The 72,089-nt window shown below is 41.5% G+C and overlaps 1 long non-coding RNA gene across 1 annotated transcript; it reads left to right on the forward strand.

Moving 5' to 3' along the window:
• The first annotated feature begins 20,666 nt into the window (after positions 1-20,666).
• LOC129710346 (uncharacterized) lies at positions 20,667-45,596 on the forward strand. The gene is made up of 2 exons (XR_008725664.1): positions 20,667-21,865; positions 44,391-45,596. It is a non-coding gene; the product is annotated as an uncharacterized LOC129710346 (long non-coding RNA).
• Positions 45,597-72,089: the final 26,493 nt, after the last annotated feature.

Genomic DNA, 72,089 nt, shown 5'->3' on the forward strand with positions numbered 1-72,089 from the left:
TCTCATGTTGACCACTTCCTGTCTGCGCTGTATATTAATTTTAGAAAAAATATGCTACCCTGTATTGCTGTAATCTTTGGCCATCTTACTCACAGTCCTTCGCCGCTGAGCCAGCCCCGAGGATTTTTCCCACAGATGAAAAATAAAACAGTTATGAGTGTCTAAAAAACCTTGAGATCAGCTGATTAGTTCTCTCGCCTGTCAATCACCGCGATGAAGGTAATGCCCCTTCCGGTGAGGGGGAGGGAGGGGGGGGGAGGACTATAAAACCCCAGATGCCTGGATGTGAGTGGACGAGGGAGAGGCCACGACTGTCATTCTAAGCTGTGAATCAACTGAACTGTGAGTCTGCAATGTACTTGCAATAAATGATCTATTAGCCCTAATGACAATGCCATGAGTTGTTTGGCCTGCTGCCCTGCCTATGCTTGAAATAGCAATGCTTAATTGGAAATGAAATGACAATGTCATGAGTTGTTTGGCCTGCTGCCCTGCCTGTGCTTGAAACTGCAATGCTTTATTAGGTCCGACTGTGATTGGAAGGAATAAACGCTTTATTAGGTCCGACTGTGTTTGGAAGGAAAAAATTATTTATTAGATCCGACTGCGTTTGGAAGGAATAAATGCTTTATTGGGTCCGACTATGTTCGGAAGGAATAAATGCCTTATTACGTCTGATTGTGTTTGGAAGGAATAAATGCTTTATTAGGTCCGACTGTGTTTAGTCCAAAAGTCCCGCTCATTTCGTGATTTCCGCTTAGGGGACAGGTCACGCTGATTATGTCATTTCCTGTAAGTGCAGAGGTTGCGCTGATTGCGGAAGTGCCGCTGACTGCGGAAGCCCCACAGTGGAGAGGCCGCGCTCAGCCGTGTGAGTAGATTCAAGAAAGTTTACTGTCATATATATGGTGTGTGAGTCAGTGTGTGTGTGAGTGTGAGTGCGTGTGTGTGTGTGGGGTGCATGTGTATGCGAGTGTGTGAGTGTGTATGTATGTATGTGTGTGAGTGTATGTGTGTGTGAGTGTGTGTGTGGGTGTGAGAGTGTGTGAGTGTGTGTTTGTGTGTTTGTGTGTGCGCGTGTGTGAGTGTGGGTGTGTGTGAGTGTGAGTGTGAGTGTGAGTGTGAGTCTGTGTGTGTGGATATTGGAATTGGCGGAGAGGTGGAATATTGCATTGGGGAACCAGCCCTCCCATGTGAAGCTGGGACCAAATGGCTCCCACTTAGTCTAGTGTAGCCATTAAAGTAGATATGTAGTCATTAAAGTTGCCTGTCATTTTCATGATACAATGACTGGACAGTGTGCACATCATGTCCAGCATTGTGGCTGACTGCTCTTTTTCCTTACCTTGTTTATTTCTAGTCAGTGGTTAATCTATTTTCCTTCATACTATAAATATCATTTAGTCACACAATTGGCTTTCATAAATGAATTCCGACCAGAAAATAGATATTTTTATCTATGGCTTTACAAACATTCTGAAGTTCTAGCCTGGCTGACTCCAAAATGAAACTGCCTAGAGCGAGCAAAAGCAAAGAAAGACCATATTTAAAGGGTTACTCTCTTGCAAAAGCAGCATTCTTTCCAACCTGTAATTATTATCTTCTTATGTGTGGCATTGTGCCAGATGGCAAATGCACAAGTGAAGATTGGAGTTCGTAGTCTTTCAGTGTCCATAACACTTTAATGCAATGAAGATGAACAACTTACTGAACCAAAAATATTGCAGGAGTGTGCAATTGAGGTGTGCTTACTGAAAATTGCTCGATTCCTCTTGTTATTCAGTCATTCAATCTATCAGAAGATGATCTTACCTAATTCTAAAAGGACACTGGAAGAGACAGAACCCATAGCATTGAATTACTTATGCGGCTGTGTATATTTTAAATCTAGCATAGATATAGAAGAATAAATACACTGTAAGCTTATTTATTACAACAAAGAGTGTTGGTAAAAATTGTTACAGAGAAGAAAACTTTTATAGATGCTATTAGGAGGTTTTTTATTAACTTTAGAATGTTCTGTTTGCTGGTTCATTGGAGTCAACACCAGTAAATTATACATCTATTAAGTGCATAATAATTAGGTAGAAAACTTGTTAAGAAAATAATTTGCTCCTTTCAGTAATGGCGAACAGTAAAATGGACTTTGAAACCAATTTTACCTCTGTCGGCGTGAGGGGATTTTGTGAGAAGTTGGATGGAGTGAAGCAAATTTGTCCTTAAAAAACATAATCATTTCACCTGGACAGAAATATTATTTGAGAGCAGAATTTCTAATCTGGTAAAACTCCCAGCTCTAATTATTTCAACATTTATTTGTCCCCCTTCACTGTTAACCAATAGAACAATGAGATGTAATGTTTTTAAAAGTTAATTTCAAATGTGGCTTTTGTTACTGGCAATTATTTATAATGAATTCTTAACTAATTCAGAATCTGGTGAATGTCAGATCCAAGCATATATGTGAGTAATGGGAAACTAATACAGCAGTGGAATCTGAACGGTTATTTCATGTGAAGCATCCCTGCTGGATGTTAGTGAGGCAGAAATGAAATTGTTTGTCCAGGCACACAAAGTGGTGGGGGATGGGATTGGAATATTTTATTGTCACATGTGATAAGGCACAGTGACATTCTTTGCTTGCATACACATGGTATGCAAATAGCCACCACCTACGACACTGACAAAGTTACAAAGTACCCTGCCGGCTCCTGCTTTGTTCTCCCCCGCTCCTCCATGTCGGCCCCCCCATGTCAGGTCCTCCATTGTTCTTCCTCCCCCCCTAACGGCGGTTCTACCATGCCCTCATCGACTGCCGACCGCGGATCGACCAGCAAGGCTTCACCGCCACCAAGGCCCACCACGACTGCCGAGGCCTCCTACTGCTGCCGAGGCCCCACCACTGCTACCGAGGCCCCATCGCTGCTACCGAGGCCCCACTACTGCTACCGAGGCCCCACCGCTGCTACCGAGGAGGCCCCACCGCTGCTACCGAGGCCCCACTACTACTGCTACTGCTACGAGGCCCCACCGCTGCTACCGAGGCCCCCACCGCTGCTACCGAGGCCCCACTACTGCTACCAAGGCCCCCACCACTGCTACCGAGGCCCCACCGCTACTACCGAGGCCCCACCGCCGCCGAGGCCTCACTCGATTGCCACTCAAGACTGAATTGGGGCCTGGAGCCCTGATGATAAAGGGGAATTGTCTTGATTCTCAGGAGCATGCCGCAGTGGGATTTAGGAGAATGTTTTTATGAATAATCCCAGGGATGATTGGGTTAACATATTAGGAGTGTTTAATGGCTCTATGCCTATACTCACTGGGGAAAGATATTGGGGGGGGGGGGGGGGGGATCTCATTGAAACCTCGCGAATAATAAAAGGTCTAGATAGAGTGTATGTTGGAAGGATGAGTCTGAAGAAGGGTCTCGGCCCAAAACGTTACCCATTCATTCTCTCCAGAGATGCTGCCTGTCCCACTGAGTTACTCCAACTTTTTGGGTTTATCTTCGGATATTTCTAGTATTGGGAGTGTCCAGAACCAGAGGGCACAGCCTCAGAATAAAAGGACATAGCTTTAGATGGAAATGTGGAACAATTTAATTTAGCTTAGTTTAGAGATACAGCGTAGAAACATGCCTTTCGGTCCACTGAGTCCACGCTAACCAGCATCCTCGCACATTAACACTTTCCTACGCACACAAGGAACAATTTAGAATTATACCAAACCAATTAATCTACAAATCTACATGTCTTTAAAGAGTGGGAGGATACCTGAGATCCCGGAGAAAACCCACGCATGTCATAGGTGTGATGTTTGGTGGACTGGGAGGACACATTGTTCCTCCCGTGCAGCAGGTGGCGCTGCACAGGACAAACCGAGATGTCTTGTATATAGTTTATCCTGTCGGCTGACAGTATGCGAGCAGCCATTGTGACTAGTCTTGTTGCCAGTTTTGAGTAAAGCTTTAAAGACTTCTGTTGTGCCTTGATGACTCTCAAGTTTCACGCAGACCTAGGAAACAAACACGAAAATAGGGAGAATGTACAAACTCTGTACAGACAAGCACTCATGGTCAGGATCAAACCCGGGTCTTTAACTAGAGGGTGGTGAATCTGTGGAATTAATTGCCACAGATGGCTGTGGAAGCCAAAATATTGGGTATTTTAAAGTAGAGATTGATAGGTTGTTGTTTATTAAGAGTGTCAAAGATTACGGGCAGAAGACAGGAGAGTGGGCAAGGGAAGATTAGATCAACCATGATCTATGCATCCTTCCATGATGAATGAATGAATAAGTTTATTGGCCAAGTATGTACACATACAAGGAATTTGCCTTGGTGTTCCACTCTCAAGTAACAGCACGACATACAGTAAAGCATTAATAATAAAATATAAAACATTAAAACATTACTCAGTGGAGTAGACTTGATGGGCTGAATGGCCTAATTCTGCTTTCATATCTTAAGGACATGGGCTGTCCTGGCCTAGGTAATGGGTGGAAGCAGGTGTGTTGGATGGTAATAGTCTGGAGTTATCAGGACTTTGACGGTGCCAATGATCAGATAAAAAAGTCTGCGGTGCTGTTTGGACAATGGGACCTCTGGAGGCTAAGGGGAACTGGAAAGACATCAGGACATTGATGAGATCAGAGAAGCTTACTGAGTTGGGGCGTGAGCAGATTAAATAGAAGATTGAGGGTTCTGCCTCACAGATGTGGGAGTGAGATCATGGTTCAGGATTGGGACAACTGCACTTTATAGATTTAAGGCCCCAAAGGATGAAAAGAAGAGATTTATAGCTGTACCAGTCTAGTGTTGTATTCTCAAAATATGGGAGTGAGCAGCAATGGTTCTTACAGATATATGAGTCAAACTTCAATGCAATGTAAAAGAAGTGTTATATGTAGGATGATGTCATCCTGTGCGTGACTGAGGTAACTGTTGTGGCACAGGCGTGACTCCTGCCTTGCAGCACTGGATTGAATGTCACTTTTAATGGGGAATGATCCCTGAAATGGTCGTCATGTTTCACTGTAGGAAGAATCTAAAGCAGCATTACGCAATGAAATTTCTGGGAACGTGATGGGTGAATTCCAGTTAACATAATTTATTTACCAAATTACAGGAAAATTTATTATATCATGTATCTGTACACTGTGAATAGCTTGATTGTAATCTTTCCACTGGCTGGTTAACACACAGCAAAAGCTTTTCCCTGTACCTCGGTACACGTGACAATAAACTAAATTGAACTGAACCTAGTTAAATGTAATCATCACTAAAGTAGAAACATAAAAACATAGAAAATAGGTGCAGGAGTAGGTCACTCGGCCCTTCGTGGCAGCACCGCCATTCAATACGATCAAGGCTGATCATCCAAAATCAGTAGCAATGTTACAAAATTTTGAGATTTTAAAAAGCAAGTCTGCAATTTATCCCATCAGATAAAGCATAAAAATAAGTTTAATTTGACACCTAATTCACTTTCATATCTCAAGTATTTAAAAAGTTATGGCCATTTTCATACTCGGAAATTAGCATCTTGTTCCCTATTGATTTTCTATGGACATAACAAAAAAGCTATGATCGTGGACAGTCAAAAGCCCATACAAATATAAAACAATCTTACTTGGATGACCTGAAATTAAAGCATATAATTAGTTAGTTACCCAATTGTAGCTAATTTCAAACTTCAATTACTAGATCTAAACATTTATCCATTTCTTAATAAATGATTAACATTTTTAAATAGCCTAAATAATTCACAATAAAACATGATTTTTAAATCTCATTTACATTAATTTATAGGCCAAATGGAAGGAATTTAGTGTTCAATTGCTGTAAATTAAAGTCAATTAAAATCAGCTTTCTAGTGAGATCCTGTGAACGCGCTGGTTTAGAACATTCACATTGCAGTGGATTTGTGCCCCAAATGCCCAGAAAAATACTGCGGGATATAATGGGCCCAAAATTAGCTACTGGCAACATTAAACTTTGTATAAAGGGATCTATAAAGAAACCCTTTTTAATGTAAAAATAAACAGCCTACCTTCTGTTGTCCCCTGTATGAGATCCGGCCAGTTGCCGGCGGTCGGGGGTTTAGAGGTTAATATTTAAACTACTATGACAACTAGATAAAGCCCTTAAAAGTAATAATAGCTAAAGCGACGGGATCTTCCAGCGATTTTTCGTTAATAATTAACTAGGCTGAACATCCTCGATTTGAACAGCCTAGGGGAAATCGCATTTTAAAACCGCCCCCCTCTAAACGGCGCCAAAATCGCGCACACGGGCTGGGACAGATTTTCAGTGATGCTTCAGGTAGGCTTTGCAACATACCTAAAATCAGTACCCCGTTCTGGCTTTTTCTCCATATCCCTTGATTCCCTTAACCCAAAGAGCAAAATCTAACTCTACCTTAAAAACATCCAGTGAATTGGACTGTGGCAGAGAATTGTACAGATTCACAACCCTCTGAGTGAAAATGGCGTACCTGTTATTCTTAAACTGTGGCCCCTGGTTTTGGACTCCCCCAACATCGGGAATATTTTTCCTGCATCTACCCTGTCTAATCCTCTGAGAAAGTCTTCCTCAATTACATTTCTCAACAGAGTATCATATGCAGGTTGGATGCTGCTTCAGCTGAATCTAATTTGTAAAGGTTTGTACACACACGACTAAGACTGTAAAACACACTTTACTCAGGTGACGAAGCATAAATTTCTATTGCATTACAATTTTCAGAGTATGTGTCAACAGTTGCAGTGAACCACTCCTGATTCACCTGTCTTAAAAATGCAGACTAATGCAGATCAAATCAAATTTACAATGATAAACGTTGATGTGCTCATGGGCATCACATAGTGCTACAGGTTAATAAATTTAGATTTTGAATTGTGATCACTATTATTCTATGTGCAGCCACATGGTCAACGTAGACACTGATGTGCCCCAGTGATGGATGAGAAATGGATATTGTGAACACACCTCGATCTCTACTTTTACATAGAACATGGAACAGTGCACAACAGTGACGCAGTGGAAGAGCTGCTGCCTCATAGCGCCAGAGACCCGGGTTCAATCCTGACTTTCGTGTTTTCTCTGGTCCACAGATGTTGTTTGTAATGAAAAACGTACTGTTGACATCAAAAGACTGCATTTGCATTACATTAGAATAGGTTCCAACACAGAAATGGATAGCAGAATTATATTATTCAAAAGTTCCTTCTACAGTTTCCAGCTGTCACACAGCCAGTAGTGTTATTCTCTTGCAGTCAATATGCATATGCTCTTCATATAATTGCCTTCATTATTTAGTTAGCCATGGTGGGAAACAATTTGTTATACATATCAATTTTCATGTACAAATAACATTTCCACGAGGCATGCCATTGGTAATGGTTTATTTGGCCATGTGTTTTGCAGTTATTGGTGAACTGATTCTGCTGGGTATTAGTCAAATGTCCTTCACCTCTTGTGCATGGATTGTCCATTCATTTGATGGTGCAAGCACCTAGGTCAATATACTGCCAAGACCATTGTGTTACACGATTCGTGTTGGCATTGGAGCTAAAGGTCTGCTTTAGGTTAGGCATTGAGGAATGGACCAGAATCATTTTACTCAACAGATTACCTTCAGTTCAGTTCAGTTCAGTTTATTGTCACATGTACCGAGGTACAGTGAAATGCTTTTGTTGCGTGCTAACCAGTCACCGGAAAGACAATGCATGATTACAATTGAGCCATTTACAGTGTATACATACAGTACATGATAATGGAATAATGTTTAGCGCAAATGAGGTAGATAGTAGTTCAGGACTGCTCCCTAGTTGTGGTAGGACAATTCAGTTGACTGATAACAGCTGGGAAGTTGTGAAGCGTACTCATACTGTAAGGCATTCTAATCTCCAAGTGTTCAATGGTTGAAATGTTGCTTCAAGATCCAATAGTTTTCTCATTGACGATTTATCCATCTAATACAAATTGTTCTTTATGTGCCTGTGAGTTACCCAATAGGGACATGAACCGCAACTTTAGGCTATAGTCTGAACTCATTTAATAATCCGTCTCATAACCTATCATTATGGAAAAATGCTGCAACAAGGGTATACTAACAGATCAACAGAGACATGAATTGATCCTAGGAGGTATGTATTGGCATGTTGGATCTTTGTTTCATGGAATGAAAATTGTTGTGGTTGCTATAAGCTGTGGCATTGACTGTAGAAATCCTAGTCACAATATTATGCAATGAATAACATTGAATGCCTTGAGAAAGGCACAATAGTCTTCAACTGTTTCTATTTCCACTGCAGTTGCCATGCAACTCAGAAGGTTTAAGCATATTTATCTACTGCTATGGGGTCATGACTTTCACATAAAATCGCAAAGCTGTGTTATCATATTTCCTTATGGCACAGAAGGAAATCATTTGGCCCATTGACTCCTAGCTGAGTCTTGAAGCATTTGATTCACCTTGCAACCTATAGTATTCCCTCTCACATACCCATCACCTCTCCCCTGATTTACCTGTAACCCGGTTAAACTCGGATGCTTTATTAATAATCACAGTATCATTGTAGGGATGATCCACTAGTAAACAGATCTGTAGCAGGTATGATCTGAGGAATCAGTGTGAATGATTGGGTATGGAGTTCTATGGGTCACCTCTATTGACATCACATGTTTCATGCCATCAACAATAAATGAAGCTCAAGGAAGTAACTTTGTTGTGTGTTTTAAAGAAACTTTGTTTCTCCTGCCATGTGAATTAGATTTAATGTAGTGGAATCATAGTCGAACATAGTACAGGTGCACAACCTTTTATCCGAAAGCCTTGGGACCAGACACTTGTCGGATTTCGGACATTTTTGGATTTCCGAATGGAAGATTTTTAGCGTAGATTAGGAAGGTAGCGCGGGCGGCTTGAAAAGCCTCGAGCGGCTGCCTCCTCCCCGGAGACCGGGGATTCATTGTAAATCATTGCATAAATGTTAGTCAGTTAGTTTGGAGGGATTTTATGTGGTTGGGGGGGTGGGGGGGTAAAGGGGGAAAATTTGATTCTTAGTCCCCTACCTGGTCGACGACTCCCAACATCGCGGAGCTGGGGGCTCTGTCCGGCCGCGGGCGGCGCCGGTTGGAGCTCCGACCCCGGCAACTCTACCCCTGGCTGTGAGGCGCTCCAAATCCAGCGCCGTCCGCGGTTGGACGCCCGCAGCCCCAGCTCCGCGAATGTTGTGTGTCGGCGGCCACAGCGCTCCGGAGCTTACCGCACGGCGACCCGGTAAGGCATTGCCCGCTCCCCGCTGGTATCCTAGCGCTGCGACGCCGCCGACTCCCAACATTCGCGGAGCTGGGGCTGTGGGCGTCCGGCCGCGGGCGGCGGTGGATTTGGAGCGCCTCGCAGCCAGTGGTAGAGTTGCCGGGTTCGGAGCTACAACCGGCGCCGCCAGCGGCCGGACGCCCGCAGCCCCAGCGCTGCGGAGCTTACTGCACGGCTACCCGGTAAGGCATTGACCGCTCCCCGCCTCTCCGACCAGGTAGGGGACTAAGAATTAAAGTTTACCCCTTCACCCCCCCTTCACATAAAAGCCCTCCAAACTAACTGACTAACATTTAAGCAATGATTTACAGATGTTTAAGTGTCTCCCCGGTCTCCGGGGAGGAGGCAGCCATTACAGTGGTACAGACCTGGGTTGACCGTGGGTCGTTTCGGGTCAAGTTTGGCGCCAAACGCGAGCTTTGGTGTGCAGACGACATCCTGGAAAAAATGGCCGGTTTTCGGAGTTTTTCGGTTTCCGGAACTCCGGATAAAAGGTTGTGCACCTGTATAGCACCCTGGTCATTCCCTCTTCTCCCCCATAACATCAGGCAAAAGGTATAAAAGTGTGAAAACGCACACCTCCAGTTTCAGGGACAGACTCTTCCCATCTGTTATCAGGCAATTGAATTATCCTACCACAACCGGAGAGCAGCGCTGAACTACTATCTACCTTTTTGGTGACCCTCGGACTATCGTTGATCAGACGTTGCTGGCTTTACCTTGCACTAACCATAATTCCCTCTTCATGTAAATGGCTCGATTGAAATCATGTATTGTTTTTCTGCTGACTGGATAGCACGCAACAACAGCTCTTCACTGTACCTTAGTACACGTGACAATAAACTACACTCAACTGAACTGACCCATGGATGTAGAGTATTTCATCAAGGCTCGTTAAATTAGATTACTTCCACCTCAAGTTTGGCTGCTCTATCTATAATATCTCCAGAATCCCTATTCTGATGTCAGATGTAAGAGATGGAAAGTAATCATCTCAGCTTACAAAAGGTAATGTTTAAAGATTCCGTTATGTGATTATGTCTGATCGCTAAACTGATCATTGTTGTGCTTTTGGAAAAATAAATTCTCATGTAACTTTACCCAACCTTCATTCAATACTCACATAAAGGCAGATATACTATAAATCAACCTGATGAAGATAATAATTATCTCCAGGGCAAAACTGGAAAGCATGTTTACTTTATCAATATCAATATCTGTTTAATCATGTCTGTCGTAATTGCTCACAAATTTGTGCAAAAGAAAAATTTGAAAACATAAAAAATATAAAATGAAAACAAAGCACAGCAGAAGTAGTTTTCCTATTTTAATGTTGTTGATAAAATTTGTAATTAAGCTAATTTGACAATGTCCCGATAGTTTCGACCAGTGAATCAACTTAGACATTATAACAACCCTCCTCCATTCTGTCCTGTCCCTGACTACCTTTGTGTATCCTGCCATTTGGAGGCCCAGTCAACCCTTGATATTGGTTACCCAGTTCTTCATGGGTCTAATTCCATTCTAATTTTCCTTCACAGCACTTCATATAATATGTTGGCAAGGTGGCCTGACTTTCTATGGCACTTGCATGTCACTGTAGCTCACTTCACCACACATAGTTTTTAAGTCCCAATTTCCAGAATGATTTGGGACATGACAAACCCATTGTCGCGTTATTCTGCAATCTTCCAAACTATTTCAAATACTTCCATTTCCAGTTTATTTAGCACCCGTGCCGACCAACAATAAAGCATTGTTGAGTTTACCACAATTTTCAGTCGATGTAACTTTATCATCTGCGAAATACGAAATACTTGTGTTTCTCCAGATTTTCAGGAGCTTCATGGCAGTGGTTAGCCTGTTCTTGATTTGTTCAGGCTTCAGTAATAGTGGTTCCCAAATGCATAGAACACGTTTTTCATTGGTAACCCTCAAACTGACATGACTGTTTGTGATCCTGGAAGTACCATCACTTCCTTTTTCTCAATACTTATTTCTAATCACTTTTTTTTTAAATCCACAATATTTTTTATTTTATTGTCTTACTGAATTAGATGTGTAATTTATGTTTAATTTATGTTTTTGCATGCTGTCTCAGTCTGTGTGCATGTGATGTTGCTGCAAGCAAGGTTTTCATTGTGCCTGTACCACACCATACGTGCATATGACTACAGAGTTGACTTGACTTGACTGGAAGTTCTTGAAGCTCTTTATGAGTTCCTATTATCAGATTGGCACATGTTCATATAATTCATCATATCTCATCACCATCCAAAGGACGTTTAAAATGTGAGCTCTGCCAACAACACTTCGAGGTTCAGTTCTTCTGAAGTAAAATGAAGTGAATTTCAGAGGAGAATAAAATGTCCAAGTGCTGTTTTATAGTGAATTGGCTGGCAGGACATTTCTAGGCACTGTTACCTGTTAGCACCAATTGAATTTTCTATTGGTTATACCTTAATCTTATACCACTCCCATCCATGTCCTGCAATTTTTTTTTTCATTTATGTATTATTCTAATTATATTTTGAATCCTTTTATACCATCTTTCAGGACAAGGCAGAATCCAATCTCACTTTGTTTAAGAAAAGCTTCCTCATGCAGTCTCAGATATTTTGGCATTTATATCTGTGCATTTTGTTTCCTGAATCCGTATTTCTCAGTATCTCTCTGAATGACTAAAAAAAGAGTCCCAGCCTGAAACATTGTCTGTTCATTCTGTCCATAGATACTGCCAGCCCTGCTGAGCTTTTCCGACAATTTGTTTTTGCTACAGATTCCAAGTGCTTGCTTGTGACTCCATTTCCCTTCTACTTTATCAAAATAATTAAAACTCCTCTTAACTTTACTTGTTCAAAGGCCAACAACTCCAACTTATCTGGTCTTTCCACGTAACATTCAATTTCAGTAAATCTGTGCCCTTTTGATGCCTTGACATTTTTCTGAAACTGTTGTTGCCAAAATTAACAAAATACCGCAGCTACGGTTTACCGAGTGGTTTGTAAAGGTTTAACATAAATTCCATATTATTGTGTTAATTTCTTTGTCAATAAAACCACAGATTCCGGTATTCTGTCAACAATATTTGATATCATGGAAATTTGGATGTTCGTTTTGTTAGTTCAGTTTAGTTTATTGTCACGTGTACTGATGAAATACAGTGAAAAGCTTTTGTTGCGTGCTAACCAGTCGGTGGGAAGACAATACACGATTACAATCAAGCCATCCACAATGTAAAGATACAAGGTTAAGGGAATAACGTTTAATGCAAGATAAAGTCCAGAAAAGTCCAATTAAAGATAGTTCGAGGGTCTCCAATGAGCTACTATGAGGTAGACAGTAGCTCAGGACTACTGTCTCTTTATTGATAGAATGGTTCAGTTGCCTGATAACAGCTGGGAAGAAACTTTCCCAGAATGTCCCTGAAAGTCCAAAGTCTATGTTTCAGCAGTTAAGCATATTAAACTAATATTATTAAAGCCCTGTCCCACTTTCCCGAGTTGCTCACGAATTCACCCGAGTTTTCCCCTTGATTCAAACTCAGAGAATGTCCGTAGTGAGACCGTAGGAGGCCGTAGGGGTCCGTAGATATTTTGTAGTGGCTCGTAATGCCAGCTGTATGGACTTGGGGAATCAGGTAAGTCGGGACGTTTTTTTAGCATGTTGAAAAATGTCCACGAGTAAAAAAAATAGCCCCAAGGACCTACGGCTGGCTATTACCGTAATTCTCCGAGTTTGAATCAAGGGGAAAACGCGGGAGAATTTGTGAGTGACTCGGAGTGGGATAGGCCTTTTAGTGTATTGGTATGTGCTTCAATTATGGTAACGTCTTCCTTGGTGTTTACAATTGGGCAAGCATACTGACACTGGTCCAAGAAATGAGAAATGTTGCAACATGTCTCGAAGCAGTGACATGCAGCCGTACATTTTCCATACATCTTTCAGTCTTAGACTGACTAGGCTGACTGAAAAAAATCAACCAATGGTGTAAGGAAATATTATCCCAAAGATGTACTGGTTGTAATGATTGGAGAAAGGCAAAGCTGAAGTAACTTATACATGAATGAAACCTTTCTCACAGTTATTCCACATTCCCACACAATTCACAATGGCAACTGTTTCCATTACCAGACAGCGTAACCTCACCCAGATCAATAATATCTTGTAAATACTGCAAATTATTTTATTGGGGAAAGAAGACAGAGTGCTGGAGTAGCTCAACGGGACAGGCAGCATCTCAGGAGACCATGGATTGGCGACATTTCAGGTTTTGATCTTTCTTCAGACTGGTTTTGTTCAGCAGCTTGAGCAACTATCTGAAGATTGGTTGATAACTCATGGTGTCACCATCCATTATACCGCTCAATATTGCAAGGAGAATAATAATTATAATGAGAGCTATGCCTCGGCAAGGCCAGTAGCATAATCATGAACGAGTCGCACCGTGGCCATCTTCTCCCGCCATCCATCGGGCAAAAGGTATAGAAGTGTGAAAATGCACATCACCACCAGATTTTCTTCCCAGCTGTTATCAGGCAACTGAACGATTCCACCAAGAACTAGAGAGCGGTCCTGAACTACTATCTACCTCATTGGAGAACCTCGTACTATCTTTGATCGGACTTTACTGGCTTTATCTAGCACGAAACATTATTCACATTATTCCCTTTATCATTGTCTCTGTACACTGTGAATTACACAATTGTAATAATGTATAGTCATTCCGCTCATTGCTTAGTATGCAACAAAAGCTTTTCACTGCACCTCGGTACACATGACAATAAATTAAGCTTAAAGCTAAAAATCTTTGAATTAAGAAGTATGTTAAGGCTGGAATTCCTAATAAATCTAATGTATAGCAACACATACTCCAGACTTTGACCTCTACCATGACTCCACACTATGTAAGTGTCAGCAGGAGAAAAAAAACTGAAAAGAATATGTACCTATTGCTGGGGAAAAAACAAATGTGTTTATTCTGCTGTAAATATTATTTTGTGTTCAAAGCAGTTTTACTTCATTGCAGTTTGGACTGACCTTGTCAGTTTTCATGTGCAGCACACAGAATAAATAACAGTGCACATAATCTGTTTATAAATTAAAGGCACTTAGGTGTTAAGCAGTGACCTATAATTGCTAGTCACCTTAAGGTGCAAGCAGTTGTGACTGTTTCAGGTTGACTTAGGTTGGAGCATCAGGGGCTGATAGAAGACCTGAGAGATATAGACAATAGACAATAGACAAAAGACAATAGGTGCAGAAGTAGGCCACTCGGCCCTTCGAGCCAGCACCACCATTCAATGTGATCATGGCTGATCATCCCCAATCAGTACCCCGTTCCTGCCTTCTCCCCATATCCCCTGACTCCGCTATCTTTTAGAGCCCTATCGAGCTCTAAAAGATATACAATGGTGAGAGGCATAAATGGGATAGATAATCAGAGTCTTTCTCCCAGTGTGAAAATGTCAAAAGCTAGAGTTCTGAGCTCTCAGGTGAGAGGGGGAAAGTTTAAGGGAGAATAATGAGGCAAGTTTTTTACACAGAGCATGGTGGGTGCTTGGGACGTACTGCCAGGGGAAGATATCAAAGTGACTTTTAAGAGGCTTGAGCAGGCAGGCAAGCAGATGGGATTAGTTTAGTTTGGTATCATGGTTGGCACAGATATCACGAGGCAAAGGACTTGATTCTGTGCAGTGTTGTTCTATGTTACAAGATCATACATTCAAAGGAGCAGCAGCGCCTGTTGAGTCACCACCCACATGATTGAATAATCAGACACGTCTTCCACTCTCCTCTGCAGAGACTGTTCACTCTTTCATTTCCATCCCCACACACACACATTCTTCTCATGCATTAAGGTTTGGTAACTTCCCAAACATGCTCGGGAGATGACACACCAACCTTAAGGGCCTGTCCCACTTTCATGACCTTATTCACAACCTTTTTTACTCATGGACATTTTTCATCAGGCTATAAAAACGCCCCGACCTACTTGATGCCACAAGTACCTACGACTAGCATCACGACCTACCTATGATCTACCTACGACCTCCTACGACCTTGTGACGACCATGCTGCGAGTATGAGTCAAGGGCAAACTCGGCAGAGGTCGTGAATTAGGTCATGAAAGTGCGACAGGCCCTTTACTACCTCCTCCTTTCCCACCTTCAAGGCTCAAAACATTCTTTCCATGTGAGGCAGTAATTTACTTGAAACCCTTTCAGTGTTGTGTAATGCAATCATTCCTCAAGCTGTTATTTCTCCTGTGCTGTGAAATATTTACAGAACAGCATACTGGAATCTGCAAATGTGACTGTGCTTCCAAACACCTGTTGATTTAATTTACCATCTCATTACCTCCCCGTATCCTTGCCTTCCAACCAAGCCCGAGATAAACTTCAGGAATAGTACCTTATTTTATATCTAGACACATTAGTCTACCCACTTCAACAAATTCAGATACTTAGCATTCCCAGCAATTTAATTTCATATTGCCAGCATTCACTCTACATTCTTATAACAATTTCAAATGTTTATTCTGCATTTACTGTCCCTTCGCTTCCCTTTATTTTATTTCTTATATTTTTCATTATTGCCACTTTTACCAACTAATGATTCCTGCCTTTTACCTTTTTACAGACATTTCACTTTTACTTAAACAAGAAACTGCAGATGCTGAATCACAAAAAAAAGGCACAAAGTGTTGGAGTAACTCAGCGGGTCAGGTAGCATCTCTAGAGAACATGGGTAGGTGATGTTTCAGGTCCTGACCCTGCCCACATTCTTCAGAGATGCTGCTGAGTTACTCCAGCACTTTGTGCCTTTTTCTTTCACTTTTGTTTTCTCATCTCCGTCCTGCCCACACCATTAAATCCCTTTGTGTTGTAAATCTTCTTTTATCTCAAGCTATTCCTGCTATTGAGGGAGTGCAGCGTAGGTTTACAAGGTTAATTCCTGGGATGGCGGGACTGTCATATGCTGAGAGAATGGAGCGGCTGGGCTTGTATACTCTGGAGTTTAGAAGAATGAGAGGATATCTTATTGAAACATATAAGATTATTAAGGTTTGGACACGCTAGAGGCAGGAAACATGTTTCCGATGGTTACACAAAAAAGCTGGAGAAACTCAGCGGGTGCAGCAGCATCTATGGAGCGAAGGAAATAGGCAACATTTCGGGCCGAAACCCTTCTTCAGACAGGAAGGACTGAAGACGGGAACATGTTTCCGATGTTGGGGGAGCCCAGAACCAGGGGCCACAGTTTAAGAATAAGGGGTAAGCCATTTAGAACAGAGACCAGGAAACACAGAGAGTTGTGAGTCTGTGGAATTCTCTGCCTCAGAGGGTGGTGGAGGCCGGTTCTCTGGATACTTTCAAGAGAGAGCTAGTTAAGGTTCTTAAAGATAGAGGGGATATGGAGAGAAGGCAGGAAAGGGTATTGATTGGGGATGATCAGCCATGATCACATTGAATGGCGGTGCTGGCTCAAAGGGACGAATGGCCTACTCCTGCACCTATTGTCAATTGCCGTATGCCCATTTTGATGCAAGGTCATCCATCTGAGGTATTAATCTTGTCTTCTTCTCCATGGTCGCCACATAACCAGCTGAATATTTTCACAATTTTCTGGTTTTATTTCCGATTTCCACCATTTGCTGCAGTTTGTTTTTGCAACAATCTTATTCAGTTGAGTTTTTCATCGACTTAAATCTGATGATGCATTTTCAAATTACCTCAAATTATTATTTAATATTTTAATGAAAACATCTGAAAACAATATTTTCTAGGTACAGTTATTAGTTTCAAATACATTTTGGACCTCTCATTGTTACAATTGGATGCAACTTTAATGCCTTGATGTTTCCCACGATTTTGCTCTCTACTGAGGGTACTTTAGTTTAGTTTAGTTTAGAGATACAGTGGGGAAACAGGCTCATTGGCCACGCCGACCAGCGATCACCCATACTCTAGTTTATGTCATTCCAGATTCGCATCCTGCATACTAGGGCAATTTACAGAAGCCAATTAACCTACAAACCTGTACTTCTTTGGGATGTGGGAGGAAAGCGTAAAACCTGAAGAAATAATACCCGGTCACAGGGAGAACGTACAAACTCCGTACAGACAACACCGGTAGTCAGGATCAAACCCGCGTCTCTGGTGGCTGTAAGGCAGCAACTCTGCAGCTGCACCACTATGCCACATAAATTATGGAGATAATGGGGATTAGTACTGGGTGGAGAGTATATACTGTAACATTCCATTCGAGCTGCTGAGTTTCCCTTCCAGTGAGTTAAGCTAAAATTATCTGATATGTTACAACATAAATACCTTCCTGAAAGTATGTTGAAAATTACACCTCCAGTGCAACAACATCATACCGGTCTCGAACCACCCACATCCCTCGATTACGCAACAAAGCCACCATCTGGGACAATCAACCATGCACAGATTTTTTTCCATCCATTATCCCATCTGAGATGACAACAGAAGACAGCAGCTATCACAATTTCTTCGGCATACAGTATATATGTCTCACTAAGACATGGGACCAACACATCACCTGGAATTTTAATGATTTAAAAAAAAATCTACTTAAGGAAGAAAGTGGACTAATTTGATTTATGTGGCTTAAGAGGTCTAGCTTAGTTTTGTTTTAGAGATTAGAGTTATATCATAGAAACAACCCCTTTGGCACATGCAGTCCATGCCAATCATTGCAAACCCATTCACACTAGTTCTATGCTATCCCACTTTCCCATCATAGGGAGTCCTACAATTAGAGTTATATCATAGAAACAACCCCTTTGGCACATGCAGTCCATGCCAATCATTGCAAACCCATTCACACTAGTTCTATGCTATTTCACTTTCCCATCATAGGGAGTCCTACACATTGGGGGCAATTTTACAGATCTAAAAATCTAAAACCTGTATGAACTGAGGTTGGGAGAGGAAACCGGAGCACCCAGAGGAAATCTCAACACAGACAGTACTCGAAGTCAGGATCAAACCCAGATCTCTGGCACTGTGAGGCAGAAGCTCTTCCAGCTATACCACGGTGCCATCTAAGCTGCACAACTGTGGACTTACTCATTGATAAATAATTTTTGGCCAATGCTTTCACATCCACTATTCATTATTTGTTATTCTATCAATAAATGCATTTGTTACAGAACTATTAGATTGGGTAGTTTGATTAGAATTTGCACAGGAATTAATGATAAAATAGGCTTTACAGAACAACATATTATATAGTTATGGACAAATTATGTCCATCTAAAGTATGAATATTCTAGTTTTGTTAAATCATAATGCATTGCATTCTGCAGCTAGCCCAACAAACATTGTTCTGTCATAGATATCAGGCGTCACTCAGGAGCATGATATATACTTTAAAATATTATTAATATAAATATAATGAGATTTTTCAAAGAATAGCTTATTCAGGACTGATTTTCATTAATGTAACAAATCCATCCCCATAAAAGAGCGTAATGCGACCAGAAAGATGTGCTTGGAATGATACCAAGCCCACCTATGTCTATTGAAAGTATTGAAAATTGGTTCAGATCGCACTTTAAAGTTTCTTTTGTGAAAATCATCAAAGTGAAACAAAACAAAGAGGTTTTGTGTTCAAAAAGATAAAAGAACAATAAGATCTGAACGAGAAACTTTAGTCTCTTGGATGCTTTCCATCACCAATTATGTTCTACAGTGCTCCATATCTGTGTCAACGTTTACAGTCTGGTTTGTTCTCAACAATCTGAGCGTTTACTCAATTTTTCAGTTTTGGATTAAAGAATGTGTAGATTTGGTGAATCACATAGTACCAATAGCTGAAGGTTAACTTTTACATGTCCTATTGTGCAACACTTTGCTTGTCTAATGATTGAGATTAGTCCAGGTCAATTTAAATCCCTGGTGTACACACAGGCAATGTGATCATTTATTTTGCTCTGACTCAATTTATAAACAGATTAAGCAAACTGTACACCAGCTAATCCTCTGGAGACATAGAAATCTGTCTAAATTACATCAATACTTCAACGCATGTAAATCCTCCCAGGACATAGAAATTAATCTTGACCAGGACCAGTGTCTTCATATTTTGTAGCTGAAAACATGTTGTACATGCTGCTTATTGGTTGTTATGTCTACTCATTCCAAGCTAAGTAACTGATAGGAAACCAAGCTAATTCCAGATTGCTGACCAGACCACTTGATTCTGTGCATTGTAGTCCTTGGTTGAACTACATGCAAGGGAGATTAGACAGAGAAAGAAAAAGAAAATAGAAGCTCAGTAGCTACTTGTCCCATCTTAAAGGGCCTGTCCCTCTTGGGCGACCAAACCCGCGAGGTCTGGCGAGTTGCCCTTGACCCATACTCACAACATGGTCGACACGAGGTCGTAGGAGGTTTTCATAAGTCTCCTTCATGCTCGAGAGTGGTCTCCGCATACTCGAGGCCTCAGCTAGGTCACGGCATTTTTTTCAATATGATAAAAAATTCCCGTGAGTAAAAAAACTTTGCCATGGAAAAAATTGATACTTTTTTTACTCGTAGGTTTAGTCCAAGTAGGTTGTAGTAGGTCATAGTAGGTTGGCATATTAGTCACAGGTAATCAAGGGTAGTCGAAAGTAGTTGAAGGTAGTCATAGATAGTCTTCATCATAGTCCAAGGGAGGTCGAAGGAGATCGAAGGAGATCATCTTCACTCTCCACTATTCGGTGTCCAATTTTCCCAAAGTTAGTCGTAGCTAATCAAAGCTGTTCTTCAACATAGTCGAGTGAGGTCGAAGGAGGTCTTCTACATAGTCGAAGGAGGTCTTCAACGTCATTTTTTCAAACTCTTCTAAACTCGCCAATTAGGTCGCCCAAGTGGGACAGCCCCTTTAGGAGTTTAAGAAGGAACTGCAGATGCTGGAAAATCGAAGGTACACAAAAATGCTGGAGAAACTCAGTGGGTGCAGCGGGTATGAAGAAGGGTTTTGGCCCGAAACACTGCCTATTTCCTTCGCTCCATAGATGCTGCTGCACCCGCTGAGTTTCTCCAGCATTTTTGTGTACCCTTTACGAGTATGTTGAGTACAACACAAGCAAAGGATTACAGGACCTACCATGCTTTGGCCTGCCCTTCCACTCTACTAGCTTTCTTTCCTCCTACTCCTGGGATCAGTCTGAAGAATGGTCCTGACCCAGAAATTCACCTATCCATGTTCTGTCCGTCCTACTGAGTTAATCCAGCATTTTGTGTCTTTCCTCGGTAACCGCGCATCTGCAGTTCCTTGCTTCTTACTTGAGTATAGAAGTTGGGAGGTCATGTTGCAGTTATCTAAGCCATTGGTGAGTTCCCATTTAGAGTATCGTGTTCAGTTCTGTGCACCAAGTTATAAGAAAGCTGTTATCAAGCTGGAAAAGGGTACAGAGAGGATTTACGAGAATGTTGCCAGGACTCGAGGGTCTGAACGATAGGGAGAGGTTAAGTATGAGGGGAATAGATTGGGTAGATAAACAAAGTTTCTTGCCCATAGTAGAAGAATTGAGGACCAGAGGATGTATGGAACGAACTGCCAGAGGGGGTAGTTGAGGCAGGAACTATCGCAATGGTTATAAAACAGTTCGACAGATACATGGATAGGACAGGTTTGGAGGGATATTGGCCAAATGCAGGCATTAGTGTAGCTGGGACATGTTGGCCGGTGTGGACAGTTAGGCTGAAGGGCCTTCTTCCAACCTGTATGACTCTATGACATTGTATTATAAGAGTGTGTCCACATATTTATCGAGGGATGGAGATTCACACCGACTAGGATTATTTTACAATTGAAGCGACCACAGTGATATAGACAAATGTCACAGCTTTACAACAAAGATTTAAAAGCTCAATTAATCTAGTTTTTACATTATTGGAATACGACTATTGGACCTATCTAGGCAACCAGGAGAACTCTGATTCCCTCTTCTAGGTATATCTTATATGTGTATGCCCGACTGGACCAAATTGAGGGATGTTAGTTAATAGGCACAAACTCCAGCATTGTTTTCATTGACCTGAAGAAGGCCATTAGCATGGTCAACACAGAAGATCTCTGTCGAAGTTCAGCTGTCCGGGAAAATTCATCCACACCATTCGATGGACAGCCTGGTGGGTCTGGTGGGTCTGGTGTTCTCCAGCAGGGATGCTTTAACACCATTTGGTATTTCTAAATATGTGAAACAGGGCTGCGCACTTGCTACAGTCCTGTTCAACCTGTTTTTCACGTGCGTCCTGAATGCTCTACAGTCAACATGACCTTGAAAGTGGAATGTACTTGACATATATGGAGTGGATGGCTCACTCTTCGACCTCTGGAGACTGAAGGCAAGGACCAAGAATGATCTGAGAGGCACTGTTTGCTAATGACTAACTGCACATTTGGAGTGCCAAACTTTGAAAGCTCTGAACAAGGCTTGCCTAGTCAGCATCAAGACCATGAATGTGAGACCTTGAACGTTGTTGGCGCCAGAAACGTGGTGACGCTCGTGTACTGCCTAGGTGAGGTCTGTCTTATGATGTTACCGGGTTGTATGCAAAACAAAGCATCTCACTGGAACTAGGTACATGTGACAATAAAGTACCAGTTAATCACAGAAGTGCTGGAGAGGCCATGTAATCCCATATGAAATCCTGGCTCTTTCACGGAGTAGTTACACAGGGCTGCTGAAATCAGGGATAACCAAGAAAGAGCTACATGGATAATATTAAAGACAGCCTCAAATACAGTGAGAGCTGCAAGAGAGCTGAAGTATTTTGCCCTGGAAAGATTGTCTGTTGTGATTTGGCCAAAAGGACATGTATCAACTTTGAAGGCAACTGAGAGGACTGAGTAATCCGAGCCAGAGAACCCATGAAGGCCTCCCATTCCCCAACTGTCCCCGAGTGTGGGCTTTCTGGCTGCCCTACCCAGGGTGTGCTCTCTATCAAAGGCGGTGCAACTGACATCATGAAACTTGACAGTCAGACAACAAATGTAATATTCCCTTCTTTCAACACATTGGAAGCATTTAATGAAAATATTCATGGAGTCATTTTACCACAGAGTTGTTTGTTCATATTTGCTTGCTCAATCTGAGATAATAATAACACATGGTTGCAATTGCAATCATTAGGTGTAGGAAGGAACTGCGTATGCTGGTTTATTTCGAAGACAAACACAAGATGTCGGAGCAGCTCATCGGGTCAGGCAGCGTGTCTGGAGAAAAGGAATAGGTGACGTTTTTGGGTGGGAACCTTCCTTCAGTCTGAAGAAGGGATCCGCTATGATTAGGTGTTGGGATATCCTCTTCCCTTCGTTTGTCTTGTGCACCATCTCCAATAGTTCAATGTTCCACAGGGACAACACAGAGCCATAGAATTATACAGCATAGAAACAGGCCCTTTGGCCCAACTTGTCCATGACAAACAAAATGCCCATCTACTCTAATACAATCTGCCTGCATTTGACATATATTCTTCTAAACTCTTCATATCCATGTACCTGTCCAAATGTCTTCTAAATGTTGTTATAGTACCTGCCTCAACTTCTTCCTCTAGCAGTTCCTTCCATATACCCACCACCCTATGTGCAAAAATAGTTGTCCCTTAGCTTCCTATTAAATTTCCTCTCACCTTCAACCTATGCCTTCTGATTCTTGATTTCCCTATGTTGGGTAAAATAATCTGTGCATTCACCCTATCTATTCCCCTCATGATCTATTGGATTATCCCTCAGACTCATATGCTCCAAGAAACAAAGTCCTAAAAAATGAATGAGCCAAATGCATGTCCTTTGAAACAGCTTTGTTCAAATGAAGTACAACCTTTACCACAAATTGGAAGGACAAGCAACATCTTATTTATCTGGGGTACAAGACAACTGATAGTCTCAGAGAGAATATATCCAATGTAATCATACCCTGCCCATCCTCCCTTTCACCCCACCACTAATTTGTGACACCACTGAAAAAATATCAAAAATACTTAAATATGGAATAGGAAATTGAATTTATTTTGATTAGTATTTATTCACTCTGTAATGTGTCATGCCATTGAATTGACGAGTGACTCTGTGAGAAGTTCAGATGTTAGCAAGCTCAAAGAATCAGATGAAAATACCGAGCAAAACGTTAAAAAAAAAAGCAGATTTAACTTGTATTGCTGCATCCATCATTGATTTCTGAGTTCACAGGAATTTTATTTCTCCTATCAAGTATCTATAAGCATTGAAGGGATATAGTTACAAGGGCTCTGATAATCCCTAAACTAATGATCAGTGAGGTTGATAGAAATTCTTGTGTAGATATTGTCCACTACATTGGGAGCCTTGTTGGCCTTCCCAATGTGAAAACTGGATTCTGCAAAATCATGTGTAGGAATGAACTGCAGATGCTGGTTTAAATTGAAGATAGACACAAAATGCTGGAGTAATTCAGCGGGACAGGAAGCATCTGTGGAGAGAAGGAATGGGTGACATTTCGGGTCGAGACCCTTCTTCAGACTGCATTTCCTGATAATTACCTTTGCCTAAGATAGCTAGATATAGTTCGATCTCCACAACTTAATAAATATAATCTTGTACATTATCAAGGGTGACTGTCCAGAGGCCATATGCTGCTAAACACCTAGAAATTGATGCATCTCACAACATCCCCAAAATAATTCTCTAAGCAAGTCTTTAACTTTCTTTACTTACCGAGTTGGAATAAATCTTCATCACAGACTTTATTTACTTAACTTTAAAATGGCCAGTCAGCAAATAGCCATCCCTCAAATTACAGGCTACTATCAAATGGGAACCAAAGCTTTAAACTTAAGCCAACAGTTAATACCATGGAATAAAACTGGCTGCCCATTTCATCAATAGCTTACAATCTTAAAACAGCTTCCTGTTTTGAACTGGAATTAAATATTTTTAAATGTGCAATTATGAAATTCATCCAACATACACATAGATTAAATGTGCTATAAATAAAACCCTAGTTCCTATCATTCAATGAGAGTAATGCTTTGCTACTTTATTGGCTAAAAAATTAAAATTACTCATTTATTCCAAGCAAGCAATCACTTCATTATAACATAACTTATGTGACAACTGGATGGAATATTTTCAGTTCAAACTCTCCACTATTAGAATGTGTTACGATGCATGTCACAATTATTAAGCACGTAAGACTGGCCAATAAAGTGTGCTGAAGGACAAATTGCTAAAAGACGCACATTTCTGTAGTTCTGTAGGATTCTGCAGGTCCGCACTGACTAGTGATCCCTGCACATTAACATTAACCCACACACACTTGGGACAATTTTACATTTTATACCAAGCCAATTAACCTACAAACCTGTATTTCTTTGGAGTGTGGGAGCAAATCGAAGATCTCAAAGAAAATGCACACAGGTCCTGGGGAGAACATACAAACTCCGTACAAACAAGCACCCGTAGTTGTCATATTTTTTATAGCCCTTGTTACCCATTTTAAGGTCAGAATTAAATTTGGAAATATGGAAATGCATGTGTGCATATTATTTGTTAATGAAGAATCCATGTATCAGTGAATTCTTGAGAATAAAACTCCAGCAGGAGTTTCTGATCATTCCTTTTAGATCCAAGAACATATGAACAATTTCCCTCCTGGGATAAATAAAGTTCCATTGTATCGTATCATATCGTATCGTGTCATATCGTAATCGGAATCAAAACTCAACATTTGCATTGTGGCATTGTTACAATGTGTAGTAAGATTGTAAATAATTTAAAAGCAGTGCTGTACTTCAATGAAAAAACCCCCCCATCTATGTTAATACCTGAAATAATGTAGATTGGTGAATTTAGAAAGACAAATATTTAAATAAAGGAAGTTAATGGCATTTTGCCTGAGGAAAATAACTACAGATGTTCTCCTGGGCATTCTGCTCAGTGGGGGTTGCCTGCATGTACCTACTGTTAGCAGTGCGCTATTAGTATAAGTTACTGGTTATTGTAACCACTGGTCTCAGCAGGAAGGCATGGAACAGAAATGCAAATCAGATGTGTGACATAATGGACAACAAATTTTAAGAGAGACAAAAAAGAAAGACAAACAAAAATGTTTAGGGCGGCAACAGTGGTGCGGTTACTTTCTCAGAGCGCCCGGGACCGAATTTGATCCTGACCTCGGGTGCTGTCTGGGTGAAGTTTGCACGTTCTCCCTTTGATTGCATGGGTTTCTTCTGAGTGCGCAGGTTTCCTCCCACATTCCAAAGATGTGCGGGTTTATAGGATAATTGGCCTCTGTAAATTGCTCCTGTAGTGGTGAGGGAGTGCTTGCAAAAGTGGGATAGCATAAAACTAGTGTGAACGTGATTGATGGTTGGCGTGGACATGATGGGCTGAAGGGCCTGTTTCCATGCTGCATCTTTAACAGAAAAGATAAGGAGAAAATGAAAATGTTTGCATTTATATATTGTTTTTCACATCCAGAATTGGGCAATTTCTTCAGGACTAGAATAGTTAGCACTTTTCCATTCTCATTTACCCAACCACATGGAGATTTATTTGCCAAAAAGTTAACTAGCCAAGCATTAATTAAAAACATTGTGAAACTAGTTCGAACTGTGGTAAAGATGGGGATATGAACCTAAGTTCTTTAATTAGCTGTCCACATTTTTTTTTGCTGGATTTGCCATTTATTTGTTTTCACTAAAATCCAAGGTGGCCTTGTGTGTAGGTCTGTTATCTGACTTCCTGTTTTCTTTTTAATTCTGTGTGACAGAGAAGTGTAGAGCATACGTCTGTGAAATGAATCCACATGCAAACATAATATGTCAACTTAAATAAATGCCAAGAAAGGAAATCTCAATACTGATTCCAAGGCCAGTACCATATTGAGTAATATTTAACAATATGGCATTAATTTTTCTGGTCACATTGTGTGGTAATGTTGCAAGTACATTTGTGAAAATTGCCTCTGGAATTTCTAATAGAGTTATCAACATATTTTTAATTAAATCCTGTTACGATTTAGCTAGAAATGTAGAATAGAATCAATCTTCATAGATGCATTTACAAAGAGTCAAGATCAAATGATAAAGGGATGTATGTCTTCTGCATGCATAATGCAAAATATAAAAATACTGCATGGTTATCTGATAAATGGAAAGAAGTGCTTATTTTTCTAATACTTCTATAAATCTAAATTATTTGACATTGGATTCTAGCCTTAGTTATTTCTGTATTCACGTTCCACATTTCTTGTTAATGCTTTCTATTAGGTAAGGTCCAGGTAAGACGCAACATGCACAGTGCATTGAAGTCGGGGAGGAAATTTGCCTCGGGTGGTATTGCACCTGTCATTAGTTACATGGCTTGTGTAATATCCAACTGCATTGAACTTGGTAATCTCATACAAGATCAACTTCTGTTGATAAATGTTCATTTTCAGCTAACTGAAAAAATATCTATTAAACCACATTACTGACCACATTTTGAAAATAGTTTATTTATTTGTAAAGAAAAACATTTTCCTTATGATACTTACAAGTGTGACTATTCAAGACAAAAATAATGGCTTCATCTGGGTTACTCAGGGAACAAGTTTTACTGTTTTAAGAGCCAGTAGAGAAATTAAATAAATGTTTATTCATTTGGGGTCAATAACTGTATATCTCTGAATTCTTTATATTAACAATGTCAAATTCAGTAACTCTTTCAAAATCTTTTTTTAAAACATTATTAAATATCTTATAAAATGAATCTAAATATTGCTAATTTAATTGCCACATCATCACAAATTTTCTAAGTGTAATTTTAGTTTAATTCCGTTTAGAGGTATAGCATGGAAACAGGTTATTTGGCCCACCGAGTCAAAGCCAACATCCATCATCGGTTCACACTAATTCTATGTTATCCCACTTTCACATCCACTCCCTATACGGTAGGGGCAGTTTACAGAAGCCATTTGGCCTACAAACTCGCACAGGAGAAAATTGGAGCATCCGGAGGAAACCCATACAGTCACAGGGAGAACATGCAAACTCCACACAGACAGCACCCGAGGTCAGGGTCAAACCATCATCTCTGGCGGTGTGAGGCAGCAGCTCCACCTGCTGCGGCACTGCACCTCCCTGTAGAACAGCAACATGTCCTAACAAGGAAGAACCATAATCTATGTGAACTTCCCACCTCACCTCTGGTGAAGACATGAACTTATCGTGCGTTTTGTCCAATAATGAACCTAAATGTCCATTCTTCATTTAGTAAGCGATAGTTCTCCTTTTCATTAAGAGATTCCAACATCTGGTTCAATCTTATTCATGTATGTATGTCCTAGCGGCTAATCTCACCCAGTAAAAGACACAAAAAGCTGTAGTAACTCAGCGAGTCAGGCAGCATCTCTGGAGGAAAGGAATAGGTAATGTTTCGGGTTGAGACCCTTCTTCAGACTCAACCCGAAAAGTCGCCTGTTCCTTTTCTTCAGACATGTTACTCCAGCATTTTGTGTTTATCTTTGGTTTAAACCAGCATCTGCAGATCCTTCCTACACAATTTCACCCAGTATCTTTATTCTAAATGCCGCACTGACCAATGAGGAGGCACTAGTATTATTCCAAAGCCAGTTAAAAAGAGCATGCATATAAAAAGCTTGCATTTGTAAACACAGCCTCTGGCTTCTCCTTCATGGTATTAAAAAAAAAGAAACATTTGCAATTGATTTTTAAAATAAAACAGACCTCACTATGACATTCATTGTGTAACCAAATACCATGGTTTGCTCTGATGACTACAATGCTTTTCATGGCCAGAGGAATTATATTTAGCAGCTTTGTATGCATCCTACTTCTGTTACAAAATACACTAGGTCCTGAGGTGGTTCACGATCAGATTTATATCACAATTCCTTGTGCAACATAGAAACATTGTTGAAGGATGGATTAATGATCATGGTTCAATCTTCAGTTTACAGAAAATAACAGAGAGTGGAATCAGTAAATCCATTTGAAATGCTCTTTGATTTGGAAAGCTGAGGCAGTGAGAACGTCTTTAGTTTAGTTTTAGCTTACTTTAGAGATACCATATGGAAACTGGCCCTTCACCATCCACTCCTATCCTACACACTAGGAGCAATTTTACAGAAGCCAATTAACCTACAAATCTGCAAGTCTTTGGAATGTGGGAGGAAACCGGAGCACCCAGTGGAATCCCACGCCATCACAGGGAGAACGTACAAACTCCGCACAGACAGCACCTAAAGTCAGGATCAAACCTGGGTCTCTGGGACTGAGAGGCAGCAGCACTACCACTGCACCACCATGCCATCCTATTATTCCTACCCCTATCACAGTTCAGCTTCATCCCTGAAAGTTGTGTTTGATCTACTATTTGCTTAGCTGCCTGCTTTTGACATGGGTTACAACATAAATACTGTAATTAATATAGAACATAGAACAGTACAGCACAGAACAGGACCTTTGGCCCACAATGTCCACTCCAAACTAGATGCCAAGATAAACTAATCTCCTCTGCCTGCACGTGATCTATCTCCCTCCATTCCATAATATTCAGGTGCCCATCCAACACAGTGTGGAATCAGTTCCTTTGGCCTACTCAGTGATCACCCCATACACAAACACTATCCTACACGCTAGGGACAATTTATAATTTTACCAAAGCCAGTGAACCTACAAACCTGTACGTCTTTGGCATGTGGAAGGAAACCGGAACACCTGGAGAAAACACACAAGGTCACAGAGTGAACGTACAAACTCCGCGCAGGCAGCACCCGTAGTCAGGATCAAACCCGGGTCTCTGGCGCTATGAGGCAGCAGCTCCACTGCTGCGCCACTGTGCTGCCCTATTAATTTCCATTCTCATTAATTTCTTATTAAAAACCTAACCTGATACATAAAACGCAGGTTCCACGTGGATCGGAGCTTCAGAACTGAATGACCTCTGGCGTTCAGAGAGGCCTGAGAAAGTGATGGACGCACAGGCACAAAGCTGAAGGGATATATGAAACAGGGTCCACATACATCTGGAATGAAGTAGTCAGACATAACAGGAGAGAAGCTGCAGATAGAAGAAATGGGTCTTGTTCGCATGTGGCTGCAATTGCTAAGGAAAAGCTCTCCAGGTCTATTGCAATTATCATTCTATTTGCTGTTTCTTTAAATAGTTTTGATTGCCCTGACTAAAATAAATTGCAGAACAGAATTAACTCTACAATATGTACTGTGATTCTAAGTTTGAACTCTGACCTGACCAGAGCCCAATACTCAAAAGAAGTCTCCATTCTGACTGAGAAATGTTTCCATCCACAATTACTTTTTGCCAGAGAAACTGATATATTAAGTTGTAACACTGCACTACGAAATGATATCGCTTTGTAGATGTAGGTATATAAATAATTATAGTATACAGTAAAAGGCTTTGTTGTCTGACAGTTTTAAAATACCCTGCAGATATAATAAGATCACCTTCCAATTTAATCAGATAATAATGACATGATCGGAGACTTTAGTAAGATCTCCGCTGGGAAAGCAATTGCCTTGCTCAGATTGCTCACAAACCTGTTTAATTGAAGGAAGTAATATGGGAAGTAATTGAGGGCTATGAAATAATTCCCTGTAAATTAATTAACGCATCTCAGTTCACCAGTGAAAATGATCGAAGATCCAGTCAGACTGTTAAATTCCACTTTTAAAATACTAATTGTTTTTATTTTACAATGGAAAATGTGTGAAATTTTATTTTTGCAAATGAATTTCAGCATGCAATGAGTTAAAGTAGACCAGTGCTGTTAGATTTCACTTAATAAGGCTATAATTACACTGTTTTAAGGTACTAATAATTTCCTATAGGTGCTTTTGTAACCTTTAAATAAGTAATAATTGAAAATGTGTCAGTGTTTTTAGTATTAGTTTTCGAGATGCAGCTCAGAAACAGGCCCTTCGGCCCACCGAGTCTGTGCGGACCACCGATCCCCGCACACTAACGCAATCCTACACACACTAGGGACAATATACAATTATACCCAGCCAATTAACCTACAAACCTATGCATCGTTCATGTGTGGGAGGAAACCGGAACTCCTGGAGAAAAACCACGCAGGTCACGTGGAGATCATACAAACTCTGTACAGACAGCACCCGTAGTCAGGAACGAATTTCTGGAACTGCAAGACATCAACTCTTCCGATGCACCACTGTCCCGTCCTACAGTGCCTGCAAAAAATATTTCCACTATTTTTAAATAATTCTTATGATGGTTGGAGTGAGCTTTTCTCTACTCCATTTATTAATTGAAACTTTACATTATTAATTATGCCCATGTGTAATCATCATTATCATAATAATCATAATCATATTTTATTAGCCAAGTATGTTTTGCAACATACGAGGAATTTCATTTGCCATACAATCATACCAATAAAAAGCCACAGAACACACAAAATACATTTTAACGAACATGCACCACAGTGACTCCTCCGCATTCTTCACTGTGATGGAAGGCGAAGAAAGGTTCAATCTCTGCCTTCTTTATCCTCCAGCGGTTGGGGGCCTCTAACCCGTTGACGGGATGATCTTACTCCCGCAGCTGGCGGTGGCCCCCTCATCGGGGTGATCAAACTTCTGCATCGGGGGGGGGGGGGAATCTCAGCTCTCCCTGCGCCAGGCAATCTACCCCAGGTCGGGGCTAGTTGAACGTCGTGCGGCTTTTGGAGCTGATGTCGGTCTCAACCCGAGACTGCAAGCTCCTTGATGTTAAAGTCTACATGCCGCAGTTGGAGCATCGATCGCAGGCAAGGAATCGGCCCCGAACGCAAGTCCACGCTCCGTGGTGAGACTCAAAGTCAGTCCTGAGCAAGGCCTCCAGCTCCATGATGTTAGGCCGCAGACTGACCAGAGATACGATCTGGAAACCAATCGCTTATCTTGCAAAGTAAGACATTGAAAAAGAGTTTTCCCCAACCACTCTCCCCCCCCACCCCCGCCCACCCCCCAAATAAAACAAACCAGAGAGCATTAACACAAACTTTTAAACCACACTAAAAATTACGAAAAAAAAGTCGAAAAGACAGATAGGCTGTTGGCGAGGCTGCCATCGTGTGGCGCACCCTCGGTGTTCAATATTTACATCTCATTTTAGGTAATGCATGGCATCAGACTCAGGCTTATCCATGAAGCATGTCAGTAACAGCACACCACAAAACGGAACTGTGCAATATTGACGACAAACGTGCTGATGTTTTTTACTCTTCCTCAGTAACAGCAACATTCTACATCCACCTACAGCATTCAATGGCCTGACTGGGAATAAATAAACCCAAGTTACTTACTGTCAAAAAAGGACACAAATTATTGGAGTAGCTCAACAAGTCTGGCAGTATCTGTGGAGAACATTGATAAGTGACGTTTTGGGTTCGAGACTTTTCTTGAGTCTAAAGGCGGCCCCTAAACTAAAATGTCACATATCCATGTTCTCCAGAGATGCTGTCTGACCTGCTGAGTTACTCCAGCACTTTGTGTCCTTTTGTATAAGCTAGCAGCTGCAGTTCTTTGTTCTTACTTACTTACTGTCGACTTTGATTTGGACAAATTCTTCACTTGGAGAATGTCATTTTCCATGCAAAAGATGTTACCAATATTGACCTGAAACACATCTGATTTCCAAATTTAGAAGTCTGGATCCTTCTTCAGATTAATTGTAGTGGGGGAGAAAAGAAGTTGGAAAAGAGGTAGGGGTGAGATAAAGTCTGGCAAGCGATAATTGGATAAAGGTGGGTGGGGGGGGTATTGATTGGCAAATAGGAGGACAAAGGTTAGAGATGAAAAGGTTTCCAAGTTTATTTGCTTTTAAGTATATGATGACATTGGCAAGGTTGCATTTATTCTAAATCCATTGTTACCCAGGGAAGGAAATGGTGGCCTTCTTTGGTGGTCATTGTTTAACCAAGTGAAAGGCTCTTAGATCACTTAAAAGCAATTTGGACCACCCCTAGTTTCTGAGACTGAGGTCAGTTTGGAGCTGAAGAAGTTTGCAGTAATCATTTAGATTTTATATAATAATCTGGAATATACTCATGGGCATTTATTCTGAGTACTCAGGTTTATAGCATTCAATTTCTTTATATGGAATGGAAAAAATTGCGGCATTAGTTTGTGAGCCCTCTATCCTAACTGTTCCACTATTCTCCTTGTTGCATGTTCCCTTCATTAATGATGTATGGAAACAAAACTCTGCGAAGTTAAGCATGTCATATTCAATGTCTGAGAAGTTCCAGCAAATTAAATAATGTACTACTGGGATCTGAAACGCAAGTGGAACCAGAAATCAATAACACCACATTGACTTTGAAACTCTATCATGCAGTGCAATGTTTAACTGTGCTATGCCATTGAATGAAACAAATGGTTTTGTTAAAGAAAATCACAAATGTGCTCCACAGATGGAAATTCAACAAATTGTTTTGCTCAGTCCTTTGTCCATCTACGTAGCCTTATAATGCATGGAGACCCCCTGAAAAGGGCATGCAAAGGTGTCTGAAACATGTATGGTCTCTTAAGTCTTCTTCTTCTTATCGAGTCCACACATAAGATTAGAAGTTGTTCAGCCAGAGCTGCACACACTTCGCGGCATCTGCATACAATGGTGTCTGTCTTGCGCTTCTTGTGCGTGGTGGTGGAAAGATTGGTGGAAACTGGGCCGCGACGTGAACGCTCTTCCCTTGACCCCCGTCTCTTAAGTCAGAGAAGCATCAGTGAATGACTGTAGGTATGGACCGCTTATGGAAAATCCGGCGTACGCTATAAACGTGAAGGCTGCTTGGTCTTAACATATATGTGACCTCTCTCAAACAGTCCTACTATGCCTTGGAAGAAAGTTTTATGCAACTCATCTTTAACTGAAAAAATTACTGCATGCAGTAAAAAACAAAATGGAGGAAGGGGGAAATGGATTAAGTGCAGCAGGTGCGACTAATGGTGCTGGGATATGTTGGGCAAGTTGGGCCGAAGGGACTGTTTCCACACTGTATCACTCTATGACTCTCTGTCTATGATTCCATTCAAGATTCAAGATTCAAGATTCAATTTAATTGTCATTTGGACCCCTTGAGGTCCAAACGAAATGCTGTTTCTGCAGCCATACATTACAAACAAATAGACCCAAGACACAACATAATTTACATAAACATCTATCACATCGCTGTGATGGAAGGCCAAAAAAACTTATCTCTCCACTGCACTCTTCTAACTGAATAGGTCTGGTAGTACCTGTGGAAGAAATAGACAGGCAATGTTTCTGACAGGCAGAGAGATCCAATAGAACTAACTGAAATTGTGAAGGGCATTAAGAGAAAAGTCAGAGAGAAACAATTTCCATTGCCAGAAGACTGAAAACCATGGGACGTGGAATGAAGGTGATTGGCTAAAGATCCAAAACCAAGAGGCATTTTTTCCTTTACGCAGCATGTGGTTAGGGCTCAGAATGCTCTGCCATCATGGTAATCGGGTTAGATTTAATTATAGCATTCAAAAGGGAGTTACATAAGTAGTTGAAAAAAAAAACATTTTCTGGCTATGGAGAGCGGGCAGGGTACTGGGAGGAATTGTGTTGCTCTTACTTAGAGCAACTCTGGACAACGGGTAATCAAAATACAAAGTGTTGGATCAACTCAGCAGGTGTGGCAATATCTGAAGAAGGGTCTCAACCAGAAACATCACCTATTCCTTCTCTCCAGAGATGCTGTCAGTCCCGCTGAGTTACTCCAGCTTTTTGTGCCTACCTGTGGCGGAAATGGACAGGTGACGTTTCAGGGTGGGACACTTCCTCAGACTGACCGTAGAAGGGAGGAGGAAGCAGGAAAAGAGAGGCGAATAATAGGTGGAGAGAGGCGAGGGGTTTTGATGGGGAGATGAGTGAAGTAAGTGACAAAGGCTCAATAAGACAAAGTGTATCAGAAGAGTGTAATGTAAAGCCAGAGGGAGGGCTGTAAGTGGAAGGGGATGGGGGAAGAGGTAAGGGGGAGATAAAAGTGAAAGGAGGGACCTCCACAGACAATAGTAGCTTCTATTTTTGCTGGAACCATTCTGATATTCCTGCTCACATACAATTGCAGTGACAGTGATAATAAGTCATTACCTTCATAGATCTTACTTTGCTTTATATAAAAGGAAATATGTAGATTGCTTATCTCAAATTATGTCAGATAACTTTTAAAAATGGTGTTAAATCTTTTTTTTTCACTCTGTTTGGATGTGGGCTACACTGACAGGGCTGGGCAATTACTGGCTGCCCCTAAGCAAGTGTGAGCCTTCAAAATCTCTCTCAGCTAATTTACTCCTGTATAGCCTCCTCTCACTTGTCCTCAAAAGCAAGCTCTTAAACAGTGGCAGCTCTTGCACATGTAAACGCCGTCTTGTACAGAAATCAATTTAAACCTTGTAATTGAAACAGTTAGATCATATTTGGGTTAGCATAGCTGGCTTCAAATCTGTCAAATATATTGAATAAACATTCCATGACTTCCAAAATCTACTTAATAATGTAGAATAGCACAGCATAGGAGCAGGTCCTTTGGTCCACAATATCTGTGTGAACTTGATGCCAAGTTAAGCAAGTCTCTTCTGCCTGCATGAGAACCACATCCCTTCTTTCCCTGCATATCCATGTCCCTGTCTTAAACACTACTATCATATCTGCTTCCATCGCCACCCTCAGCATTGCATTCCAGGCTCCCGCCATTCTTTGAGTAAAAAATACTGCTCTTCATATCTCCTTTAAACGTACCTCTCTGAATGAATGAATGCATGAATGAATGAATGATTGAATGAATACGTTTATTGGCCAAGTATTCACATACAAGGAATTTGCCTTGGTGCTCTGCCCACAAGTGACAATGACATACAATCACAGTTAGGAATGACACATAAAACATTAAACATTCTGACGGTAATTGTATTTGACAGTAAACACTCTGACCGTAAAGCTATGCCCTCTTTGACATTTCTAAATTGTTCCGATTGTCTACCCTTTGTATGTTTCACATAATTTTATATACTTCTATCAAGTCTCTTCTTAACCTCTGATACTCCAGAGGAAATAATCCGTTTTCCAACCTCTCCATTTTGCTGATACCCCATAATACGTCAAACATTTAAACTTCTGAATCACGAAAATATTAAAAAGCAAGAAAATTAAACATAAAAGCAAAGGAAGTTCAATACTGGGAGTGGGGAGAGGAGTGAGGGCAAGGTGACGTAGCTGGTAGAGATGCTGCCTCACAGTGTCAGAGATCCACGTTTGATCCTGACCTCAGGTGTTGTGTGCCTCTGGGTGCTCCGGTTTCCTCCCACATCCGAATTTGTAGGCTATGTGACCTCTATAAACTGGCACCAGTCTGTAGGCAATGGATGAGAAAGTCCGATAACATAGAACTAGTGTGCATGGGTGAGTGATGGACGGCATGGACTCAGCGGGCCGAAGGGCCTTTTTCCATGCTGAATCTCCAAACCAAACCAAACTAAGCGATGGCTGTCGTGCGGAGCAAGGCCGGTAGCAATGTGAATCGGGGACTTTCTTTCCATCCCCTTCAAGGTCGGTTGCAGGAGGCACCCCCAAAGGTGGACGTGCTTGGAGAGAGACAACACTTAGCTGAACAATCCAGATGAAGGGGTTGAATGGAGGCCATGCAGCAGCCTGGGGCTCGCCTGGATTGTGCGGCACTCTGTAAGACCTAGCGCTTGGGCCAAACTTTAGAAACTGCGCCATATTTGGCAGCTCAGAAAACAGTTTCACTGTGTTTTGCACATTAGTTTAGCTCGGAGATGCAGCACGAAACCAGGCCCGTCGGCCCACCAAGTCCGCACCGATCAGCAATCCCCACACATTAACACTATCCTACACACACTTGGGACAATTTTACACATACACCAAGCCAATTAACCTGCATACCTGTATGTCTTTGGGGTGTGAGTGGGAACCGAAGATCATGGAGAAAGCCCACGCAGTCATAGCAAGAACGTACAAGCTTTATACAGACAGCACCCCATAGTTGGGATCGAACCCGGGTCTTTGGCGCTGCAAATGCAGTAAGGCAGCAACTGTACTGCTGCGCCACCGTGCCGCCCACATGTGACGATAAAGCAACGTTGAACTGTTGAAATGCTGTGTAATTGCTGCAAATTCCCACCCCCTACTGCTTGCCTCTGCAAGAAATGCAGCCACTGAGCAAATTCTTGAAAAAAATTTGTTGAATGAAAATTCAGGGCGTTCACATTTGAATGTAAACCTTAAAGTTGCTGTGGGTCAAATAAAGTCTGTAATCGGAATTTCTAGATAGATGGGGCATTTTAACCCTCGAAGCAGTCTCCTCAAGAGTAAAATCCATCAGTGTAGATGCTGACTGATTCAAGCATCAGGCACTTATAAAATTGAACTTGGAACCTTATGGATAAGGGAAACATTTCCTAACCAGTGGACTGCCGGGTCATTTATAATTTTTAGCTCTTACATTTCCAGATGCTTGAACCTTTGAACCCAACTGGAAATGTGGAAGCCTAATACATCAAATTATTCCCACTCAGGCCAAGAGAATGGAGCACAGCCACCTGCCTGGAAATTTGTCCTTAGTCAGTAATATATTATATGTTCCATGTTGCAATATTAACATGTTGTATTTTGCTCTCAAAAATTCAGATTCAATGAATGGGAAGAAATATCTATGCACTGGTCCCTGACATAAACACAATTGTTTAGCCACCATCTTGATCTTTCCTTCTGGTTTCCGTCTAAGGCTAAAGCAAACTCTTTGCCATCAGTTGCCAGTTTTAACTCAAGATAAAGTTTGAATCTTATTGCAACTCTCGCACCAAGTCCATCTGCGTTCATCTCCGTGATGTTGATTGGTAATATCCCTGTCTCAGTTTGTCTGCCCAGTCCTTCAACAAGGCCTTTGCTATCTCTACCTATGACTATTATTGTGCTCATCTGTCTTGACCACCATCTAGATGGTAAACGTATTACTTAATAAAATGAAGATAGTCACAAAATGCTGGAGTAATTCAGCGGGTCAGACAGCATCTCTGGAGAAAACGAATAGGTGACATTTCAGGTCGGAATCCTTCATCAGTCCAAGTTAGTTTCTGTGGTATATGACTCAATCATTCTATTAATCTCTTTGTATTCTCCCCCAGTCCCATATTCCCCAGGTGTACCATTCAGATCAAATGTGCAACCTCAACACCTTTGGTGATATTCATACCTCCACTGGTCTGAAACTACTATGGTGTTTCCTTCCATCTCTCACTCCCTCTTCTATCTTTCTCTCTCTTTCACATCTCTCCATTATATTATACCCCAATACATCATATCTTTCATTAATCTTTTGCTTATCTGCCCTAATCCCTTGTCATGTTGGTCATTGTATATTTTAAAATGCTCTAGGGAAGTAGCTTGAGAGATTTTACTATATTAAAGCTGCTATAAATGCAAGTTTTGGTGTTGAAAGGAAGAAGGAAAAAAAACAGTAACGTTGTATATGAGAAAAAAGAGTGTCAGATGTTGGGAGACTGGCAATTTTGAAGAACTGTCCCTTTGAGGTCACCATTCACTCTACGACTTTCAGCAGTCACGGATCACGACACAAAACATGAATATTATCACAAAAGAAAACTTCCTTTTGCACCCAGGTGAATATTTGTGTGCTGGCCACAGAAGCAGATCTACAATCACATATTACAATTGCTCCACATTCTTAAATCTCTACTTCTACAGCAACATTTCTTACTTTCACTAAAGGTTATTCCCTTATCATAATCATGTATTGCCTTTCACTGGCTGGACGGCACACAACAAAAGCTTTTCACTGTACCTCGGTACATGTGACAATAAACCAAGTTGAACTGAACTGAACTGAACATCATGAATTAAAATATACTATATTCCATTCTATGAAACAGTAATTGATCCCAGGCATACTTTTAGTGCCAATTTCTCTGTGCCTTTGTTTGTCTTAATGTTCTGGATTATTGATATTTCAAAGGTAATGTGACTGGTGGTGGGATGTTGACTTTCAATGGACGAGGCTGTAGATGAACAATTAAGGGCGGGCCTGTGTCTGAAAAAGTGCAAAACATCCAAAAGGCCGATACCTGTTTCGCGAAGCAAGTTGTCCACACTTCCCACACAACAGAAAACATTAAACTTGCATTTTGCATATAACATGAGATCAACCTGAAGAAAGATAAGCTCCAGATACTGAAGGACGGCACTATGTCGAGTATTAGAGCTTTGTACAATGCAGTAGTCAATCAAAGTGTTCAAAATGATTTAAGAAATTAAAAAATATAATGAAATTTGTCAAAGGCTGTTTTCAGTAATTACATAGATTAAATTATACAAACAATTAATTTAGAAAAAATGAAATTACCTCTCTTCCTTAAAGCTATTCTTCTGCTTTCAAAAAAATGGTCTCACTATTCATGCATTAAATTCAGCAGGTAGATTCCCCACTGTAAATACCGAAGATCCTATAGCGAGCAAGATAGTCCACTCCTGCTAAATCCAATGGGCTGACGTGTAGTACGCAAAGGAGTACTTGGGTCATTTCTTCGGCCATTTCAGTAATCCCGACCCGACTTTGGTTATCCCTCTCGCAGTGTAATCAGCGTTGCGGAGGAACAGTTTGTGTGTGTGATATAGGGTTAGATTCATAATTCATAATTCTATTAATTCATAATTCTGTTAATTTTTGTTAAAGATTAATATGTTTATAAATTATGATTCTGTTAATTTTCTTTATTTATATTTTTTTAAAACATTTCTTTTTAAATGGCTCATGTGCTGTGTTTGAGTTGATTTTTGTATTACACTTGCACTCTGTAATTCATCTAATTACATTGTTCACAACTGCAGTATTTGGAAAAATAATAGCAATATCAAGATTCCAGTTGCTCTACTCTTGAAATGTTCCTTAATGTTTTTTTGTGTCTATGGAATTGTTTTTCAACAATAAAATGGGTCTGGTCTTCCCAATAGCCAGAGAGTGGAATGAGATATGTCTGTAATGGTGGGGTTATCTAAATGAAGTATTTAACAAAATAAAAATAGTTTTGAGCAAGATTTACAAATGATGTATAACTTAAGGGTGGTTTTATTCAGCGAGCATACAACTGATTAGATTGTGTAGGAAAGAACACACATACACACATATATGAATGTGATATAGATGTATATAATCATATAACACACACATATATATTTCATCAGATTTTTATATCTAATGATAAACTTTACTTTGGACTAGACAAGGGACAACATTAAATAAAAAAACATTGTAAACCTCCCCGCAACTTCACCCTGGTGTCCCAGCCGTGCTGATCCAGGCCAGACTCGGATCTTTGGATACGAGTGCAGAGACGGAAGCCGGTTACAGAAATTGTGCCGAAGATTACCCATGACCTTGCCCATGACCCTACGGCGTCTTTTTCGTCGAGTGGACTATCTTGCCCGCTATAGGATCTATGGTAAATACAAGCCATTGCCCAGGTTCATCTTATATAGACCAATTGCCTTCACCCTTCCTCCAGCTGGGAGTGTCTAGGCAAATGAACAGGCACCATTCAATTTCCAGAGTACAATCTCCATTGTCAGGGTAAGCTCGCTTTATAGAGCTTGGAATTCTTGCTATTTCTTTAGTCTAGTTTAGTTTAGAGATCCAGCATGGACTCAGGCCCTTTAGGGAGCAATTTCCAGAAGCAAATTAACCAACCATCCACGTAGTCACAGAGAGAATGTGCAAACTCCACCCAGATGGCATCCAAGGTCAAGATTTACATCTCTCTGGCTTTACATTTCACTCCTCTTCACTCCTTATCTTACACCCTTTTGTCTCCTTTTTAGCTTTAGCCTTTTCCCAACCATCTGCCAGTCAAGCCCCCAATTAAGTCTGACTTTTCCAGGAGAGTATTAAAGATAGTCAACGTACCACAGTCACAACTCGGATGAAGAGAAGGCCAGTGACGTACCTTATGGCAGCTAGTTTCTGTACCTCTGTATCTTCCTGCAATGGTGGAGGAAATATCAGTAACATTTCATGCTGCATTAACGTCACAAATGTGCTCTGTAACGATGGTGAAAATAAATCTCATTTCCCCTTGAAAGAGAGCATTAGGCAGCAAGAGGTAATTTTTGAGTGCTGAGATATCAAGAATCAAGAGTGTTTTATTGTCATATGTCCCGAAATGGAATGAAATTCTTACTTGCAGAAGCACAGCAGATATGTAAACATAGTCCTCTGTAAACCCATAATAAACAACAAAATTCAGTATATATATATTTTTAAAAACAGACATATAGACAATAATAGTGCAAATATATTGTTTCCAAGTCTATATCGTTCAGAGCCTAATTGAAGGTTGATAAAGTTTACCGCTGTGTGTGCTGCCTGCATCGCTGTTTGGGGACCATATTGCGAATACAGCGTCTTATGCTCTTTAAAGTGAATCTTGTTTGTGACTATATCCAGAACCTCTTGACAGTCACTGTCCAATGCCCCAGGAGCATTCACAATGTGTTTACTTCGTTACAGTCTGTTGATCCCCCTGTCTTTTAAAAATCAAGTTTTTTATTTGGATGGAAGAGCTATCATCTCACCATCTTGTCCCTTGTCTCCAGTTCAAAGCACAAGGGTAGAATGTGCTTGGAGCATAAGACATGCAACCACCACACATCATTAAGGAGATCACTGCAATTCTAAACAATCCTCTTGCTTCCTGGACTGTTATGGGAGTTCCTTATAAGGTACAACAGAGCAGCTCTCCAGATACAAAGCCATGCATAATTTTCTTTACATGTCGGCCATTGTGCAATCTTTACCCTTGCTTGCAACTGTGAAGAAGGGAATGGATAGAGCGTAGAACAGTACAATACAGAAACAGCATCTTCGGCCCACAATATCTGTGCTGAACATAATGCCAAGGTAAACTAATCTCATCTGCCTGAACATGATCCATTCCCTCCAATCTCAGCATATCCATGTGCCTATCTAAAAGCCTCTTAAACACTACTTTCATATCTACTTTCCCCACCATCTCTAACAGCGCATCCCAAGCATTCACCAGCCTCTGTGTAAAATCTTTTCCCTGCTCATCTCCTTTAAATTTTGCCCCTCCCCTTAAAAAATATGGCCTAGAGTCTTTGATGTTTCCATGTTGGAAAAAAGGTTCTAATTGGCAACCCTATCTGTGCTTCTCATCATGTTATAAACTTATATCACGTCTCCCCTCAATCTCAAACATTCTAGAGAAGACAATGCAAGTTTGTCCAAACTCTCCTTATAACTAACAACCACTTCTCCAGTCATTCATTCATTCAATCATTCATTCATTCGTACATTCAATACTGGTAAAAGTCTTCTGCACCCTCTCCCAAACCACCACATCCTTCCTGAAATGAGTTGACCTAAACTGCACACAATACTCCAAATGCGGCCTAACCAAAGTCTTATAGAACTGCATCATGACTCCCTGACTCTTACATTCAATGCCCCAGACAATGAAGGAAAACATACAATATGCCTTCTTTGCCACTCGTTCAACTTGTGGGATAAAGGGGAAGGGAAGGAGGATGGAATGAGTCAACTCCCAGGAGTAATTTTGTGGCCACGGTATGAGATAGGCTGATCTGATTAAGATTTGAATTAACATCATTCCATTTCCTCATTCCACCACAACACTCATCCTCCCTTCTTCGCTGATCATCCGAACTCGGCCACAATTATACGGTAAAAAAGACACCCAATCAAAATTCCAAATCATGTTCATGTATCCAATCATGATATAAAGTGTCAAGATATAAGTTCATAAGTGATAGGAGAAGAATCAAGCCATTCAGCCCATCAAATCTATTTTGCCATTCAATCATGGCTGATCTATATTTTCCTCTCAACCCCATTCTCCTGTCTTCTCCCCATAAACTTCTCCCCATAAACCCTGACACCCTTACTAATCAAGAATTTGTCAATCTCCACCTTAAAAATATCTATTGACGGCCTCCACAGCCATCTGTGGCAATAAATTCTACAGTCACCACCATCTGACTAACAAAATTCCTCCTCATTTCCTTTCTAAATGTACGTCCTTTTATTCTGAGGCTGCGGCCTCAGGTCCTGTACTTTCCCACTAGTGGAAACATCCTCTCCACATTCAAAATATCACATCATGATGACCAGTGTATATTGACTCAGTGTCTGTTGCCTGCATTCCTTTGCCTGCCCAGATCTTCCATGCATGCACAGGAAGCCGGTAGCTTCCTAGCAGGTAGCTCTCAAGACAACCCGAATAGATCAGAGCTCAGAAGGCAGAGCTTTAGCCTACACTATCTCACCATGGAATGCAGCAGCCTGGGTATCTAACGGGCATCATTAAAGCTGTTGTCAAAGTGGTAGAGATGTAAGCCAAAATGGTACAACTCTCAAAAATAGCATAGTCATAGCTTTTGGAATGACTGCAGCACCTCAATAATCTTTGCAAAGGAGGCCACAACGGGAGCCATGGATGGGGGTAGAGGAGGTGCATGTGAAACACTATCTCTGCTACAAAGGCTTCTTGGGTTCCTGGGTGGAACATGAGTTTCATTATACACTACATGAATACCATGAGACCTTTAATATCCCTTCTGCCTCCGACATCTAGACCCATGACAGCACAAATCTGACTTTAAAATGGCACACATCCATGGATTCCAACATTGGACAGCCCTGGCGATCGAAGCTGAAACATCAGGCATCTGCTGTATGTCATAACAAGGAACTGCGGATGCTGGTTTATACCAAAGAAAGCCACAAAATGTTGCAGTGACTCAATGGGTTAGGCAGCATCCCTGGAGAAGATGAATAGGTGATGCTTTGGGTTGGACGTCAGGCATCTAACTCCGCTTCTGCAGGTTTTGAAATTGTCTGCCCATCACTTTCTGCTAATGTATCAAACCTTTCAATGTGCACCTCTGTAGCAACTCCATGCCAATTGATTACTGGAGGTATAGTAACATATTAACAATAGACAATAGACAATAGACAATGGGTGCAGGAGTAGGCCATTCGACCCTTCGTGCCAGCACCGCCATTCAATGTGATCATGGCAGATCACCCTTACAGTACCCCGTTCCTGCCTTCTCCCCATATCCCCTGACTCTGCTATTTTTAAGAGCCCTACCTAGCTTTCTCTTGAATGCATCCAGAGAACCTGCCTCCACCGCCCTCTGAGGCAGAGAATTCCACAGACTCACCACTCTCTGCGAGAAAAAGTGTCTCCTCGTCTCCATTCTAAATGGCTTACTCCTTATTCTTAAATTGTGGCCACTGGATGAGCAAACCAATATTGGGGTCTCTCCCAGACATATCTCCACCTTTGATATGGCCTCTATGTCTGACAGCAGTTACAGTATTTGGAGCAAGCACAAGCAATCAGAGCATGCACTGATCCAAATAGTACAACATGTCCAGCCCACCATTCCTTTTTGTGGATTCCACGAAGGGCTCACAACCCCCCAGAACAGGAGCAGAAATTAGTTATCCTTGAGAAAATGTGGGGGGGATGAGTTATCCTTGAGAGGTATAGATTGGGTAAATGCACAGAGTCTCTTGCCAAGGAAAGGGGAACCGAGAACCAAAGAACATAGGTTTAAGGTGAGGGGGGAAAGATTTAATAGGAACCTGAGAGGTAACTTTTACTGTTTATACAAAGGGTGTTGGGTGCATGGAACAAACTGCCAGAGGAGGTAGTTGAGGCAGGTACTATCACAATGTTTAAGAAACATTTAGACAGGTACATGGATAGGATAGGTTTAGGATATGGGCCAAACGCAGGCAGGTGGGACTAGTGTAGATGGGGCATGTTGGTTGGTGTGGGCAAGTTGGCTTGGAAGGCTTGTTTCCACACTCTATGACCATGACCATGACATTTGACTAGGTGACTTTGAAATGCAGAGAGAGAAAATACATTGATAAAGATAAAAGCAAATGAAGTTGATACCAATTGTGACAATTACCAATGTTTTCTTTTCTTTCAGAAGAGCAGCATAATGCACAGCTGGAAGAGCTACTTCCTCACCTGGCTCCAGTACCCTGGTTGAATCCTGATTCCCAATGCTGTCTGTGTGGAGTTTGTGTGTTCTCCCTATTTCAATGTGGGCTTGCCTGGGCACCCCTGTGTAAATCCATAGATAAATTAGTTAATATAATTACCCCCAGTGTAGGAGGGTAGTAGAATTGAATAGAACGAGGGGAAAATAGGTTACAGAGAAAATTAGTGATGGAATGGGATTGCCCTGCGTGACATGATGTGCTGAATGTTATTGAAATAGCTGATTGAAGCTCAAGGATTACTGTGCATGTATTAAAATCTTGAAGTTGATGTTCATAGTTTAGGCAGCAAGAATGTATTGTGCACCGAATCCCTTATGGAACTGTATTGGAAGGGAACTTGATACAGATTCTGTGCCCACGAACTTTGGGGTTGCACAGCGGCGCAGTGGTCTCTGCCGTACAGCAGCAGAGACCCAAGTTTGATCCTGACTACGGGTGCTGTTGGTGATAAGTTTGCATGTTTCCCCTGTGACCACGCGGGTTTTCTCCGGATGTTCCGGTTTCCTCCCACATTCCAAATACGTGCAGGTTTGTAGGTTAATTGTAGGTTAATTGGCTTCTATAAATTGCCTTTAGTGGAAGGATAAAACTAGTATAAGGGTGATCATTGGTCAGCACAGACTTGGTGGGACATAGGACCTGTTTCCACGCTGTGTCCCTGAAACTAAACGTACAGTACCTGTGACATTTTGCTGGACGTCACTGGTCTCACCCACCCAGTGTATCTCAGCCATTCTGCACCACCTTCCCATTGTACCTCTGATGGTCTCCTGGCCATGCATGTGCCTCATTCATCAACAATTCGCTCACTTACTGCAAACAGCAGCTGCCAGTTGGCATTTATATTTTCTGTTCGTTCCTGACACCGAGCCACTGCTACCTAACAGCTTTGGTGAAGAAAGAGGCCATACAATCGCTTGTCCAGCCAGTGACCAAAAGAACTGCCCTTGGCTTTCCCACTGCTAACAATGAATGACAAATGATGCTATCAAAATAAATGGTTTGCAATGGCCTGCTGAGGAGGAAAATTGTGTAACTAGCTGTGCACCATATGTGGCCAGTTCACTTAATAACTTTAAATTGTTGCAATTTGTTATAAAGCTGTGAATAAAACATCAGATTTTGACAGTAATTCGGTCTGGTTTATAAATTACCGCTGCAAAGAGGTTGCTTCATTCATAGCAATTTGTCTAAAGTTTGTTTACCAATAATAATTTATGAATTGTAATTGCATAAACACTCATTGTTTGCTTCAAATGAACTAATTGAGCTAAATATTGCAGAATGTGGTTAATTTAAAGATCCAAGTTGTACAGCAAGGGCACTGCATGGTCTAAATGGAATATTTCAACATCATATCTGAGGCCTGATTCCTTTGATTTTATTTTTGTCTTTTATGTTTCTCCTGTGTTTTCTTGATCTCTGCAGAGATACAACAAATTCTATCGGCTTTCCAATATTCTGCAATAATAAGAAGAAAGAGAATATTTGCTTTTATGTAGCGCCCAAGAAGAAATTGCCATATCCCAGCACTCTTCACAGCCAATAGAACATAGATCAGGGAACAGCACAGGAACAGGTCCTTCAGCCCACAATGTCTATACCGAACATTATACCAAGTTAACCTAATCTCCTCTGCCTGCACGTCACCTATATCCCTCCATTTCCGGTCTACCATCGGGGCCTGGAGTGGCATTTCCTGACGGGACCAGCCAGAACCTCGGCTTCGGCGGCGGCACAGCGCTGGAGTGCTATCGCGGAGTGGGCGATGCCGTGCCCGCTGAGACCCCCCGATGAAACATCGCAAAGCTGCGGGTCTGTGGAGCGGCCAGCCGCGAGCGGCGGCGCTGACTTTAACATCGGGAGCCTGGGATCGCTCACCGGGATCGCCAGTGGTGGAGCTCCATCCAGCCTGTTGTCTTCGGAAGCCGTGGTCTCCGGTAAGGATGCGGCCTTTCCAAGCATCCCAAGCCGCTGAGAGGGTTCTCCCGATGCCGGAGCACCATCACCCGGCGAGAAGGGCCTGAAACATCGGGACCCGTAGCGGCGACTGCGGAGGCCTCAATAGGCCCGATTATGGGTGGACAAGGGGAAGGGGACTGGATTTTGGGAACCATTGTGGGGGGATGTTTTTATATTTTATGTTAAATTCTCCTTAATGTTGTGTTGCATTCTTATTAGTGTGCTGCAAAGACAAATTGAATTTCATTACACCAATTGGTGTATGTGACAATAAATGAACCTTTGAACATTTGCCTATCTAAAAGCTCTTAACAGCCATTATTGTATCTGTAACCACCACCACCCCCGGCAGTGCATTACAGGCACTCATCGCTTTCAGTGTAAAACAACTTTTCCTGCATCTCTTCTTCAAGCTTTCTCCCTCTCACCTTAAAAATATGCCCTCTAGTCGTTGACATTTCCACCTGGGCAAAAGTTACTGACTGTCCATCCTGCACAATGAGGAATTTTTGTTGGAATATTGGAAAAATGGCAATCACCTTAGGCACAGCAAAATCCCAGAAACATCAATGTCATAAAGATAAAATAATCTGATATTGCAATAATAATTGAGGGATACATATCATTATGTCAATATATCAGATATATTTGCTCTTCTTCAGAATAATTCCATGGGATCTTGCAACTCCAAATAAGAGGGATTTACATTTGAACTGAAAGATGAAATAACAACAACATAACACCTTTTCAGTGCTACATGGCAGATTATGATACACAAGTCTGGAGATCTGAACACATTTGAGTCTAGAAAGGCACACGGTCCATCTTGGTATCACATGAAGAAACAATTTTCCTGTAAGAATTGTGATTAGCAATCAGGACTGGGCATTTTGACTTGCATTTTATATTTTCTCACTTGAACGCTGGAGCTTCCAATTTCTGAATGGATGGCATACTTGGCCTTACTCTGGCAATTGCTTTAGGCTGAGTCAATCATCTCATTGAGGTCCAACAATCCTACAGTAAAATCAGCCATAGTCATTTTTCACATTCTTATTGCAGATTTTTTGTTATACAAAGAAAAAATGGATGTGGGAAAAATGAAATAACCATTTTTTAAAAATTATTGTACGATGAGCTTAAAATTTAGGGCCATACTTGATGAATTCAAGTATTAGGGATGAAGTATGTCATTGCCTTAAATTGATCATTGTTGCATTTGAAAATCTAGAGGAATAAAAACTGCAGAAGCCAAAATCGTGCACAATGGGTCAAAGGGCCTGTTTCTGCGCTGTATCGCTAAAACTAAAAGCTAAAACTAATTGTACTCACTTTCTTTTCATGATTTCAATGGGCCTAATGCAGAGGTTGGCACCTTCATATCCATTTAGTATTAGAAGCGAAAGATGAATTGCTCACCTTTGTAGGCAAACATCTCCAACATAGCTGGCCTGACACTTGCAATGATGACAACCTGCCAGGCTTATTTCTTTTAACAAAACGGAAACTGCTGGTGAAACTCAGCAGGTCTGGCAGCATCAGAGAAGGGAGTGGACAGGTGACATTTCAGATTGGGACTCTCCTTCAGATTTATTTCCTTTAATGTAAGGATTTGTTTATTCATTCACCAAAGTGGTGTATCATTGGAAGAGTTGGCATTTGTTCGTTACAATGTTTGAGGTCCCACCAGCATTCTATTTAGGACCATAAGTTGTAAAAGATAACCACCTTCAGGGTTAAACCAGACCACTATGAGCGAGTAACCATAATGGAGATTGTTTTGTATCAAGGCGAAACAGTACAGATCTGGGTTTAATGAACTTTATAAACAGAGATTAAGCTTGACTTTTATAATCACTAACATGGGGTTTTCGGAAAGTCTTCAGTAATTTGATACAGTTCTTGACATTGGTTTCCCTCAGACTCTCAGTCACAAGGGCTGCACCGTGGCACAGCGGTAGAGTTGCTGCCTTACAGCACCAGGGATCCGGGTTTGATCCTGACTAGCGGTGCTGTCTGTGCAGAGTTTGTACATTCTTCCAATGAGCGTGTGGGTTTTTTCTGGGTGCTCTGATTTGTTGCCACATTCCAAAGACGTGCAGGTTTGTAGATTAATTGGCTCCTGTAAATCCTATCCTATCCCAAGTGTGTAGGATAAAACTAGTGTACGGGTGATCGCTGGCTGGCATGGACTCTGTGAACCAATAGGGCCAGTTTCCACGCTGTATCTCTAAACTAAATATTGACTATATCATATATACTTCTTGCCGCTGGGTGGATCTTCTAAAAAAATGGTTCTGTGTGATAAAGCTTTCCAGTGACTTTCAGTCTGAAGAGGGATCTCGACCTGAAACGTCACCATTCCTTTTCTTCAGAAATATTGCCTGTCCCGCTGAGTTACTGCAGCATTTCATGATTACAATCAACCAGTCCACAGTGTGTATATAAAGGTTACAACATTTAGTGCAGGATAAAGTCCAATAAAGTCCAATTAAAGATAGTTCAAAGGTCTCCAATGAGTTACTGTGGAGATGCTGCCTTATAGCGCCAGAGATCCTAGTTCTATCCTGACTACGGGTGCTGTCTCTATGGAGTTTGTACGATCCTCCCACACTCCAAAGCCATATATGTTTGTAGGTTATTTAGCTTTGGTAAAATTGCAAATTGTCCCTAATGTATAGGATATGGTTACTGCTAATCACTGGCTGGCGCGGACTCACTCACTCATTGTATCTCGAAAGTCTAAAGGTAGGTTGGAGGTCAGGACATAAAAGAGATCTGGAAATACTCAGCAAACCAAGTGGTATCTATGCAGAAAACTAAACTAAACCGAGTTATATTCACACGTGAATGATCTTACATCTGAATTGTTGAGTTCCTTATCCAGCCCCAAACGCTACAGTGTGTCTAGATGATAGGTGAGGGGGTGCTCGTTGAGTTTATGTTGGATTTTATTGGCATTTTGAGTGTAATTTTATGAAGTAAAACTAAGCTTAATTTCCACTTCAGCTTTGACATAGTAAAACTTCATGAGGAACATTAACATACAAAGTCAAAAATCAAGAGTTTTACGTTTCATGCGCGATGGTAACGGAACAATTAAATTCTTACATACTGCAGCTTTTACAATAACATAACAAATAAATGTACTAGAAACCTATTGTCCTATAAATTACCAGTTATTCTAAATAACCAGAACCATAATAGTGCAAACTGAAGTATGAAGTGCAACCTTTATAGAAAGTCCATTCTGGTTAGGTGCTGAGGTAGGGTTGTGGTTAGTTTTTAGTTTTGTTTAATTTAGTTTAGAGATACATTGCGGAAACAGGCCCTTCAGCCCACCAAGTCCACGCCAACCAGCGATCCCCATGCACTGGCATTATCCTACATACTCTGGGCAATTTACAATCTTTACCAAAGCCAATTAATCTACAAACCTGTACATCTTGGAGTGTGGGAGGAAACCAGAGTACTCTGGGAAAACCCATGCGGTCACTGGGAGAACATACAAACTCCATACAGATGGCATTGTTGCCTTCTTGTGGGAGCACTTCAGAACTTTCTATTTAATTTATTTAGCCCACTGAATTCATGTCAACCTACGATCACTCATTCTCACTAGTTCTATGCTATTCCACTTTTACATATTAAAGGTAATTTAGAGGCAATCAACCTACAAACTATCCATCTTTGGAATATGGGAGGAAACCAGAGCACCTGGAGGAAACCCACTCAATCGCATGACGAATGTCCACATATTCGCAGCGTGGACTCTCGGCGTTGAGCGGGTGAGCCCTCGCTGGGGCTCGCTGGAGGGGAGCGCTCCGTTTCGCTGGCCCGGGGCAGTCGGCAGCCTGAAGCCGCAGCCTGAAGTCGCGGTCTGCAGAGCTCCAGCTGGTGCGGCGTCTACAGCCCGGGATCCCTCGTGGGGGACCCGGGGGAAGAAGAAGCCATCACTGCCGGCCCGCGGCCAACCTCTACCGCGGGTCCGGCATGGACTTACCATCACCCCTGGAGGGGAGCTTCGACCACCGGCCCTGCGGTCTGCGGTGCTTCTGGCTGCGGCGGAGACATTAAATCTCGACCGATCGGCCTACACCATCTTAAAGCCGTGGTCTCCGGTGAGGAAGAGCCGATCCTGGACTGACTTTGGACTCTGGTCCTGTCCACGGGGGGGAAATGGAGGAGGACTGGCCCAATTTTGTGCCTTCCACCATAGTGATGAATGCTGTGGTGGATGTTTGTGTTACAGGTTTATTGTGGTTGTGTGTTCTTTATTATTGTACTGCTGCTGACAACCCAAATTTCCACCGACCCTGGTTGTGTGGTAATAAATTCTATCTATCTAAATTCTATCTATCTATCTATCTATCTATCTATCTATCTATCTATCTATCTATCTATCTATCTATCTATCTATCTATCTATCTATCTATCTATCTATCTATCTATCTATCTATCCTGGGTGAGTTAATAATCCTGGATCACTGGGAAAAACCATTGGTGATTCAACCACCATGTCATGCAGAACTGGGAACCATGGCTGTGTAGGCCAGTCGGGCACCATCAAAATACCAGAAGCAGAGTCCATCAGTATTTTGCGAAGTACCCGACTGATGAGGCAAAAGGGAGGGAAAGCATAGAAGAAGAAATTTCCCCAATCCAGCGTGAAGGCATCTACCGCTGCTGCCTCTGGGTCTGATTCCCAAGCGACATACATAGGTACCTGGTGATTTAGCCTTGATGCAAATAAATTGATATCTGGCGTTCCATATTGCTTAATAACTTTAGCAAATACTTTAGGGTTTAACATCCATTTGATGTTGTCATTGAATTTGCGTGACCTGGTGTCTGCCACTGTGTTTAGCTTACCTGGTAGGTAAGTAGCTGATAGCCAAATATGTCTTTCGACAAACCATTGCCAAATCATGTTGACCAATTTGTTGTATGATAATGATTTTATGCCGCCCACATGGTTAATATAAGGCACCACCGTAGTATTATCAATTTGTAACCGAACATGCAAGTGCTGCATTTTAGATACATATGCTTTTAAACCATAAAAGGCGCCCAACATCTCCAGATAGTTAATGCCCAGTGTAAGTAGTAATGATGACTCTAGGTTAGTCCATCTACCACCTGTGCTGGATATGGAGTTAGTCGCTCCCCAGTCTTCAGCACTGGCATCTGTTTGAATAACTAAAGTAGGGTTAGTGATGATGATAGGGCTGAAACTATGCCAAACGTTTTCTGCCCACCACTGTAGCTCTGATATTGCTTCAGTGGGTAATTTCATGACACGATCATAGTGACCTGTATGTCGTTTTAGTGCTTGTACCTTTGCTCTTTGTAAATTTTGATAGTGCAAAGGCCCGAATTGTGTAGCCGGAAATGCTGCTACCATTTTCCCAATTACTCTTGCTACTTGTCGAATAGTTGGTCACTCGTTGACCATTAAATTGTTGCATGATTGTGCCAATTCAACCATTTTTGCCTTTGGCAAGGTAACAGTCATATGGACTGAGTTAATTGTGAAGCCCAGGTAGTCCATGATAGTGGATGGCTTCAACTTAGATTTATCTGGATGTAGGATGAACCCCAGAGTTTCGAGGAGCTGTTTTGTAGCTGATACTGCTGCCACAGCCAATTTCATCGTTTTCCCTACTATCAGAATATCATCCAGATATGCCATGACAATATGTCTTTGTTTTCTTAGTATTGCCATGGCTGGTTTCAATATTTTGGTGAATAAGCTTGGGGCTGAGGTTAGCCCATTGGGCAATGTTTTGTACTGCCATTGCTGCCCCATCCAGATAAATTTTAGGTATCTGCGATGATCCTTGTGTATGGGTACTAGATAGTAAGCATCTTTAATATCAATGCTTGCCACGAAGTATCCTTTGGAAATCAGATGTTTGGCAGTAACAAATGTCTCCATTTTGAAATTTATATACTTAACAAACTTATTTAGTGATGTTAAGTCAATGATGATGCGACATCCACCATCTTTTTTGGTTTTAGTGAATATATTCGATACAAATTCCAAAGGTTCATGTTTGGTCTTTTCGATGAGCCCCTGTGTGATAAGTCTCACCAGTTCAGCTTGTCCCTCACTCTTTGACGGAGGGAGAAAATACCCTTTGGGGCCAATGTTGAACTGGCGGCGATTTTTCTGACATGAATTGTATTTTATATCCACTAATGCTGTTGAGTATATACTTGCCACTCGTGACAGCTCCCCATGCTTCTTTGAACAAGTGTAATCTCCCCCCTGTTAGTAAAGAACCCTTACTCTCTATATGCTGGGAGGAACAAGACCCACCTACCTCCATGGTTATTGGCGTTTCTTCTGTTTCCTCATGATCTTGAAGGCTTTGCTTGTCGGACGTGCTGGCGATGTTGGGGGGTGGCGCATTTTCCATGGGGTCCGCTCTGGGCCCTGATCTAAAAAAGATCTTTGGGGATAAAATGCGGTCCCCGAGCTTTCACCAGTCCCATATTGAGGACGTCGAATGGTGGATGCCGTGGGGTGCTGCCGCTTGGGTATTGTAGGTCTTGGTTTGCTCGTCCCGGGGCCTGCCCTCATGAGGCTGAAAGTTTTCGTGACTCTTCCATGTCCCTCACCTTTTTGTGATGTCCTTCCCGAATAACAGAGCGTCCGTCTCTGCAGCTGGGGCTTTGCACAACCCAGCAAATTTCGGATTGAGGGCAGGTCTTATGATTTCCCGCCGGAAGTTGTTAATTTCAAACTGAGTATTGCACATTAATGCTAGTACATCCTGCTGGCAGGTATCCATCTCCGTGCTGTCCACGGAACGAGCAAAGGCTGTGATGGCCGACGTCAGGAACCTTAGGATCCTCTGTAGCTTGAGTTCATGGTTATGAATGTGTGACCTCACGTGCCCCCAGATTTGGCTGTTCACAGTCAGCACTCTGAGGGCCTCACAGTTCTCTGGTGCTGTGTAAAGATCTAGCGCCTCAGTAAGCACCTTCTCCTGCAAGGGCTAATTGGAAAGATGATTTATGCTGGCCTCCAATTTCGGTTCCAGCGGTGCTCCAGCCCGTGGGGTTGCTACATAGCGGTCCACCACACCCAGCAGCTCTTCCTGCTCCTGCACCCCTTCAGATTCAGATTCAATTTTAATTGTCATTGTCAGTGTACAGTACAGAGACAACAAAATGCATTTACAACAAAATGCATACTCCCGATCTCGTCCGCCATCCCCTGTTCCAGACCAGCCCAGCCTTGGTCACCAATGCTAGCCTCCAGTAATGAGGGAGCAGAGGGCAGTGTACTAGACACTGTGGAGGGGGTGCCTGACCTCCCTCCGCGAGAGCTCTCTTTCTGCGCATCCCGCTGGAGCATCAGCTCCAAGAGCCGTTGTATGTGGCTCAGGCGGCTGTCTCTCCTTCGTTTAGGTGGAGACATGTCCCCTTCCGACGAATCAGAACCCACCGGCCTTTGGTTGGTTTTTCTGGTGGATTTTTTCCCAGTCCGCTGTTCAGGCATTAACGGGACTGGGCTTGGCTCGGTGTCGGGGATGGTGGAGCGCTTTATAAGCGGTCCTGCCGCCTGTTGCTGCCCCCCTGAGATTGAACGCTCCTCTGGTGGAGTTGAGCGGGGGGCAGTTCTCTTCGAGAGCTTTTTCTTGAGTGCACTCATTTCTGAAAGCAGAAAACACACACACAACTCTCCTTCTCCGTTAGACTCCTTTCCACACCTCAGTGTACTTACCTAACGGTCCGTTTTTTAAACTGCAGCGGGAGAGCCTACCTCCAGCTTCCGCCGCTTGTTGCACTGCTTGCATAATGCCGCGCATGCGCACTCAGTGGGTTCTTCACGTAGTCACTCACGTGACTCCGAAGTAAAATTTGAAGTTCATAGTTGGAATGTCTTTGGCATCATTCAATGAGTTTTCAAGATATGCCATAGGATTAACTGTACTCCAATAATTTCTGGTTCATTGCTGATGGTATCTTTCCAATGAGGGCCATCTACATAGAATGGGTTAACTGTAGCTTCATAAGGAGATGTAGCTAATAAAATTTCACTACAAAAACTAGATTCTAATTATCATACAAGCAGGATCTGACATTAATTTACTTAAGCAGTGCTGCTTCTTTCATTTCAATTATACTTTATTAACTTTATTTCTCGATCACTATCTTTTCAGAGTTTTCTTACGTACTGAAGCATTGTATTCGCTGCCTGACATTTAATTAACATTTGGCTCAGAGCCCACTCTGTGTTGAATTTGGAATGTCAGTCCGTGATCAGTGATTCATATCTGTATCATCTTTCCTTTTATGCCTAAAGAAGCTGCGAGAGTTAACCCCTCACAGTTCCCATTTCTTCCCACTCTTGTTACTTGTGAACATGAGTATTTCTAACTTCAGAGTTCTGCAACTGCAGCGGTAAAATTATAATGGTTTTTAATACCTTGCTGGGAGCCTCCCACTAATCCAGGCAGCACAGAACATAGGTTGGGTAGTAGGTAGTCTTCAAGCCTGCATTCCACGTGCAACAACGTTTTGATCTCTTAGCCAGCATGAAGGGAGATGCCAAGTTCAAGATAAAGACTGGGTGGGAGTGGTGTGGCCTTCTGGCCTCCTCTATCTTTCAGTCTGAAGAAGGGTTCTGACCCAAAACGTCAACTATTTATTTTCTCCAGAGATGCTGCTAGACCCATTGTGTTACTCCAACATTTTGTGTCTACCTTCAAGATGATGGCCACTGTTTCAGTTTAATTTAGTTTAGAGATACAGTGCGGAAACAGGCCCTTCGGCCCACCCAGTCCGCGCTGACCAACGAACACTAGAGACCATTTATAATTTTACCAAAGTCAAATAGCCTACAAACATATATGTCTTTGGAGTGTGGGAAGAAACCAGAGCACCTGAGGAAAGCCCACGCAGTCACGGGGAGAACGTATAAATTCCATACAGAGAACACCCAGCATCAGAATAGAACCCAGGTCTCAAGTCTACCGCTGTGCCATTGTACAGCCCCTTTTGTTTCCGTCTTGGAGGTGACTTTGCCAATGAGCTGCCAGGGGTAATTGCTTGGGCCAAAGAAACCAAAGGAACAGGAGGAAGTGTAGAAGTATAATGTTGGCGATGGATCATTACAAAAATGTGGTTACTTTTGCCAATGGATTATTTGAATATGATATTACCTCAACTCCATGCAGTGATTTGATATTCCATCTTATTTTTATTGTTGACTATTAAAGTCAACAAACGAGCACCATTAGCGAAGATTCCCAAAGGTGAGTTTATAACTCTGGAGACAGGACTTGGTTTATGGGTGGGTTCTAATTTTCAAGGCAGCACAGCAAATTGCAGCTGGATGCAAACTGTGCTTGCAACCTTCTTGAATCAGTTTTCTGGTTTTGAAGCAAACTATAGCAAAAAACCTGCGATCAGATGGGATAACCATGCTATCGTTTTGAATAGCATCTAATAAAGGCAAACAAATGAAATACTGACCTAGTAATTACTGGCCCATTCATTTTCTCCAGAGATGCTGCCTGACTCGCTGAGTTATTCCAGCATTTTGTGTCTACCTGACCTAGTAATTCTTTGATAATGGAAAGGCATATGATGAGGACTGAATTCCTGGAAGGGAGAGTGAACGCTGGCGCAATTAGCTGCCGCTGCTCTCTCTTTGAATTGTCTCTTTGAATTGTGTCTTTGAATTGTGTCTTTGAATTGTGTATTGTTGATGTCTTTATTATTTATTTATTTTTTTTGTCGTTATTTTTTTGTTTTGTTTCATTCTGCTTACATGTTTTTTATTCTGTTACTAAATTTTGTAAGGTGTCCTTGAGACTCTTGAAAGGCGCCCATAAATAAAATGTATTATAAATAATACTATATATAAATAATAAATAAACTATAAAAGCTCAGAAATGCAGCACACTGTCTTAATTACAAGAAATGCATACATTTACGACACAAAAATAAACATATAAAAGCTTTTTCAGACATATGAACCTGGTCATCTAGTTTAGCAAAGTCCCCTTAAAATCTAGTCAAACTTGCCAAATTGTAATGAAAGATCAAAGAAGGGTGTGACAGAGAAGAAAGTGCCTAAAGTCAAATCCTGACATCGTTGTAGACCACCGTAGAACACTAACACAAATATTTGTTGCAAGAAATTAGAGATGCAGCTATTAGCAACATTACAATTTGATTGGAAACTCCTTGCACCGACTTAAAGAATAACCCAGACTCAATAAAATACAGTAGATTAAGTGATGGACTTTTTTTTAATTAATTCACACATTGTAGAAATAGCTGGCAAGCCAGTATTTAAAGTCCACATGAGTAACCCCTGAAGTTAGTGCCTTGGTAGATTAATTAAGACAGTCGCTTAAAACGAAACATGTTATGTGAGTCTGGAATCACATGTAAGAAAGACATGGTGATGATAATATATTTCCATTTGTAATGGAAGCCTATTCCTGCTCCTGCTTTCTTATGTTCTGAAGGACATAAGTGTGCCAGATGCATTTTTCGAACAATTTGACATCTTTATGGTTGCAAACTTTTTATTCCGGATTTACTTTACTACTCAGATTTTAATTCCATGTTAATGGGATTCAACCTTAGATCTCTGAATCAATATTCCAGGTTCCTGTATATTGGAACAAGCACCATGATACTGGACCCTATGGATATAAGATGGCTGCAACTAAGTTGGACCTATTGCAAGCGCAGTAGTACCATAATTGGCATGGATTTGTCAGTGTTTCAAGATTAACAATGGCCAAATCATTGAAGGACCCACTCTACTAAGAAGAAAGCTGGCAGAGCTGCTGCCTCACAATGCCATAGACCCAGGTTCAATCCTGGTCTTAAGTGATATCTGTGTGGAATTTACATGTTATGGAGTCATAAGGTGGAAACAGGCCCTTCAACCTTCCTATGTTTGGCCCACATCCCTCCAAACCTGTCCTATCCATGTTTAAATGTTTCTTAAATGTTGTGATAGTCCCTGCAATGTTCTTTGTGTGCCCATTTGGGTTTCCTCCCACATCCAAAGACGTGATGATTTGTACGTTAATTGGCCTCTAAAATTGCCACTCTTGTGCAACGACTGGATGCAAAAGTGAGATAACATAGAAATAGCGTGAATGGGTGATCAATGTGGATTTGATCGAGAACTAGGTAGGCAAAAAGTGGCTGTTTCCATGCTATATTGTCAATCAATCAATTCAATCAATCAATCAATCAATCAATCAATCAATCAATCAATCAATCAAAGATCAGAGAGAGATTTATCAGAGAGTCGGCCATTGGAAGAAACTTTGAAGTGTTCTTCAACAGAAGGAAGAAGGATATTGCAGACAAGGTAACGAGCTAGTGTGAATACTGTGAGAAAACAGTATGTTTGGCTCCAGAATGGGCACATATTCACTTGAGTGCCTGAATGATGATGAGTACAGGGGAGATACAGAACTCTTGGTTGAGTGGGTCTGCAACAACAACCTCTCATTCAACATCAACATGACCGAAGAACAAATTGTTGACTTCAGAAAGGGGAAGTCATGGGTCCATGTGCCAGTGTTCATTGGTGAGGTGGTGGTGGTGAAGAGAGTTAGCAGCTTTAAATTCCTAAGCATTAATATCACGGAAGTGGACAAGTGTGAGTAATTATTTGCTTGTCTTTGTCTCCGTGCCACTGACACTGTAAGGTAGTGAATCTACCGCTGCGCCACTGTGCCACCCATAATCAGAATGACCCGCTGAGTTACTCTCGCTCTTTGTGTCTTTAAAAAAAAAATCTATAAAAAGCAACCACCTTCATGTCAAAGAGGAATCAACTTATTCCAACATCAGACATAGAGTTACCGTAAGCGGCTTGCATTGTCCAAAGTTCCTAGTCATTGCTGATTCACTCACTGACGTGAACAAGGAGCAGACCTTATACTGAACATCAGGAAGAATATGACACAAAAAAAACTGCAGATGCTGTAATGTTAACATAAGGAATAGTCAGCTTGGTTTTGTGAGGAGTATGTCCTTTTTCACAAATTTTGGAATCAATGCAGATTTTGATAAATCTAGGTCTGTGGATGTGGTCTACATGGACTTCAGGAAAGCATTTGACAAGTTCTTTCATGATATTCTGGAGCAGAGGATTAAGTCCCTTGTGATCCTCAGTGAACTGATCATTTGGATCCAAAACTTGCTTGGTCGAGGAAGACAGTGTATAGTTGGCGAGGGAAGCTTCACTGAATGGAGGTTTGTGACAAATGATGCTCTACAACCCCTGTTGTTTGTAATATGTATTTTGATTGGAAGTTTAGGTGATTAGTAAGTCTGCAGATGATACAAAAATTGGTGGTTGTGTATGGTGCGGAAGGTTGTTAAAGGACCAGTTGGAAATTTGGGTGGAGAAATGGAAGATGGAGTTTAATCAGAACTAATGTGAGATGCTACATTTTTGGATATAAGGTGAAAGTTTATAGTAAATGGCAAGGCCTTTGGAAGTATTGATATAAAGAGGGATCTTGGGGTGGAAGTCAATAGATCCCTGAGGAAAAATGTTCCCTATGTTGGGGAGTCGAGAGCCAGGGGTTACAGTTAAAGAATAAGGGGTAGCCCATTTAGGACTGAGATGAGGAAAAACGTTTTCAACCAGAGAGTTATGAATCAGTGGATTTCTCTGCCACAGGAGGCAGTGGAGACCAATTCACTGTATGTATTCAAGAGAGATTTAGATTTAACTCTTAGGGCTAAAGGAATCAAGGGAAATGGGGGAAAAGCAGGAACGGGGTATTAATTTTAGATGATCAGCTATAATCATATTGAATGGTGGTGCTAGCTTGAAGGGCCGAATGGCCTACTCCTGCACCTGTTTTATTTGTTTCTGTGTCTATGTCTATGTTTCTATATAGTGGCAGAAAGCATGCTTGTCTTCAGTGGCTAAGGTATGGAGAAAATAAGTTGGAAAATCATTTTGCAACTTTGACAGCACCCGCAGTCAGGATCGAACCCAGCTCTCTAGTGCTGTAAGGCAGCAACTCTACCGCTGTGCCGCTGGTGACCTGTGTTTCTTATCTGCCACAGAAGCTGCTTGACCCATTGAGTTCTTCCAGCACTTTGCGTTTTGCTCAGGATTCCAGCATTCACAGTGCCTTGTGCCTCCAGAGTGAGCAATATGTTCCTTGATGTTTTTATTCCTTCCTGGGTTTGGTTGAGGTTTGTTTCAACCTTGCATTAGTTTAAGTATTAAAAGTCATTTTAAAGTCACAGCAATAATTTTGCTTTCACTACAGGCTTATTGAATTATGCAGAAACACTGACAAGTGGCATATTGTTTTTATGGGACCTAGCTCAAACCAAAATGTGGGCCTCTGAATTATTGCTTGGTACACAGGCCATTAATACGTTCCCCTCCCCTTCTCAAATGTACATATAAAAAAGTAACAGATGTTTAATGAAAGCATGAATGCTTTCCTCAGACATTTCAGAAATTGATTCAGAGGAAATATACAGTAAATGAACACCTGATATTAGACTTTTCTCTACCGCAACTCATAGCTTTTTAATAATGCAGTTTATTAAAATGGAAACTCACAGGGGACACTATAATCGTTAAAAATTGCAACAAGCTTACTATGACCTGTAATTAATTTTTTTGAGTGAAATATTATGCCTGTTTTTTTCTTTTAAGTTCCCTCTTCCCTTTAAACGTCTAATATCCCATTTATGTCACTTACATAAATATTATTCTGTTAATTAAGTCTGTCACAACTTTATTAAGAAACCTAAGCTTCGCTGAAGTGTTTTGTAATAATTTTCCAAAAAAAATTCTATTTTAATTTTGATCTTCTGTATTTAAGAAGGGTTTTTTTCTCATCCAGATCTTTGATTTCAAATACAAAAAACATTAAACTTGTGGAAAAGTGTCCTTAATAATCCTTCAAAACCACTTAGATACTTATTGAACCCAATTCCACTCTACAGAAACATAGAAAAATAGGTGCAGGAACAGGCCATTCGGCCCTTCGAGCCAGCATCGCCATTCAATATGATCATGGCTGATCATCTAAAATCAGTACCCTGTTCCTGCTTTTTCCCCAAATCCCTTGATTCTCTTAGCCCCAAGAACTAAATCTCTTGAAAACATCCAGCAATTTGGCCTCCAATGCCTTCTGTGGCAGGGAATTCCGCAGATTCACAATTCTCTGGGTGAATTTTTTGCCTCATTTTGCTTACTTGAGCTCTTTCAGCAAATTCTTCATTATTTCCATATTTCCACATAATGTAGAAAAGATTGTGTTGGGAGATTGTTGGATGTGAAGCAGTGAAACAGCTAATTGGTGGATCATGGGTTATTGATAGGGGACGATCAGCCATGATCACAATGAATGGCGGTGCTGGCTCGAAGGGCCGAATGGCCTCCTCCTGCACCTAGTTTCTATGTTTCTATGTATATCTCCATTGATGATGTAGAGATTTAGCCAGAAGGAGAGGTGCATAAAATGCTGGAGTAACACAGCGGGACAGGCAGCATCTCTGGAGAGAAGGAATGGGTGAGGTTTCGGGTCAGATGCTGCCTGGCCCGCTGAGTTACTCCAGTATTTTGGCTCTATCTTCGGTTTAAATCATCATCTGCAGTTCCTTCCTACACAGGAGAGGTGCCATGGTGGTTATGCAGACTACCTGGCAGAGGTGGTTTCCAAGTACCAGCCTCACAGCGTGGGATCTGCATGAGTGCAGTTTCTTTAACTAGTAATGAACAGGGATGCATGCATTACAAGGCCACAAGTGGCCTACACCTTCCATAAGCCATGCACGATCCAAAATACCAGAATTATTGCACTGCTTAACACCAGGCCCCTCCATATATTTGAACAGATGTGTGCTGGAGACAGAAGTAAAATCACAGACTGCATGCAGGTTATAGTGCATCTACAATTTTCCTTTGCAAATACTTTAAAATTGAAATTAAATTATACATTACAGAAAAACATGACCTTATACAGAGACATACAAAGTTGCAGACGCTGGAACCATGAGCAGAACGCTGGAGAAATTCAGTGTATCAGGCAGCATATGTGGTAGGAATAGACAGACGGCCTTTCGGGTTGGGATTCTTAGAGAACGAAGAAGGAGCTGGCATGGGGGAGCCACCAAAAACAAAGCATGGTGGAGGAGGGGGCAGGGCAAGAACTAAGAGGGACCATTGGGATGACATTGAACACTTTATAATGTTGTCGGCGCCCTATACGTGGCGACTCTTTACATACTTTGTGTATGGTACACAAAACAAAGAATTTCACTGTCACATGTCACATGTGTCACCATAGTATCATTCATTCGTTCATTTTTCATGATTTTACATAAACTAGATTCGAGGCAAACATACTTCACGCATTTAACGTGACTAATTGGGGTTGATATGATTTCCAGTCTGAGAAAATAATTCAATTGATTAGACATTTTAAAAGTTTTTTTTTTGAAATGTTGTTATTGTATTTCCTCATTCACTTGACTGGACAGCTATGTGATAATGTAGGAAGACCCTTCTCACATTATACTAGCTTCCTCATGCAAGGAGGAAATCATGAGGTACTATTTGGATTATGTGGTAGAGAAATAAAATTTGACAGTGAAGACTCCTTTTATATCTCAATTGCCCAACACTAAACCTGGGAGAATGGTTTAGTGAGCGTCTGAAAGGCTGAAAATCAGATGAATTCCATCACATGAAGATAATAGATAGCAGGCGTGAAGGAAGAAATAGAAGTTTGTAGGAAGGAACTGTAGTTTGCCATCTCCACGGCACTTCACTGTCTTCTCCCACTTCGCCAACAGAGACACCTACGTGAGAATGCTGTTCATTGACTTTAGCTCAGCATTTAACACCATTATTCCCTCCAAACTGATCACCTAACTCATCGACCTGAGCATTGACCCCTCCCTCTGCAACTGGATACTGGACTTTCTAACCAACAGACCCCAGTCTGTTAGGTTAGACAACTACACCTCTTCAACCCTCACCCTGAGCGTTCCACGGGGCTGTGTGCTGAGCCCTCTCTACTCCCTCTTCACCTATGACTGCACACCTGTACATGATACTAACACCATCATCAAGTATGCAGATGATACAACGATGATTGGCCTCATCAGCGACAACGATGAGTCGACCTATAGGGAGGAGGTCCAGCTCCTAGCAGCATGGTGTGCTGACAACAACCTGGCCCCTAACACTAAGAAGACCAAAGAGCTCATTGTGGACTACAGAAGGTCTAGGGGTGGCACGCACAAACCCATCCATATTAACGGGACCGAGGTGGAGCATGTTTCCAGCTTCAGGTTTCTGGGGGTCAACATCTCTGATGACCTCTCTTGGACCCACAATAACTCAACACTGATCAAGAAGGCTCACTAGCGTCTCTTCTTCCTGAGGAGACTAAAGAACTGAAAGACTGAAAATCTTCAACAGATAAAGATGGCAGGCTCAATTAGATATGGTCTGACTAAAGGCAATGAGTAGTATTGTGTGAGTTAGGGCTCACACAACCTTTTTTGTATTAGAGCCATTCATATTCTTGAAGACATTTGAAGGCAGCAGAGTAGCACAGATGATAGAGCTGATGCCTCATATGCCAGAAACCCGGGATCAGTCCTGACCTCAGATGTTGTCCATGTGGAGTTTGCATGTTCTCCCCGTGACCATGTGGGTTTCCTCCGGGTGCTTCGGTTCCTCCCACCTCAGATGTGCAGGTTTGTGGATTAATTGGCCTGTGAAATTTTCACAGAGTGTGGAGGGAGTGGATGAGGAAGTGTAATAACATAGAACTAGTGTGAATGGGTGATCAATGGTCGTTGTGAAGAGCCTGTTTCCGAGCTGTATCTCTAAAGTAAATTAAACCAAGTTACTGATCATTGGGTGAGTTGATGAGTCAGTGCCAAAGGGCTGGGAGTTGCGAGTTTCTGATCAACCTTTCACTTAGCCAAGAGTGAAAATGGAGAATGGAACTAACAAGTACTTCTCTAAAAACTATGTCCAACTAGATCATGGCTGTACTGTTTAACAGTACAAATTTATGGGCTACATTTTCACTCCTATCCCCTGGCAGAAAACAGATGGTCACTGATGAGCTTCCATTTTACACACCGCCATTTTGTTATTTAATAAGACGGGGTGTAAAATGAATTGTGCATAAGGTAGGAAGAATCCTAAATGGCAGCTAATTTATCGCACTGTACTATTGTACAATCAAATACTAGAGGGCATTGCTGTAGGGTGAGGGACAAATTTTAAAGGAGATGTGCTGGCAACGTTTTACACTAGACGATGGTTAATGTCCAGGGGGGGGGAGGGCGGTTGAGACAGATACAATAATGACATTTAAGGGACTTTTGGATAAGTACACTTAGAAGGGAATGGAAGGATATGGATTACATTCAGATGGATTTGATGGTATTTCATCATGTTAGGCCCAGACATTGTGGGTTGAAGGGCCTATTCTTGTGCCGTATTGTTCCATGTTTGATGATTTTAGCCTTTAGGAAACAATCCTTTGGCTCACCGAGTCCATGCCAACCAGCGATTCGCATGCACTAACAGCACTAGGGACAATTTAAAATTTGACCAAAACCAATTAACCTACAAACCTGCATGTCTTTAAAGTGTTGGAGGAAACTGGAGAATCCAGAGAAAACCCAAGCAGTCACAGGGACAACGTTCAAACTCCATACAGACAAGCACCTATAGTCAGGATTGAACCCTGGTCTCTGGCACAGTAAGGCAGCAACAATACTGCTGTGCAATCGAACCACTGTTCTAATGACTGACAGTCAAAGTAAGGTATGGATTTCCTAGCACTTAATGAGTCATTTTGTGGTTGATCATGAATATGATGGGTCTCTCTGACAATAAATATGTAGAAGGTAGACACAAAATGCTAGAGTAACTCAGCGGGTCAGGCAGCATCTCTGGAGAGAAGGAATGGGATACGTTTCGGGTCGAGACCTTTCTTCAGACAATAAATATATAGAAATGCATTTCTAGTAAGACAAACTACCTTTGCCATACAAAATTACCTGGCAGGCTTGGTCTCATTGGGCCTCTAAAATAATACGCATCTTCACCTGAGCTGGTACTCCAGGCGATGTGGAAAAAGACAGGAGTCTAGTGATCTTGATTTACTCTTGGCCAAACATATCAGTGACCTGTGCACCCTGAATGATAACATGCAAGAAACTAGGAGTCCATTAGGAGCAGGACTTGGTGGAGACAATCACAATTTAGACATCACAATTTTGTCCTGTACTCTGCATTGTGGCATGCACTGGATAGAGTTATCTGGCAGCATGTCCATGGAACTATTCTGGCTTCACTGGAGACCAGCGATAATAGAAATGGTTAATGATAGCAGAAATGAGCTTCTGGTGACTGTCTTTGCGGCTGCAAATTTAGAACATGGAGGATTTGTTTAATACTTAAGAGTGAGAAACAGATGGTGAAATATTTATACATTTAACCCCTGTGGGTAATTCTACTATAGCACAATGATGCATGTAGTCAACATCTCACACTGAAACTTTTAGCAAATAATTGTTATTGCTTACATTCATTCAAAGACCACAGTTTTCACCACCTCTGTGATTTAAGCATAAGCGTATACATCTCTAGGATTTTATTGTTGCATACAATATTGCAACTAATCATGTGCCATAGTTACTAAATGTTTCCCTTAATGCCACGTGAGTTTTGAATCATTCTTTCCACATCTTAACTGCGCTGTGCCAGGACAAAAGGAAGTGCAGTTCCAGGGCTTGTGGTTCATGCTGCTGAATCTCATCAATTTCTGGAATTTCTTTGCAAGCATCAGCGTTAAATCCACCTTCTCGACAGAAACAGTGGATGTGCCCTATTCTATTCCATGTAAAATAATAAATTTGATGATGATGATGATGATGCTTTATTGTCACTTGTACCTATCTAAGTACAGTGAACATCGTTGTTTTACATCAAAGTACACTAAACAGTCGCTACAGAATTACATTTATTTTCTCAATTTCCAATTAGCAATTTACTAAAGGTACATGGATAGGAAATGTTTGGGGGAATATTGGCCAAATGCAGGCACATGGGATTAGCTTAGATAGGGCATCAGGCATGGACAGGTTGGGCTGAAGTGTCAGTTTCTGTGCTGTATGAATCTATGACACTAAGTAGTTTGTTGGATCATTATTACAACACTGTAAACTATTATGTTGATCCATAAACATTAAAAAAAACTATTCTCCCATTACAGGGAATGATCATTTATTAAGTGTTTTAAGATTGAGATATTAAGATTAGCTGAACCTTAAATTTATTAAATATATCTTAAATAATAATGAATAAATTAATTAGCGATCTTGACTAACTTCCATAAATACGCAAAATTTAACTGTGGTTTGTAGTCAAATCGTGAATGTTATCACCCAGCGAAGATAAGCAAACAACAATTTAAGGGCCTGTCCCAATTCGGTGTCATTTGCGCGATATTTATGCGACCTCGTCGTCATGTTGAGACGCACGGGTAGCATGTGGGCGGTGCAATGCAGTCGCACGGAGAAGCGCGGAGAGGTATGGAGTTGCGCACGGTATCGCGCGGCGCTCCATGATTTTGTAGTGCACAAAATCTTTGCGTGCCTCCGGCGTGAAGTATCACGTATCAAGTATTCCGGTGACACGCTGATGTACGTGTAGTGCGTGGTGACACATGATTACGTCATTGTGCGCAACCAAGCGCCACCACGCGCTGCCCATATGCAGTCGGCCCGCCTTTTACGCGTCATGGATATAAACGCGCGCGATTTAAAAATTTGCACAGTTTCTTAGAGAAAACAACATGGTGAACACCAAATATATACTAAACCGGAAAGTGCAAAAGTGAATTGATGCTTCACTGGCAATGACTGCTTGGGTCCCTGGATTGTGGGAAAGGAAGAGGTTAAAAAGACAAATGTTGTATTTCCTACAGGTGGATAAACTAATGACATGAGAAAGTGTGCAGTTGGTAGAAATGGAAGAGCAAACCAGATAAGTTATACAAAATGCTGGAGTAACTTAGCGAGACCGGCAGCATCACTGGAGAGAAGCAATGGGTGACATTTTGGGTTGAGACCCTTCTTCAGACTGAAGAAGGGTCTCGACCCGAAACATCATCCATTCTTTCTCTCCAGAGATGCTGCCTGTCCCGCCGAGTTACTCCAGCATTTTGTGTCTATCTTCAATTTAAACCAGCATCTGCAGTTCCTTCCTACAGATTAATTTGGTCTGTAGCTTGCTACTTTTCATTCACCTCTTTTTTTGAATAGGGGCATTACATCTGAAGTTTTCCAATTGCTAGCACCACTCAAGAACATTTTACATGAGAAATTAGATCACTTCATTTGGACGTGGGCCAATGTTTGGGCACTTTTGGAATAACTGCTCTAAGTCACTATCACATCCCTGACCAGGACCCAGTTCTAAGTTTGGTTCTCTAAATTACCTTCTCTTCTTTGAGCCCTTCCGGTGTGTGCGCATCACCATGGATTTCAGAGCCCATTCCCAGTCCCCTCTGATTCCTCAAGCAACCAACTCTCCAATTTTTCTCCAACTGGCGTCACGTTCCCCACTTCCAATTAAGTCTTGATCAGACCCCAATCAAACCTTGCCCACCAACAGTCTTCCCCTCCTCAACGCCCGACTTTGTCCCATAGACAATAGATAATAGGCAATCGGTGTAGGAATAGGCCATTCGGCCCTTCAAGCCAGCACCGTCATTCACTGTGATCATGGCTGATCATCCACAATCAGTACCTCGTTCTTGCCTTCTCCCCATATCCCTTGACTCCGCTATCTTTACGAGCTCTATCTGACTCTCTCTTGAAAACGGCAGAGAATTCCACAGTTTCACAACTCTCTGGGTGAAAATGTTTTTCCTCATTCCATTCTAAATGGCCTGCCCTTTATTCTTAACTGTAGCCCCTGGTTCTGGACTCCCCCATCATTAGGAACATGTTTCCTGCATGTTTCCTGCCTCTAGCTTGTCCAATCTTATATGTTAATAATCTTATATGTTTCAATAAGATCCCCTCTCATACTTCTAAATTCCAGTGTATACAAGCTCAGTCGCTCCATTCTCTCAACATATGACAGTCTCGCCATCCAGGAAATTAACCTAGTGAACACATGCTGCACTCCCTTAATAGCAAGAATGTCCTTCCTCAAATTTGGAGACCAAAACTGCACACAATACTCCAGGTGTGGTCTCACCAGGGCCATATACAACTGCAGAAGGACCTCTTTGCTCCTATACTTAACTCCTCCTATGATGAAGGCCAACATGCCATTAGCTTTCTTCACTGCCTGCTGTACCTGCATGCTTACTTTCAGTGACTGATGAACAAATACCTCCGGATCTTGTTGTACTTCATGTTTTCCCAACTTGGCACCATTCAGATAATAATCTGCCTTCCTGTTTTTGCCACCAAAGTGGATAACCTCACATTTACTTAGATTGGACATACTTTCTTTCAAATGTCCTGTAGTAATGGCACAATGTGTGAAGACAATTCTACAAGGGCTAATGTGGACACAGGAGATCCTGAATTTGGCTGTAAGTGGTCATATTAATATGACACATATCAACTCTTAGGTGGTGCAGCAGAAGAGCTGCTGCCTTACAGCACCAGAGACCTGGGTTCGATCCTGACTATGGGTGTTGTCTATACGGAGTTTGCACGTTCTACCTTTGACCTGTGTGGGTTTCCTCTTGGAGCTCCAGTTTCCTCCCACACTCCAAAGGCATACAGATTTGTAGGCAAATTGGCTTGGAAAAATTGTCCCTTGTGTTAGTGTGCAAGGATTGATGATTGGCACGGACTCGGTGGGCCAAAGGGCCTGTTTCAACTCTAAACTAAAAACTAAACTATACTCTTCATCGCTCCTTCCACCAAGCCAATTAATTTCTAAGTCACCCACGTGTAACAAGTAATAGTTCACTGATCCAGTTGGCCATTCAAAGAATTGTAATGGAATGATCTTCTTGCAGTTTATCCGGTGCATGATAATAGGAACTGCTGTTGTGGGAGTAAGTTGTTTGCCACAAGAGACGCAAGGAACTGCAGAGGCTGGAATCTTGAGTTTAACAGTAAATACTGGAGGAAGTCAGGCAGCATCTGTGGAGGGAATGATCAGATGATTTTTCGAATTAGGGTCCTTCAGACATTGTCCCAGCTGTGTACAATCATAACAGTTTCTTCCCCTCTATTATCAAGCTTCTGAACGGTCCTTCTCTGAGCTCAGGTACTGTTTGATTCACCTCCATCCCATAGTGGACATTGTGGTCTATGATGCTGATGCACTACAATGCTGAGAACAATACTATGTATCTTCCCCTTCGCTCTATCTATTGCATGTGTTTGATATGTTTGTATCTCTGTACAGTATTTTCATATCTGCTTGGATAGCATGCAAACCAAAGCTTTTCATTGTACCTTAGTGACAATAATAAACCTAAACCTTTCTCAGTCATCACAGAATTTGTTGAAATATTTAAATAGAATATGAAAAATTGGCTGTTGACTGGGCAATGGAAAGTATTAACTAACCATATAACATCGTCAAAACATTTACAAAACACACAACAATCCTCTAATATTAATTCCTATATTATTTCTCCAGTATGCATAAAGTACTCAGTTTAGCATCGCTCCACATTTGATTGTGATTCATGATCGTTCATAATCATTTACGAAAACATAGAAATAAAACCAAGAGCTGGAATTATATAAAAGCTTTCACACAGCTTAGCCCATCCAATATATTTTGCAGTTGTTTTTGAATCCATATTCTCCTGCTGAAGAAATCAATATTTTGCAGCAGTTATAATATATTTAATTCCTCTTAGATTTTTGTGACAACTTTGCTTTTGTGTTGCCCTAAAGGTTCTGGTATGCATGTTGTTCCTTGCTGTCAGTGTGTATGACTGACCGTTGCCCAATAATCTTTTATGGGCCTGACTGCCTAATTTAATAAAGAAATGTTATATTTTTTTAAGTTGAATTAATTAGTTATTTTTTGGTAATATTAAAAATTAAGATTTTAAGTTTTTAGAGGTGCCAGTACATACCATCACAAACACAAACACTCATTGGAATATTGACAATGTACCTTCTAAAGAAAATGTTAGACTGAATCATTCAATTATAGAGTCCTACTACATGGAAACAGGCTCCTCAGTGCACTAACTCCACACCAACCATGAAGCCCACATTTACACTAATCCTACTATGTATAGGATTAAAATACCAATTTATTTTCCTCCCATTCCTATCAATGCCCCCAAATTCTGACCCACATCAGTGCAATTAACGCAGCTAGAATAAAACACAATTTGAAAAGAGCACCAAAGATCACAATAGTGTTATATTTAACGTGCATAAACATAATGTGCATGGATAAACACATTTGGAAGTAGTAAATTGGACTATCTTTGCATATTTTCAATTATCGGATAGATGGTAGAGGGAAACAGTATTTTAAAATTACTTAAAGCTCAAGAAATTGCTGTCAATGTTCAACGGGGCTTTTGGTAACAAATGAATTATCAACTGCCCCTTGCTTGATTCCACCACCGCCCACCACACCACCATCATGTAGAATAGTGATTCTGTCCATCAATTCATCCCCATGATTGGAGTGGTACCAGCTTCAGAAGCATGGCAGTTGCTCACGTGGGTTATTCCAACATCACCACCGGAATGAATGATCATGCAGTACAGGAGTAGTAGATGAATGAGAATATGACCCAGTACAAGTTCCTCTGCAGGTCACAAACCATCCTGACTAGCAACAGTAGCACTGGTAGTTCATTGTCATTGAGTCCCAAACAAGAAACTCTCTACAAGCAACTCTGTGGGAACATCATAAGTTCATGTGAGCGGAGCAGAATCAACCCATTCGGTCCATCAAGTCTACTCCGCCATTCCATCATGGCTGATCTATCTTTCCCTCTCAAACCCATTCTCCTGCCTTCTTCCCTAACCCCCAACGCCCCTGACAGAAGGACTGCACCAATTCAATAAAATGACTCACCAGTACTCCCTCAGGTCAAGCACGGATAAATAAAAAGTACAGGACTAAATTTAATAATATTACCTAAAATAATTATATTTAATTTCCAATAGAACTTCAGGATTAATCTATGTTGTATAATTTCTTCATGCACAGTGGCACAGCTGATAGAGCTGCTGTCTCACAGTGCCAGAGATTTGGGTTTGATCCTCACCTCAGGTGCTGTTGGTGTGGAGTTTGCATGTTTCCCCTGTGACCGCAGGGGCTTCCTTCAGGTGCTCTGGATTCCTCCAACATCCCAAAGACGTGCAAGTTTGTGGGATAATTAGCTTCTGTAGAATTGCCCCTAATTTTTAGGGAATGGATGCAAAAGCAAGTGGGATAACATAGAAATAGTGGGTACTGGTGATTGATGGTCAACATGGACTAGGTGGGCGGAAGGGCCTGTTTCTATGCTGTATCTGTCAATTAGTCCATCAATCAATGCCAAAGTCAGATAATTGCAGTAAAGCATGAGCATTTCTCGGTGTAATATGGGCCGTCATAACTTTTATGTGCTGTGAGCAAAGTATTTGTGACTCTGCCAGCAACCTAAGGAGCCTTAAGGTGTAGAAATGTTGCCAGGTATTGGATGGAAAGATTAGTTTCAGTTCTAATTTCAAGCCAATGGAGTAATCTTTATATTTCTACGTTACCAAATAACTCAGTCAAACTAATTGCCTGAATATTTAAATGAATTATCTTTTCAACGATGTAACAACTTTAAAAAAGAGACAAACATATATCTGTCATTATTCACTCATCAGGCGAATGCACTCAAGCCTGAGGCAATGTAGAAAAGCTTACAGGCAATTCCTTGTTGAATTAAATCACTGATTAATGATAACATCTGAAAAGTAGTCTAATCATTCACAACTTGCCTCCCAGATGATTACAAAAGTACAGAAATATACCTGTACTTTACAATAATCGAAAAAATGTTTCTCGCATAAATGACATAGCTTGCAAAAGACGACTGTAGTTGGGTTCTCAAAGTGATAGCTGCACTTTTGTTGTCCTTGGAATTATTTAAGTGTAGGTTAATTGGCTTGGTAAATGTAAAAAAAATTGTCCCGAGTGTGTGGAGATTCTATTAAGGGTCTGTCCCACTTACGTGTCCTTGGCATGCAAATTACACGACCTCGTGGTCGCGCTAAGGTATCGTATGGCCGCGCGGGGCCGGTCCCACTGAGAAGCGCGAAGGGGTATGTAGTTGTGCGCAACATCGCGCGGGGCTCCGAATTTTTTGTAGTGAACAAAATCTTCGTGCGCCAACGGCCTGTCGCGGAACTGACGGCCAAAGTGGGACAGGCCCAAGTCCCTGGCGCGACGCAACATCTCACCTTCAACAGCAGCAGAAGCAGGCAAACGATCGCCGAACTCGGCCTGGGGTTTACGGCCGTTGCGGTCCGGATCCGCCCCCACTTCTACTCCCAGAGCGGGGCCAAGAAAATTGAAGATAGACACAAAATGCAGTAGTAAATCAGCGGGACCAGTAGCATCTCTGGAGAGAAGCAATGGGTGACGTTTCGGGTCAAGACCA

This window comes from Leucoraja erinacea, chromosome 27 (genome assembly GCF_028641065.1).
Source record: "Leucoraja erinacea ecotype New England chromosome 27, Leri_hhj_1, whole genome shotgun sequence".
In the NCBI taxonomy this organism is placed as follows: domain Eukaryota; kingdom Metazoa; phylum Chordata; class Chondrichthyes; order Rajiformes; family Rajidae; genus Leucoraja; species Leucoraja erinaceus.